The sequence below is a fragment of the Sinohyriopsis cumingii genome, chromosome 3, assembly GCF_028554795.1.
Source record: "Sinohyriopsis cumingii isolate HCF-2022 chromosome 3, ASM2855479v2, whole genome shotgun sequence".
In the NCBI taxonomy this organism is placed as follows: Eukaryota; Metazoa; Mollusca; class Bivalvia; order Unionida; family Unionidae; genus Sinohyriopsis; species Sinohyriopsis cumingii.
The window spans coordinates 128,149,815-128,221,903 of record NC_142963.1 but is presented as its reverse complement, the minus strand read 5'-3'; the positions used below and the strand labels follow the sequence as shown (position 1 = coordinate 128,221,903).

General features: G+C 34.0%; 1 protein-coding gene across 1 annotated transcript; it reads left to right on the top strand.

The window, feature by feature from the left end:
• Nucleotides 1–32,171: 32,171 nt before the first annotated feature.
• On the top strand, nt 32,172–54,285 carry LOC149803818 (neuropeptide SIFamide receptor-like). Its single transcript, XM_089953992.1, has 3 exons — nt 32,172–32,472; nt 52,217–52,316; nt 53,541–54,285. Exons 1-3 carry the CDS (start codon nt 32,172–32,174, stop codon nt 54,283–54,285), a joined length of 1,146 nt encoding a protein of 381 aa, XP_089810118.1.
• The last annotated feature ends 17,804 nt before the right edge of the window (nt 54,286–72,089 follow it).

Here is a 72,089-nt window from a genome sequence, read left to right as displayed (position 1 = left end):
AAGACCGTAAGTTTATTTCCACTACCAACGTCAATCGAGAAAATTGAATCCTTTCAAAGAGCAAGTATCGAGCGTAAGACTCAAGTCCAACGAGAAACTCGGGTGTGATTATATGCCTCATGATCACATTACTAATGCAGTACCACATCTTAGTTGTTTATGTACTAACTCCATGACAAACTACGTGCAACCAGTGAAACTTCCAGACCACAAAACTTTACCTTACGGACATGCTGATATCACCCATTATAAAAAGTGACGACTTCCAAGACCGACTCTTCATTGCGAGGACAAGCGACGAGAAAGATGAATAACTCTACTCAGAAGAAGAAAGAGAAGGAACAAACATCAAATGACTCAGACAGCGACCTCGAGAAAATTTAGAACGACAAATTGCACCTACCCGGTGAAATTTAAAGATTTCTTGTCTGACGTTCCAGCAGAGGAAGTAGCAGGTTTCATTACGGACCTACTTGACTCACTGTTAAAGGAACTCAAATGTCATTGCCAAGTCAAAGATCGAGGTCGTTTGAACATATCTATGTATCCCGACAGTTTGAACGTGCCTGTATGTCTCGGAATTAGCACACCTGCAGAAATAACTTCTTCCAAAGTTTTGAGGGCTGTTGAAGACGTGCAGTCGATGAGAGAAACACTTGACATCACAGATGGAAAAAAGACTTTCATATGGCATATGTTGTACCTCTATGGGAAGAAGACAACGATTGCACTTGATCTGCATACCCATAAGTGTACCTTGCACGATGGACATAACAGCAGATTTACGAATGAAAAGGAGTACGTGATGGGAAACATCTATGCTGGGACACAAGTGGTAGCTGAACAGATTTTAAACAACGTGTATGATGGATATAGAGAGGAACATAACTTTGTTCTATTTGATTGTTTGTTACTTATTTGTTTTAGCTTTTTCTTATAAATGAACATTTAATGTAAATAAGTTGTATATGAAGTGATTTTTAGAAAGGCGTGAACTTTAATTGTAAAACGTAGTTTAATAGAACCAAGAACTAAATAACTAGTAAATAGGTTTGTTTCATGTCGAAATGTTAATGTATTAAATAGATAGTGCTTAGACCAAAGCACAGGCCAGAGAACCCATGAATATACTTGAATAAATGTTTTGTACCCATACAATATATTTTTCTTTTTCGAGTCTCTATTCTATCTGTGAGTCTTTCTTTAGAACATTGCTGTCCTCTTTTCTGTGTGTTTGATGTGTATTTATTTGTTTCTGTATGTCTATTTTTGTCCCTATCAACCCTTTGTCCCTACAAATACATTTCACCCTATAAAAAGTGTTGACCCTATTAACCCCATAACGCCACCCAATGTTCAATTCCCATTGATCTCCAGGTGACATTCCCATGTTAAATTCCCATTGACGCCAAAGTGCAAACCCCATATTTTAACGTTAAGGTCCCATTGACGCTAAAGTGCCCCTATATACTACTATCAACTTTCTCAGACACTACCTTATTATTTTGTTTTAAATTTGAAGTGAATCTCATTAAATAAATGTTTACATTTCTTCCACACTCACATACGACCAACTTTTCTCGCTCGGTGTTTTAGCTCCCCTTCCCAGTTTGCATTATGTTTATTTGAATCAAGTTTGTACAACATCCCAGTATCATGTCCTTTTTCTCGTGACCAAAGTTTCATTTCAATTTGGATTGGAAGTGTTGGGGATGGAGGTAAAACTTATTAAATATTCAACCATATAGCAACTGAATAACCAATGCCCAATTGTTACTTATAGCGCATACGCATGTTACTTTTACGGTTCATTAGTAAATATTAGTGATAAATAGTGGGAGACTTTTAGTGACTTCCTAATTTACTTCTTATGTAACTTAGGTTACTCGGCTTTACATTATCATTATGCCAAAACAAGAATCTTATTGTAATCATTTAGCATGTAATATGTGGAACCTTTCACACACCATGTTAAATGCAAAGAGCCTAACTGCTTAGACGACGTTTACTCCCTCGCATCTTCCAAGCCTTAAATTAAGCAAGCAGAGGATAAAGAAACAGAAAATATAAAGCACTGTAGACGAAGTACTTAGCGGATTATTTTGACAAATCAAATAACGAAAAACAATTAAAGAAGCCATCAATATTTCAACAAAAGATTTTAACTTCAAAGTGAAAAAGTTTAAACATTGCTTAGCAATGAAGATCAAATAGGGACACGTTTTAATTATATCATTATATTGCAAGAGACAGCAGAAATAAACAGCCTTAAATCAAAGCAAAGAAACGGAAGACATAAAAGAAGAGATAAAAGAGCGGAAAGAGAAACCTTAGTAACTAAATTGATGCCTATATCAAATATTTCGTCGTTAGTCTATATCGGAACAGCCATTTGCACATTCGATTGCAACGGTTAGGTTGCAAAAGAGTAAGTGCACCAACTGTTCGACATAGAATCATGTATTAGATTTCTGAAATGCTGTACATTTTCCCCAGTGTCTTTAGTGCTCTTTTCTTTCTGTAGAATTTTCCACAATAAATGCAGAGTTTAATGTCTTGTAAAATGTCAGTATGTGTTGTCTTTCACGCTGCAATTTATTCAAAGGAGAATTTTTAACTTTGGCAAAGTTAGAATTGACTGGCATTTTAATGATACTTCCTGAAAAAGTTACAGTCTTACAAATTACTGTAAATTGTACATATTTATATGCAAAAAACCCTTATGATTATAAAGATCGAATCGGAATAAGGGTAATAATGCAAAACACGACTGGCTGCTTTCTCAGACAGTATTCCTTTATTACTTTTCGTCTTATACTGTTGATTCAGATAAAAACTATTCTCGGGTTTATCATTTATATACTACACGATCGCCATCATGTCTTATTATACCACATTCTTTGAAAACAGATACACTACATATCATTCTTTTACTACCGTCAGCCCAACAAAGTTGTGTCACAGAAAAGTTATAGTGCCTACTGTACATAGAACGAAAATGGTTGGATCTAATTTCAGGCTGGAAACAAATGATAAACGAACTTTGCTCACGAATTGAGGAAAAAGAAATGATACCGAGATATTGTGCAAAATTTATCAAATCAACAATAACTGGCTGAAGTTCGACGCAGTCTACAAAATGTACTAGATAAAGGTCATCCCGGCAAAGTTTTGCACGGAGGCAGTAAAGGAATCAATTCAAAAGAATCTTGTAGCAGGATAATGGATAAGAGTTATAATAATAATAATAATAATAATAATAATGACAATAATAATAATAACAAGAACAACAAAACAGCAATAACTTGTATCTGGCTGTAATTTGAATAAGAATGCATTATGAATGTTATATTGAGGATGAACATCTTATGCATTTTCAATTTTAGCATCCATTATCGTTCCTTACGTGTGTATTCTATATCGGGCAACCCAAGATTAGATTCAGTCTGTACCTTTTTGAGGTAGTCATCCCAGTCGAATTGTAGTGGTTGACAATATCTCGTATATTCAAATTAAAATAAATATCCATTATTGTTCTAAAACTATAATACTAGTATAGCCTCATCAGACTGTATCTAGTCCTTACTTTTGAATGCTCTGCACCTTCAGTCTTATAGACAACAATGATTGATCGCTATGGATTTTTACAACGGTGGCCACGTACTAAACTGGGTCAATAAAAAGAGGATGTCAGGTCAATCAAAACAAATAACTGGGCAGTACAAATATTTTTTTTTCAACAAGAAAAGCTTCCAATGTTACATCACAGCGCGCACTATTCAATCCGGTATATACTGGATTACACGCTTATTGTCCTCTTCCAATAATGCCCACGTACTTCAACATTGGTTGTGTTTGCCGTATGTATTTGCCACTTTATCCTATATCAATATGTTTGAATATTTATGACATTTTAAGATCCAACCTGCATTCGAATGGGACTCATAGAACGAATAAGTGAGGATGTGTTACAGGATATGAATCTGCTATTTCCTATATCTCAGACCGGAATCGTAGAAGGGATAGGCTCGTTTGATATTTTCTCTAAGATAAGAATGCTTTACTGAGTGCATTAGTGCATTAAGCTTGTTACAATACAATAATCAACAGAGAAATAAGGACAAGACTCAAATTAAAGAATGGGGAGAAAAGAACGAAGCATAGTTGTTATAGTTTCAGATTTGATTGAAATGTGAAGATTTGCGACAGAGAAATAATGGGCTTTAGATCGAAACAAATTGGGGTAACGAAATAACAAAGATGGTGCATCTTGCATCCAAAATTGCAAAGATCTATTATCTCAAAATATGGATAAAATTTTAAATGATATAAAAAATAACAAAGTTAATAAATGCGTCGAAACAATTAATGATATTTACCCTGATGGAACAAACACAATGAAGACAATTAAAAGAAAGTTAACACTAGCTGTGACATCTCAAGAAGAATTGTTAAATGCCATCCTTGGTTTGATAAAGTTTGCACAAACGCCAAAATCAAAGCCTGAATATACAAAACACAGTTTATATTAAAAGGCAAAAGCGAATCACTTGAAGATTATAAATGTTATAGAAGCATGTATAAAACATTTACAAGAAGCAGGCAAAAGCAATATGAATAAAAAAAATAGCCTTTTATCTGCATTATAGTCTAAAGATACACAACTTTTCTGGCGTCTTGTATAAGTTATGGCATGCAAACTATTATCACGTCTGCAACTTGGTATAAATATTTTTCAGGATTATTTAATTTTTCTAGCTCTGTTGACCAGGTTTTATGATGCAAATGAGATTGAAAAAGCTCATTTGCCATTTTGTAAATATATCCTTGGTACATCTAAGTCTACTCCAAATGCAATCGTACATAACGAATTAGGAAGATTTGTTAAGCAGTGTATACTATATAAATGTCTTCTGAAATATTGGCTTAGAATTCTAAAAATGCCAGAAGACATATATTCTAAACAATGCTACGATTTACAGTTAAAATGAGGATGGGGATTGTGATTGCTGTGCTAACTATGTTAAGAAACTTCTATTACATTTGTATTTGGCAACGTTTGGTGTATTCAGGACGAAAACGACGAAAATGCAATTCTTAAATTGTTCAGCCAGAGATGTGAAGATATTTTTATTCAAAAGATGCAGAATGAGACTAAGTCGATAGAAAGACTGCGCTTCTATTGGTCATAAGAAGAAGAATTTAATTGTCAAAGATATATAGAATTCTTGGAAGACAGCGATCTTTGTTATATACTCACTATGGCTAGAGTGGAGAACTTGCCAATCAGATGTACTACCGAAAGATATGAAAGTATATGCTTTGAGGAAAGATTGTGTCCAATTTGTAACGTTAACATCGAAAATGAATTCCATTTTATTACTTCTTGTCCGCTATATGGAGTAATACGAAGAAAATATGTACTCACCTTCTTACCGAAAAATCCATCTTTAGAAAAATTTAGGTCTTTTATGCACAATGCTACAAGTAAAATTCTGTTGACTAATTAAGCAATGTTTACTATAACAGCCTCAAAAATCAGAGAAATCGTTTTATCAAGGACTCCTGCTATACAAAAGTTTAGATCAATCTCACGAAGCTTGCTCCTTGCAAGTTTAACGGTTAACCTTAAATTCGTTTGTTTGATTACTGTGTAGTATATGCTTGTATCTTACCCGATTCGAAAAAATTCAATAATCATGGTACCGCATGATGTATGAATATGCATCATGGGCATGTGGCCTGAATTACAAATAAACACTATTATTATTATTTGGAGGTAAACATGTTTACTAGGTTTGAGTTCTAGATACAACTTTGATTCTGACCTCAAAATTTTCTAGAAACAAATTTTGTTTACCGTTTGATGGAAAATTTCATATTAAATTACCTAGGTCCAGAGCATTGTGATGCCTCATAAATCTCGTAACAGTCTGTATATACGATTGAAGTAAACCGAATTACTGATTCCATATCTTACCATCAGTCTTAATGAAGTAAATTTTAGATGTGGTCAGTTGAGAGAAAATTATTCTCTTGAATTAAAAAGTGCTAAATAATATTTTCACTGTTTTGGGATAATTGTGAATTCATTGAATGACATTTTGGATTATATCATTGTGATACATCACATCTTGCTATTCCAAGCTATTTGCATATCAGCACATTAAAATTCGGAATTCATTCAGAACACCACTGGAATTTATTCAGCATAAAGTATAATTTTTGGATTTAATTCACAATAGTGTAAGGTCTTGTAAAATTTTCACTTGATATTCTAGGGAAATAAATTATTTGTTGAAGTTTACAACCTTGTTGACCGCTCCGGTGGCCTAAACGACCCAGGAAGTCTTGGGTTCGAACCTCGAGTGATACAAAAGACCTGTAAAATTGATACTAGCAGCTGTCTCAATTGGCGTTCAGCATTAAGAGGTTAGTGTTGGGACTGGTCGGTCTGTTGTCAGGATAATGTGACTGGGTGGGACGTGTCTGCGGCATGATGCCCAGTGCTAGACATCACTATAAACTATCACACTGCAGATATCGATGCGATATGAGTGATAAAATTGTTAAAGCTACGTTAAAATTTAAATCACACACACACACAATTGATTGTTTTCGTTTTTCTGTTACTTAGTTTATGGCCATAGAGTCGTAACAACATATACTTACAAAAACTTATTTGAACATTTTCTAAACAGCGTACATATTTATTTATATCCACATATTTTAAAACAACATAAATGATCGAGATTCTTGACGAATTGTATGTGCATATGTCAAATGAGGGGCTTGTCCTTACTGAACGCAAGTTTGACAGACTGCTTTGCAATTAGCGTACATAAATGTAAACACCATACAGTATCGATCCTTTATGTCCATACTCCCCTTTTCAAGCCATGCTTAATTACATTTTGACATGCTGTCTGACAGCATTGTTAGTTCCAATGTCCAACGTTTTGAAATAATCCTTGGAGGTAAGGTCTCAACAACATTTGATCACTTGTATTCTGTTCAGTTCGAAAAAAATCCTAAATGTATCGAAACATCACGAACTGGCGTCATAGCATAATGTCAGCAATAATGAGATCCGTCACTGTCAAAACGCGCTGCCGCGTTAACTTACAAGAATAATACCGCACGGGGCACGTGTCGCTTTACCTTTCCATTCGTCACTTTTGTTTCAATCACCCACTTTTTTTATTCATTTATCAGTCATAACTAGGTTTTTATTTTATTATATGAAGTATGACAAAATATTCTAGTTCGTGTGATTACGTCATCTTCACATTTCTGACCTTAAGAGAAAATATGCAGCATAGAAGCTAGGAACTTGGAAAAGAATTACGTAAGCGAATAGAAGACGAGGATCGAAAACAACCAAAGTAACCCCACCCACCCACCCACAAACAAAAATTTAACAAAATAAACCAAGAGAGTGGGTGTACTTTAAGTATTCAGATTGGTTTCATTGAATAATAAATATCAGAGTCAAACAAATAGCCAAGACCCTTACAGACAGAGCTTTATTATTAAAACTTAGTCAACCTTTGGTGTGGTTAATAATTTGATTATGTTACAGTAGCTTGCTTTTTACAAACACATATTAAGAAATTTCATTCATAACTAAAATGGGTTTGTTTACAATATACATGTACTTTTAAGACATATTTTTATAGTATGTTTACAAAACATGTTTATATCATTAAAGGTTTATTCCTACAAAACTTAGGATACAATACTTTCTAATATCGAAAGACAGTTGCTTTGCAGCAAAGCCAAAAACAAAACATGTTCGTAACTTATTTACGACGACATATTGAATTAGCATATAATTCATTTGAAATACGACAATAACTTTAAAATGACTTACTGATGAAGAAGATTATCTGTGGTATTTGTATTATGGTCACGAAAGTTTAGATGCTTAACAAGTATCGTTTTTTGTAGATACAGATTAGACAAGGTGCTAAGGGGAACATATACAGCGAATTAAAAGAAGTCTTGACGCAGCAGTCAATTTATTCACGAAACAGAAAATCATTTTTGAACAAAAGGTTTTATGTAACTGATGCATAGTATCAGTAGCAGCCCGATTTAAATCAAGTATGAAAACAAAGTCATATGGACAGCGTTCTTTTGCATACCAGGGCCCAGCAACGTGGAATGAATTGCCCACTGAACTTGACACAAAGACACAGTGATCATATTCAAGAGGGCTCTCAAAACTCACTTATTTCGACTCCAAGAACAAACTTAAAGACCTAATAATGTTTCCTACCTTAAATATTCTCAGCATGTTTTTTAATGTTTTCTAATTTCATGGTGTTTGTTTTTGTAGTCATGTCATTATATATGTTTTTTATCTTATAGGTGTTGTCTAATGTTGTAAAGCGCTTAGAACTTCTAAAGATTAGGTACTATACAAAGTACTCATTATTATTATTATTATTATTATTATTATTATTATAGAAATTATTTATATACATCTGAAACAATGTAACTCAAATGTAATATTGAATCACACAAAAAGTAAAACGCAAAAATGATTAAATACTCAGCTGCACACTAAGAAGCTTAACCGTAGAAACTCAAACGCAGACACATGACCGCCGAGTAACATTTGTATGCATGTGTTGAATATTGGCCTTGTCGCAGAATAGAAACCGAGTGGGATTTTGGACTATATGAATAAGACAAACACACTGTGAGAAAGATGGAAATTTATGAAATGAATTAATAAAGAAAAATATATGATGTAAAAATACAATGATTCTCTCACGCTTTCAACAAACGATTGACTCAAATCGCTCTACACAACATTCGCACATTGAAAATAAACCAAAAATATGAACTCCGATTAAGATTCAAAATAATCTTATGAGCACAACTAAGATTCAAAATAATCTTATGAACACAACTAAGATTCAAAAATAATCTTATGAACATAAAAATGCAATTGGAACAATAATTGAACCAAACGTATGCTTCTAGACCCCTTGTACAGTCGCACGATTCCTTGGGTTGGCCCACACTCTTATCGGCCGATCGCACCCTTTATGGATCCACCACATGTACAGTCATACGTATATACACGTACAGACAGCATACAGCACCCTTTTGAATTTGCTACGCCTACGTCCGTCACAATCACAGTGACAGTCACAATCACAGCGACAGTCACAATTAGCTACAATAAAACCAAATTGGTCATAATAATAGTTTCTGTAAAATCTCTAGATATATGATAATACTTTAACCTTTAATAGTGACTTGTAATTCAAAGCTCAAATCTGCGTTGTAATAAATGCATTATTACGCGAGAAGACATTACAAACCTAATAAGATTCGCATATCAAATGAAATGTAAATTTAACACTTACCCCTATGGCTGGAGAACAATGGAGAGCGTACACTCCTTGACGTGATCAAAAACGACCAGTGTCGGTTTTAGAAATTGATCTTACTTAAATCCATAGGAGAATGAGCAAACGTCAGGGTAAAATACCCGTGCATAGCATGTTATTAATGTCCCTTCGTCGCTAGTAATTTACGGCGAGGTAAATGCTAATACAGTCGCTTACCTGGAAAAACACTTATTCACCCTAGATAACGTTGTACGCATGTACAACGAGAAATAGTCAAATAGTTCTAAGGCAAAACAAAGTTATTTTTTGCCTAATTCTGTGACAGGCCTCTTCATCCGCTTAGGAGTATGAAATGTCTATTGACCTTCCATTTAAGGTACGTTTTACCCGATCAACAAGCAGGTCAAAATCATTGCATAGTCTTAAATTATATCAATACTGAAAATTTGTATGAACCTGAGAATTAGCATTTCGCAGTCATGTCTCAAGACCAGATTCCATTTAAACACCTCTTGAATTTGTGTAAGTTTAGCTACCTAATTCTTGACGTTTATAATGCTGTAAACAAATACAGAGGGAAATATTTACACCTACAACAGACTTTGGACTGGTTGCTTTACATTCTTGAACAATTTTAATTATGTGAAAGGACTTCAGTTTCTAATTTGTTGTATCGTGTCTTTTCAGCATTTTTTGTTTACATTTTAATAGTAGATATTACTCTGTTTGAAGTTTACTCTCATGCAGTTTTATGACTTGAATTGAGTCTTTTTTCTCAGATCTATTTTCGTACAGTTCATTACTAGATGCTTATTTTTATTAGTTGTGGACTGGAATAGCAGACCTAGTATACGTGATATATGGAATATTAAAAATTGAATATCAGACCTGGCATAAGTAAATTTTATGGAATATTAAAACTGAACAAAAACAAAGCCGATATACGCGATTTACGGAATGTCGAAAGCTAAAATTTGGACCTTTAATAAATGTTTTATAAACTAAAAATCTAAATGACAGTCCTGCTATTATTAATCAATGGATTATTAAAAACTAATGAAGCAATTAGTGTTTAACACGATACCATTTTCATACCAGGCTATTTATGTAATCTGATCATTTTAATTTTTTAAGCCAAATATTTTGAGACAAAATATGTCCTCATGAAGAAATAAACAGTGACATACGTAGATATATTCCAAGTCACCAAAAATATATTATTGAAATATAGGACACGATTATCATATCGCGTTTGCTTCTAGTCTATTCGTATTTCATTGTATGCATACCATGAAGCAAGGATGGGAGGCGTACATGTCGCACATTTATTTCAAGAAAATCACAAGTTCCAAAACACCCAGTTCATAAATATATCCACATCATGAATGTTTGCACAATACCAGCTGAAAAAGTCAAATGATAGCCTTAAGGAAAGAGATTTTACAGGGCCAATTTACATTACTCTCCCCTGCCAGCTAAAACACCTTTTCCTACCACCCATTACGAACACATCGCGTATGTTAAGAAATTGTCTATATTCTAGGCATGGATATTTGACATTTTATTTCATTAATTCAATATTGTCTCTTTCTCATTATATGTTTCTGCAATTTTTGAGTCATTTGGGTTTTGAAGATATATTATAAATGCTTTCTAACCATTCAAATGCACGATACGTGGTGTATTGGGCTATGAGATATGGGGATCCTTAAAACAGAGTACATGCTGTTACATAAAATGTTCAAATTGGTAATCGACCAATAGGAGAAAAAAGTACCTCAAACATACTATGGTTAGTTACGCCAATATCAGTGTTAAATCCTATTGCAAGAGCCACTGTTCATCCTTGGTGACTTCAATGTCAGAACAGGTGCTATGTATGGCTCCGGGTTAACATGCTTGAGATATATTGGGAGGGGGAAGATGAATGAGAACGGAGAGCGCCTTCTCGAGCTCTGTTACCAAAACAGTCTTGATTCCATAAATACTTTCTTCAGGACGAAGCCCCAACAAATGGTGTCCTTGAGACACCCCAGGTCCAAGCATTGGAAACAGCTTATCTCAGAGGTGGGCAAACTTTCCAGTGCAAGTGCCGTATACACAAATTTACACCTGGTCGCGGGCCGCATAGTCCATTAAGTAAAATAATTAATATCTGAAATAGCAACAAAAAAAAAAGGTTTTTCTAAATAACATCTAATTAATTTTCAGTTGTTAATATGTTGTTAATATTTGAAAACTTAAACTTAAACTTCAAAAGAAGCACATTAATTTGATAAATAGAGTAATATAAACAGAGTCAGTGCGAATGATGACTTGTTCCTAAGCCGCATGAAAACCCTTGGCGGGCCGCATGAAAGCCCTTGGCGGGCCTCATGCGGCGAGCGGGCCGTAGTTTGCCCACCCCTGGCTTATCTAATCCTCACATTATTCTCCAACTTAGCAGTGTACAGGTAACGCGCAGTTGTCATAACGCAGACTGTGACATTGTTCATTCCCTTGTGTGCAGCAAAGAAAAGCTTCAGCAGAAGAGGTCGCATTACTTCAAGAAAAAGGAAGACTTTGAATGTTGACACGAGCAAGAACCGCCTACAAGAGAAGGTTCTTGATTGTATCAGAGAAATGGTGAAAGCCCTTTCCATCGCAGCGAAAACAACTGCCACTGAAAAATGAAAACATCTTAGGGACACTCTTTAAACCGCCGAAATTTCAACATATGACATAAAGCGTGGAAAGTTAAATGACTGGTCATAGGATCACTCAGAAGACATGTCTCATGTTATTAAGGAGAAACGACAGAATTTTTCCTCCCAAAAAAATTCACCAACTGCGAAGAACATCCAAAGCCTCAGGACAACCAGTAAAAACGTTCAGCAGACTGCAAGGCATTTTGCGAATAATTTCAGAGTTGTTAAAGGAACCCTTCCCAGCGCAGCCAAAACATATGCCACTGAAAAATGGAAATATCTCAGAGACACTTTTCAACAGCCACATAACGTATCAACTTCCACAATATATCAGAAGTTAAGCTTCTCAACCTTTCAAGCAGTCAGCAGTCAACCTTTCAAGCAGTCAGTACCCATTGAAAGGAGGTTCTACAGCGACTCAGACGTTTTGGATAGTGTGTATAAGGTTTTAGATAGTGTAGGTGGTGTGTAATAATGTGTTTATGAGATTTGATCTAATTTTGTTTAAATTCTATGCTAACTCAAGGGGTTTTGGATTATGTATGTGGTGTTGAATGGTATATATTGTGTCATGGATAGAATGTTTGTGAGATTTCATTTAGACTCCACGCTAACACAAGCTGTTTTGGATAGTGTGTATAGGTGTTGCATGGTGACGGTGGTGTGTGATAGTAAATATGTGAGATTTCATCAAATTTTCAAAAACGGATTGGAAATACAATGGGTTTTGGATTGTGTCTTGGTTGTTGGATATTATTGATGTTGTGATGGATAGTACGGTTGCTGGATTTCATATTATTTATTTCAAACTTTTACCATTTGGTACGATAGTGTCTAGCGTGGAGATTAAAAAGGCGTTTTGGATTGCGTGTATGGAGTATTGGATGGTATAAGTAGTATGTTAGGTACCGATTGAAGTCACCACTTTTAACATTGTTACCGTTTTGGAATTATAAACCCTGTTGAGACTATGAACGTCTAAGGCTGTAAATTTCCCACGTTAATTCCGCGTCCGAGGTAATCACATTTTAGGTTAAAATACATGTACGTGATCATATGAACCCTATGAGGCCAGTCTGATTAAAATCAGATCTCCGCTTTCCTATGTGAATATCTCACAGCAATCGTTCAGGGGTCATGTGCTGGTGACCCATGAAATAGCCATTGGAAATACAGCTTTCAAAAATCTGAAATTTAATCAAATCGGAATGCTCTTTAGCCACACTGCTCAGTCTCCCAAACGCGATGACTTCGTCTGATTGGCTGATAAAATTAGCTATTATGGAAATAGGTCACCAGAACCTGATCCCTAAGGAATCGCTGTCAGAGCATCATGTAGAACAAGGGGGAGTCTCATTATAATCTAATTCTCCAAGAGGCCGATATAACTACCGACGATTACGATGGATAATAACGTAAGAAAATGTATAAATTGTACATTTTTAACAACTGGCATTGGGACGGTTGAGCTCCCTGTTAGAACACACACCCACACAGACACCCACACACACATACAGAGGACAGATAAATAAACATGACATTTCTATACGGAAAATGTTTATTGTTCCCGAATTACTTCATTTATTTTTTGCATTATCAGCCATATCACCAACTCAAAGCCACAACAATCTAGTCTCATTTCGTGTGGAATAGAATTTGTCTGGATAATGTTAATAATAATAAAACAACTACTGCAAATAACCTCATCACGGTTACATAGGGAGACTGAATCCCTTCTCCTTTTATTAATAAAATTCTTTAGATGCAAACTGTCTATTTCATTAAATCCCGGATATATTCGAAATTCATAATATTTTTAAAACATTCCTTCGATAGTGTGTCGGGCGAAAAGCATTAGAATCCAATTGATATTAATTTGTATTGCACGTGCATTTACTCATGTCTGCTTGATCCGGCATTCATGAAGATGCGTCTTCTTTGATACGCAGTGAAAGGAACTTTCGTAAATTCCAAATCATATTTAAAAGGCATATAAGAGGCAGTATGTAATAAATATAAAACCGGATTCGTGTTTTGATTTGAGTCGGGGAAATAACTCACTTAATAAAGATTATGAATACGTCTCTATATGACGGTCTCGGCGTATTCCTACACCATCTTAAACATGTTCTCTTCGCTGTCCCAAATAAAACAGGAATTCAATGTGTGTGTGTATATATATATATATATATATATATATATATATATATATATATATATATATATATATATATATATATATATATATATATATATATATATATATATATATATATAGAGAGAGAGAGAGAGAGAGAGAGAGAGAGAGAGAGAGAGAGAGAGAGAGAGAGAGAAAGAGAGAGGAAGACATACAGACAGACAGACAGAGACACTGAGTGAGACAGAAAGAGACAGAGAGAGAAAGAGGGAAAGAGAAACAAATTTTAAGAAGAAAATAATCTATGAAATTGAGATCTGTTGAGACACAGGCCACAGTCAAACCTTTGTGTTGAAGGAACTATCGACTAGAGACTAACCTGGCAGTTTTTCAGCATCTTAAAAATTCTAGGTCCTTATAACAAATGTTTGCTTTTTATCTGGTCATTTTAATTTTTAATTAATGTAACGAAATGAAAGTGTCGTCGCTTAAAGATGTTATCCAAATATATGAATTTGATCCTGAGAAAAGTAAAATATTTTTGAATTAAACATTTATCGGAAACATCTTCAAAAAAAATTTTTAAAAAGTTAAAATGAAAAAAGCATATTTCTGTTTTTCTTTCTTTCTAATACAGATAGTATATAGTGACTTCTAGCTTTATACATCCCGAAATGAAAGTGTAGAAAGCGTTGTTATGGAATTCAAAAACAAAAAATTGAATAATTTTGACCAAAATCTACTCATGCACATTCATATATAAGGAGTATTGCGTGTGGACGTGTAAGTGATTGTGTACCACCCAATGTCTTATGTATTACTGTGCACTTATTAAAAACAATTTAATGTGAAAAGCTTTTAGATCCTGACAAGACCCCTTTATCACTATCCATCTTTCTTAGAACAAGTGTTTCCAACTGTCTGCATGTTTTTGAGTATAATGCATATATTCTTTTCAACTCACGGGGATGTATCTTCCCCACCTCCTCTTCCTGCTGTTTCGACGGATTAAAATTGCCATCAGAATGACTTACTAATGTCCTTGACACTTGCAGGTGCCCTGGAACAGGACGGAACAATAACGACAGTAGCTTCACTCAGTTATTGATGAAGAATGACAGGTAACTACTTCTCATTAACTGTTTGCAAACTGGCAAGTACTGTTCATTAAAAGGCTTCGAAAATTTACAGACGTAATTGCAAATCATTTACATTTTCTCCATTTGCCTCAAAGTTTATCAAGTTAAATATCAGAATGTCATCAATATCATGTCATGTCATGTTCAAACTGCAATTAAGCGGTGGGAAAAACTATGTTAACCCTAACAATCCTAAAACAACAATAGTGTTCAGTTTGGAATTGATAAACTTTTCAAACTTAGGGAAATGGAGAGTGAATGGGTGATCTATGAAACAAAAGTCAAGACTATGCCATACAACATTGTTTTCACAGATCATGTTCCAATGATACTCTATTTCAAATGCCTTGGGTACATTTCAATTTGACGTACCATCTATACCTAATTTTCAATATCATGTTATACCTAGACTTTATTTTTAATGCCGATAAACAATTTGGCTCAACATTCTGGTATGCAGTCGCTATTTGAATTATATTTGTAACTTCCTATTCCCACATTGATACAATAATCCTACGTATTATTATAAAACGTCAAAAAACAATAAAATCACTTTCACTGATCTAAAAATCCATGCAATATAAAATCTTATTCTCAGCATGTCGACAGAAAAGCATTTTATCTCAAATTAAAGTTGAAAACAATTTTTAATACTACAGAATAAAAGGACTTTTAATGATTATGCTAGTACACATTTTAGCTAGTCCTCTTCTTTTTAGGGAGATTGCAAACAACAATAATAAGAAAACAGGATACGTCCATTATGGAATTGTGATGGGTAACAGTTTTTTCGATAAGTTGTGAGCTGATGAGTGGAACTTTCTATACACCTAATTAACTTTTTAAATATATTATATCATCAGCCTCATCAAAACGGTTTTGTTTGAGAACACAGCAGAAGAGAATATAACAAATCATTTATTACACACAGGCACTAGCCAATTGTGAGAGAACCTTTGTGAAAATACAAATGACATTATACGGATTTATTTCAATCTTTGAGTTGCATTTGTTTGATAATCTTTAGATTTAAATGTAGGTGACATTAATGAGTTACCGGGGTGACTTGGAGTTTAGTTCTTACTCGATAGCCATAGAGTTAGATAATTTTGTATTTTTAACTCAGCTTCTTGCAGTGCGAAATGAACACATTAATATGCATAATGCAGTCACCTTTTCTTTATTACCAATCGATTTTGTTTTGCTTTAATCCTATTTAAATCTTTATGAAAAGCGAAAGTTGAAAATTGCACGTTACGTAGAATAATTCCAATCGACTAGCATTTTATTTTCTATTATTTTCTGTAGGATGAATAAGTCTGAGAATGTAGTTAACAGTTTTAAATGAAGCAAAACACTATGGAAATAATGAACAATTTGAAACAAAAACACGTCATTTCCTGTGGGCGCATTTCTCTAACTCAATCAGTCGACCAACGTTTAATAACTCGAGGATAAAATGCTGCAAGTATTACAACATTATTTTGGGTCCGCGAACCCGATTGACCGACTGGTCTAAAGCGCTCGTCGTTCAGAGGGAACATTATTCTTCCTCCAGCAGTTATACTGTCTGCCATGTATAGCCTATGTTGTACTGAAAATAGAGTTAAATCCTACAACAACAACAGCAACACCAGTATTTTAAGATTTGAAACACGAATATCACCAAGAGCTGACATTTGTATCTTGCATTCCTATCATTACACACTCAAAATTGACCGAACACGTGCTCTTAAAGTTTGATTATCAATTTCAGTTGAATTTGCCCGAATGTTTATTTTAAAACCCTTCATTTAAGTTTTTATCGACGCACCTGTACGATAATTATGTCTTTTAATTGATTTATTTTTCCATGTCCTTTTTTCCATGCCAAAGAAATTAAAAGTTAAAAAGTGTCTGAGGATCGGTATAAAACGCCATAATAGTAACCATTAGTTAGGATAGAGATGTAAATATGTCAGAAAATCCTCTTTTCTAGAATCTATTTGATAAAGTCAATGGCAGTTTTGTGTTTAAAAATAAGTTGTATGCAAATGGTATAATCCAGCCCGCCATAATCGATCATCAGGTTAGATTAAGTTCGGCGAGAAGAAATGAAGTTGTGTATATTACATGGAATAAAATGCGCTTTACACACGAAAATTGGCCATTTGCTGACTACATTAGACCTCTAAATAGGTCATTCCTTGTTTCAAATGCAAATGTGTTATTGAAAATAAATTTAGAAAAATATGAAGTTGTATGTTGTGAATGTTATTAATACTAACATTCTGTACAGTGAAAGACAGCTGCAGGCATCATTATTTTTAATCTTAAAAAGTATTTTTAATTACACACAGTAGAATTTTAAAATGGCGACAATGCCACGAAGACTGCCACAAATGTCATAAACGATTTGTCTTTCCCTTGTGATTTTGACGGCATTTTTCTTTAAGTAGTGTAAGAGCATAATGCAGACTTGGGATATGATTTAGAAAAGACAATAAAAGCAAACTGTGTGTGTGTGTTTGTGTGTGTGTGTGTGTGTGTGTGTGTGTGTGTGTGTATGTGTGCGATTTGGATTTTTAACGTAGCTTTAACAATTGTTCAGTCATATCGCTGCGATGTCTGCAGTATAGCAGTTTATAGTGATGTCAAGCAGTGGGGCATCATGACGCAGATATGTAGCATCATGACCCACCCTGTCATATTTTCCTGAAACCAGGCCGACCAGTCCTAACACTAACCTCTTAATGCTGAGCGCATAGTGTAGCAGCTATTAGTACCAATTTATAAGTCTTTGATACGACTCGGCCGGCCATCGAACCCACGAACTCCCGCATCCGGAAAGCAATCTCGTAAAGGAGATATTTATTTATCATGTAATTGAACGATGAATGATTCCGACACCATACTCGTAAACATGAAGTCCAACAATTGATTCAACAGAACGATGCGCACAGAGCTAAACAACTGATAAAAGAAATTCGCTTCCTTCCCAAAGTAGAACTAATACGATCATGCAACTTGTACAAGCAATCAAACAAGAATGAACATATGGAACTTATATATAAAAAAACCTGATTGATATATTCGTCTCATATTGTTTCGAATTTAAAGATAAATATGAACAAAGTTGTGAAAGTTCAGAATTTGTACAAAGCTATGAATAATGTTTCATCTGAGTACGATAGTATAGAATTTGTATAAAACTATGAATACTGTTTCATCTATAACCAAGGATACCAAAGAAGAGAATTTGTACGATTGCTCCCGTAAAGGCAATTAGTATACGTATTTTGCGACACACAATCAATACCTGGTTGGTTGGGCAAAGCCCATCCTACAACAGTCTGCCTCACCAACATTTTGTTTTTCTCAGAAATCCGCTCGTAAAAGGTTATTGGCGCGTGTCATAAGCTCACAAGCAATACATGGTTTCGCTGGGCAGAGCTCTCTATAAGATTGTTTTGCATTACGGGTTATTTATTTTTGAAGGAAATGACCCATAAAAGTTATTGGTGTATGTATTTCTCAACATGCAATGTGCAATCAATACCTGTTTTGGGGTTAGTAGAGTCAGCTGTAAGGTTATTTGTCTTTCAGTCTTTTTGTTGATAAGGAAGCCGTCCTTAATGTGGACAGCTTGCTGGCACAACTCGTTGTGTTCCGATGATACAGTCAGACTTTACTCCATAAGTACCCTGGTTATGGTGAAATCCACGGCTTCAGAGTGTCACAGAATTAGGCAAAAAATAACTTGGTTTTGCCTTAGAACTATTTGACTATTTTTCGTTGTACATGCGTACAACATTATCTAGGGTGAATAAGTGTTTTTCCAGGTAAGCGACTGTATTAACATGTACTTCGCCGTAAATTACTTGCGACGAAGGGACATTAATAACATGCTATGCACGGGTATTTTGCCCTGACTATTGTTCACTCTCCTATGGATTTAAGTAAGATCAATTTCTAAACCGACACTGGTCGTTTTGGATCACGTCAATGAGTGTACGTTCTCCATTGTTCCCCAGCCATAGGGGTAAGTGTTAAATTTATATTTAATTTGATATGCGAAGCTTATTCGGTTTATATTGTCTTATCGCGTAATAATGCATTTATTACAACGCAGATTTGAACTTTGAATTACAAGTCACTATAAGAAGTTAATGTATTAGCATATATCTAGAGAATTTACAGAAACTATTATTATGACCAGTTTGGTTTTATTGTAGCTGATTGTGATTGTGATTGTGACTGTGAATATGACTAGAGCTGACTAGCTGTCTGAAGCTGTCTAAAGTTGTTTAGAGCTGTCTGGAGTTTCCAGAGTATTTAAGGTTGCGTGCTGTCGATACGTATGTATGTATGTACGTATGTCTGAGCCACGGACGTAGATGTAGCAAATTCAAAACGTGACTGTATGCTGTCTGTACGTGTACACGTATGACCGTACATGTGGTGGATCCATAAAGGGTGCGATCGGCCGGTAAGAGTGTGGGGCAACCCAAGGAATCGTGCGACTGTACAAGGGGTCTAAAAGGATACGTTTGGTTCAATTGTTGTTCCAACTGGGCGCATTTTTATGTTTATAAGATTATTTTGAATCTTAGTTGTGTTCATAAGATTATTTTGAATCTTAGTTGTGTTCATAGGATTATTTGAATCTTAGTTGTGTTTATAAGATTATTCTGAATCTTAGTTGTGTTCATAAGATTATTTTGAATCTTAGTTGTGTTCATAAGATTATTTTGAATTTTAGTTATGTTTATAAGATTAATTTGAATCTTAGTTGTGTTCATAAGATATTTTTGAATCTTAGATGTGTTTCAAGAGATTATGTGAATCTCTCTCATAGTTTATGACATTATTTTGAAACGCATTTGAATATCATAAGATTATTTTGAATCTTAATCGGAGTCCATACTTGAGATTATGTGAATCTCTCTTGTAGTGCATAATACTGTTTTAAACGTATCTGCAGTCCATGAGGTTCTTCGATCTGTATGTCATATTGAGTTCATATTCTTGGTTTACTTTTAATGTGTGAATGTTTGTGTAGTGAGTAAGTAAATCGTGTGATGAGAGCGGAGAGAATCATTGTATTTTTACACTATATATTTTTCTTTATCAATTCATTTCATAAATTTCCATCTTTCACACAGTGTTTGACTTATTAGTTTAGTCCAAAAACCCACTCGGTTTCTATTCCGCGACAGAGAGCTTATGGTAACCGGGTTTCTCACTTTCGCACTTTGTGCAGCAATGGGTGAAAGGGACTCGGTATTTTGTTATAGCTAACGACAAGAATTAACCAGCCTCGGGTAATGCTCTACACTGTAACGAAACCCGAGTACATTTTCGTTCTTATAACAACACTGTCAGTACGTACACACAGTTCTTTGCTTTCTTTGATGCAATGCATTCTTGTGTTTTCGTCAACTAATCATTTTACCGTTTCCTCGTTCTTTCGGGATAATGTCTTTCATTACAGATTAAATGAATTTTCATGTCACGTTGCATTTAAAATAAAAAAGGGGAAGTGTCAAGACTATATACCTAAGTTTTAATTCATACACTGTCCCTCTTATCTACAGGTTAGATATGGCATATTTATTCTTTAAGACAAAAGCAAAGTGAACTCAGTTGATTTGCAGACGACAATACCCCACCCCCCTTTTAGAGATGTGTCTAGATTAAAGCCTAGCCACCATCACATAATACCAGTTTTCGATATTAAACCTTATAATATTAGTTCTCTTCGAAGCGAATAAAATTAAAGATTTGAAGAAGAAAAATATCAGATAATATAGCACCAGGATAATTACAAATGAATACTGCATATGAGCGAGCTATGTATCGATCCGTTATGGGTTAATACGAATAATGTTTGATCATGCCCAGGAACGATACTAACGGCTTCCTCTTACACAAAATGCAAGGAACGAAACCATCTCGCTCGCGTCAGTTATGAACAATCCACGTAAAGATTTATATATACTTGTCTGACGGACCATAGCTTAACATATTAATGAAGGTTGAAAAGGACCGGATATGATATCAAGTTATACAAACCATATTTCGTGAAGTCGCTATACTATACAGCAGGAGAAACCTAGCTAGAATTGGAAGTCCAAAAAGCTAGGTAATTCGTGGTTTTTCAAATTGTTTTTCAATGAAATTTTTACAATCCGTGCAGACACACTGAGTAGATGTGCATGGTATAAGCCTTAAAATATATTTAAAGCTTAAAAACCTAATTTGATGTTATATTGTCACTGACACGGCACTTAACAAAGAAAAAAACTAAACCATCGAATTTTGAACACAATTTTTCTTCTTCAAGACAATTTCTGGTGCCTGGCTTCTGTTGCACGAGAGATCACATGAAAGAATGCGTAGATCGTATCATGGAGATTCAGATTCTTTACTGTATGCGTGAAAATAAAAAATAAAACATTCGAGGGATTCTTAATACAGAGTTACGGAATTATTAGAGCCGCCATTTTCTGGAATTTGTCAGTTCTTGATAGATTATAATTGAATTTGTTTCCCCATATGGTAAAGCCGTAGTCTATCTGTGGCTGGTTATATCAAGACAAATAAAGTTCAAGCGACTGGGAATGTAAGCTTTTCGACAGTAATTTTACGAGAGTTGTTCTTTTGATGAAAATTGCACATTTGTGATCAATATGTGTATTCTAGATGATTAATTTGGAAGCGACCGTAGAAATGGAACGGAATAAGCTAGGTCAATCATATAAAGAGAAAAAGAAAAAAGATCTGCATAATATTGTGCAAGAACAAAATCTGATTAAATCGCCCACTACGTATGAAGAGTCTGAGAAAATTTTGTAATCTTGTGCTGATTTGGACGAATGTTCTATTTGTAATGGTAAAGATATCCAAGATCAAATCAATTAAACAAATGTTGTTGGAAATTAATATAGGAATGGAATCGAAACTCACCAATCTTAAGAGGATTAGCAAATTTTATTACAAACAAGCAAAAGAGAAGCAGTTACAGCACGGAAAACAATCTTTGAAGCTACACTCCAATACATGTACTATTGCATACAAATGTACAAAGTTTGGTCGTACTCTACTTGGTGTGATACTCAGTGTCATTTTATTTACCTTGGTCTGTCACTAAGTTGGAATTAATATTATCGCGTTTGCAGATGAATTTGATGATTCCAAAAGGAACAAGTCTGTCTATCTGAGAAAACCTGATTTAAAATTTTGAATTACCATACAATAAAGTAATGGACTCTGTAAAGTTCTATATCTACCCAGCCTTGAAATCACAACACCATTTGAAGCTGAGAGCGCGAACGGGTATCCATGTTTCACCATGCTCAATGGTATTGGGACGCAACCAATGCAAAGTTGTATGCCTTGGAAAAATTTAACTCTACGGCAGATCATGTCACTGAATATTGTAAAACACCTTTGCTGTCTTACGTACTGGTCCAGGTGCTCGACCGTATCGTAAATGTGGCATCGGAGTTAAATCACGTAATTAACTCTGCCGGCCATATCAGTATTATCTAGCGCAAAAGGAAAAATTGGCACAGACACCTGTGGATTGAACAAACAACTATGATTGCATAGACACCTGTGACTGTTCAGACAGATACAGAAATAAACGAAATAGTGGAAGCAATTGCAGTTTCTTATCCTGATATAGTACCAATATAAAACAAGTCATTGATCGACTTCTTAATTAAGAAGTCTTTACCGTTATATAAACATGCCTAAAGCAAAGAATACAAATATCAAGTCGTATGCGAAAAGATGATATAATTAAATTATGAAGAACTATAGCTGACATGAATTAACCTGCTCCACGAATCTTCGACCAGTTGTCAATGCAACAGCATCAATACAACATCTACACCAATTTGTAATACCAAGAAAGTACAAGAAAAGCTAATATACATGTGATATTAAACAAGCTTGAACAAAACCGTCGTATTCAGGATGATCAAAACCGTCATCGAGATGAACAAAAACATATTGCATCTGCTATTGCTACTGAAACTGCTGAGCATGTTTGTGCAAAACCACGCCAAGAAAAAGTTACTGAATTTAAGTTTCATGCGCGTAGTGGTGAGTTGGAAAATCACGTGTCAATTATCCAACTCATACAAGCCAGATAAAGACGATCGACAACTGTTAACAAATAAGATTCCTGGAATCACATCGGTGTTACGAAACGTTGGACACTCTTGAGTAAAAGCAGATATTGTTCTTAGTGTCTTTGGCGAATATGGATCTAAAACGACCTCACCGTGGATTAACAGAGGTTTTCGTACAATCAAAAGTCATAGAGACACCAGGACCATAAATGCTGAAATTGACAAAGGTATTGAACAGATCCTCGAGACTTTGGATAAATACACGAATACGCTATTGGGATGGTTTCTCGAAAGATTGTCCCAAATCGAGGTACATATCTCTCCAGATAAACCGTTTTGGTATATCCAGTTACATACCAACACCAAGTTGGGTTCCTCCAAGGTCAGTTATCAGAATAGAAAATGTTGACAACAGAGATGTTTTAAATTGACAATTTTGCCAGCTTTATATCTCGCTAGTGCCAATAAAGGCCAGCCTCGAAAATACCTGCAGCAACTGGGTGAACAAAGGTTTGGTAATATAGAAATTTCCGCGCAGGTGACAACGATCACATCGAACGAAGTTTGAAACACTTAATCCAGGTCTCGCCTTTAATGTGTTCACTTTCGATAATGAATTTTATCCGCTTGCACTATCCTCATATGAAGAACATGAAATAATCCAGACTGATTTGCTGTTCCAGAGAGATGTGAAAGAAACATGATCGGTATCTCACCACGTATTGCTAAAGAATCTTTTATCAGATCCTTAACCGGCAGAGCAAGCCGACACGTCAGAAATCTCCATTCTGACGCATGTAAAATTTTAACACTCAACATCTGCTCACCTACCATAACGTGTAGTGCGGTGGGATTACTGAAAACTGCAGCTGACGATAATACCAGAACCAGGAAAAGAAAACATTCTCAAATTCACTGAACGAAAAATGAAAGTCCCTCGTATCATCTACGAGGACTTTAAATGTTTCAACGTGTCATCGAAAAGTTATTTTTCCAACAACAACCAAGCAACACAATTCACTGAAGAAGTCCAATGAGGGTTTTGCTATAGAGCAGTTAGTTTTGATGTTCAAACGGAACGACGAATGTTGTTTCGTGGTAAGGATTCAGTAGAGGTGTTTCTTAATTCAGTTGAAGTTAGAGCGCAATGGATTCGACATCAGCTCTATGAAGCAACTAACATGATTGTGACCCGTGATAATTCGTGAGGTTTTTTTACAGCCACTCCCTGCATGATCTGTAAAGAAGTTTCTATTTAAATCGACGGAGCTGAAATACGTGATCACTATCATATCAACGGCGCGTACAGAAGGGCCGCATACAACGCATGCAATTTACAGTTGAAACCTTACCCAAACAAAGCAAATATCTCTGTAGTTTTTCATAACATATGATGGCTACTTAATAATGCAAGCAGTAGCCATGGAATAAAAGTCACCAGTAAGTGTGATTCGCAACAACATGGAAAAATACATGACGTGTAGCAGAACCAACTACAATCTATCGATTCGTTGCAATTTTTAAATTCATTACTGGACAAGTTAGTGAGCAATCTGACGGAGACCTTTTCAATCACTTGTCACTACTGTTCAACCATTACGGATTTGTTACAGAGAAAAGGTGGATATCCATACGAGTATATGAGTGACTAGGACAAATATGTCCAAACTCAGCTGCCACCGAATGAAGCCTTTTTTCTTCGTTGTCACGTGACGGTATCTCAGAAAAAGATTACGAACACGCAAAGTATGGTCCACGTTAGAATGGAAAAACACGAGTGATTATTACGATCTGTATCTGCGCACTGATGTTTTGTCACTGACTGATATGTTTGAGAAATTTCGTGACAATGGCATGAGTATTATTTCTCACAACCTGGAATGACTCGAGATGCGTTGTTGTCCAAAAGCAAAATCGACTTGTAATTGCTCACCAATATTGACAAACATTTGTTTATTGAGCGATCTATTCGTGGCGGGATTTCTATGGAGAGTCACATATGCGCGCGCCAACAACCCAAACGTGGACGGGTATTACCTAGCTGCCTCTAACAGTTACATTATGTATCTAAATGATAATAGCCTCTTTCGATGGGCAATAATACAACCGTTGGCAGTTGTTGGTTGTCAGTGGATTGATCCCATACAGATTCACGTGAAAAAGTGCATAAATGATTACACCATTAACAGCGACTACGGATATTTATTTGAAGTTGATCTTGAATAACCTGAACATTTACTTGTTTACAACGTTTATCCGCTGTTTTCAGAAGAGTTGTCGGTGCCTGATAGGTGGTTGTCACCGTATCTGTGCAACACTCGTTTATGAATATGGACGTTAATACACTGGATGTACAAAACAAGTACTAGGTCTTAATACGAAATATTAACGTACTACAGGTGCGAAAACCTCCAGCTATATCTGCGAGTGGGAATGTGTGTAACCAAGATCCATCAAGTGCTTGAATTTTGTCAGCATGCATAGATTGCTAAGTAGATACTGGTTAATACGGATCAGAGAACTAAATCCACAAATAGGTTTGGGAAGGACTCTTTCAAGCTCATGAACAATGCTGTGTTCGGAAAAACCGTGGACAATCTGCACAAAAGAATCCACGTAGATCTTTTCTGTGACAGTGAACAAGACAAACTTTGAATATTCATCGCGGATCCGGCCTTTGAATCTCTGAAGATCTTTGATGGTAGACTTTCGCCGTAAACATTAAAAAAGAATCGAAACTAAACCTAGCTAAACCAGTTTAGGTTGGTACGTCAATGTTGGACGTTTGAAAGCTGCTCATGTACGTTTTATACTATGACTAGATCAAACGATTTTACTAAGAACGGGTCAAGAAAATGTACAGATACTAAATTACTGCTAATGCATTATCACAACGATCGATTTGTATGTTTGTGCGCAGACATGGCTGAGTCACGCTTGGTCAATGCATTTATACCAGCGAGTATCCGAACTAACATCTATGGTTTAGTAGCGTCAATTAAACGTTTCTCGGTAAGTTAAAATACGACTGCTTGGTAAACTACTCGAAGAGTATTTGAGACTGCCACCTAAAATGTAGTCGACTGTTGTTGGTGGCTCCAAGAACATTGAAAAGGCAAAAAGTGTTCTACGGGTTATTGAATAAACATTTACTCTGCTGATTAAACCGACAAAGGAAATTGCAAAAAGTGCTGAATTCTGGGCGGAACAAACTTAAACAAAAAGAAACGGAAGAATACAAAGTTCTAAATCCTTTGATCTCGTTTCCAGCTACAACACCTTAGTACAACACCTAAGAAAGAAGTCATTTCACAAAAGAAATCATCTAAATATCCAAACATAAACAAAATCCATTTTGGTTTAAGAGTTTGAAACGTATGGTCTGCGGTATATTTATTTTACAAATATATTTAATGAGCTGGTTTAAGTGGAGGAACATTCAATTTGTATATTAATATTACTGTGGATGCCAAAGTGTTTAATAAATTTGATGATAAAACCGACAAACGTTTGCAAACTCGAGGTAGACGTCATTGGGAACAGTAGTTGTTTTAAATGTGATGCAAATTTAGAAGACTTACATCCTATCTTAATGTTGTTGAGACTTTTTTCAATACAGGAGCGCAGTCAGGGAAGTGTATGTGTGGTTGCATTTGAAATTATTGCAATTGTTCAAGTAGAAAACAAAGAAAATAAAAGCGTACGATAGTGTTTAGAATTTTCTTGCCAAAATATTATTCGAAAGTTAAAAATATAGTCGGAATGTTAGAAAAATATAAACTTAAATTACGAAGATTAAGTTCAATGCATCAATAATCTGTTGTATTAAAAAACCCCATAAAGATAGAGAGTTTCAATGCACTGTAAAACATTCGGTTTTCTATTTAAGATTGAATATATTTAATTGACGTTAGTCTGTGAAAATTTGCTTGTAAGAAGAGTTTATTCATTCTGGAAGTAGGGCGTAAGAAAAGGGTAAAATACTGATCTAAAAGCTATGATCTGTTCGGGATGTAAAGAAAATAATCAACCTGCCTATTACAGCAGTTACGATCCATTCATTTTGTTTCTTTAAACATTTTTAAAATTTAATAGCTAAAGAGTACATAGTCATATGTGCAATGGAGAGTGACCGATGACGCAGCTGCACATGATAGATCTAGCCGTACCCTCGGCTATGTACATGTGAATTGTTTAGCGGGTTGTACCATATCTATCATGAAATGCAAAATGCTTAAATTATTTTTCTAAACATATATATTAAAAATTGAAAAGAATATGTGGATAGAAAGGGGTTATATAATAAATACAATACCACATAATTGCTATGTTCAGACACGGGGTACGAACATACGTATCGACCTGACAGCCACGACAGTCTTTCCGCCCACTCATAACAAAATACATATGTAGTATTGTCTATGGATCAGCTAAAATTACTACCGTGGTTTTAGATATTCCCTAGATATATTTAGAAAGTCTCGTGGTCCTAAAATTGTTTTGTACTTTGAAATTTTAACTGTTTCACCAGTTATAAGGTTTGGCGTTCCAAATGTATTTGGCAGGTGTGTAATCAAATAGTATTTTACATACATTTCAAATGTTTCTTTCCTAACCTCCTTTATCTGAGCCATGTCTCGTGACCTGCTATGTGCCTTGCTTGTACCCTTGTATCAGCTTTATAAGGCATCTACCCATTTTATGATTTGTTTTGAGTCAAGAACTTACAGTTTAGTTCTTAAGGTCAAATACACATTTTTTCTGTCTGATCAAATTTAAAATATTCAATAATTTCCATTAGCAGCGAATCCTTAGGTTTCCTGTTCACTTTTATTTGTATGCTTCCGCTCCTTGACTAGTTCTCTCTACGTCATCTAATATTTTTGTTTAAACTTTTAAGCCCAAACGTAACATTGAGAAACTACGTATATCACTGTCAAAATATATTTATATCCTTGATTATCTTTTTCATATGCTTGCATGTAGCGTATGTCTGTTTGTCATTGATCCTCCACGTGACTAATTTGAACCCTTTGGTAAGAAACTCTTTTCTCGCTTTCTTGTGCAATAAGTAGAGTGGACGTTCAGTTAAATATTCTTTTCATTCAATATAGTTTATATTCGTTTGGTAACGTTCAATTTTGGTGCATTTTTATTTATATTTTGTAGGTAGCTGGACATTTATGATCGTAGTAAAGAAGTCTGAAATGTGGTGGCTTGTCTTGCTCTGCTTGCCCTTTAGGCTAGGCCGTCTCAGACTTAGATTATTTAAAACGGTATATAAGATCCAGAAAATACTTTACTTGATGCATTTTGTCTTTAGATGTTAACATTGAGTTAGTTAACATGACGAACTTCTTAATCCGTCTTTATGTTTAGCACCCTGGGCTGATTCTACAATCTTTCGAACCTATTATTCAGCTTATATTTATTATTAAGGTTGATTCTTTAAATATGCATGTATTTTACGTATTGAATCACAATTTGCTGTTTTCTTTATAACATTGTTCTCTGCGATATCTATATATCTGTGTTTGACCATGTCAAGTTAACGAGATCGTTTATTTATACTAAGAATGTAGCTTAATACAAATTTTCTTATTTACACACATGAAATACATAATCCGTTATTTGCTCACCATGCACTGTTTAAAACTTGCTAGCATAAATGATGGTGCTTATTACAATGTCATCATCACTGAGTGCAACCAGTGCAATCGGCATCTTTTCTAACACTTTGAAGTATGCTCTATATATTTTTAACTCATCTAATTAACACCTTTTATATCTTGAATGTCATTGTTGAACACACTTAACTTTGAATACACTTGCGTTCCATTCCAACTATATGATCTTTTAAGTTGTGTTTCTATAAGAGACAGAAATGAAAATATAAAAATTAAAAGTAGTTGAAACGCTGGAAATATCCTGTTCTTAATTCCTTGCAACGTCTAATTATGAATACTGTTATGTGTTAACAATATATATGGCGACCTATGGATTAGGGTAACATAATCAATGATCATCTAATGCTTTTGTCAAGGCAATATAATACAATATTTGAAAGAGATTCCTAACCGAAAATACGGAAAGTTAGAGTAAAACTTTGTTCATACTGACAGCTGTGTGAACGTGATAGGGCCTTTTCAAGTAAAATTGCAATATAGCTTTTAAATGTCCTAAACAGTGAGTCTAAAAGGAACAATGCTTTGTTTATGGATAAAGTATATATACAAATAAAATATGGAAAACAAACATTTATTTGAAGAAGCATCAGATAACGATTTTCCTCATTTCCAATAAAACAATTGAAAATGGTGAAAGAAAAAAATGATAGACTCTTGACTCTAACAGGAAGTTAATATGGAGACGATTCTCTGACCTCTCACGAGCATTGCCATGGGAATGATACCCTGACCTATTATGTAATTTAGCATCGAGGTTATAATTTATTGCTTTATATATGGATTTAGATTCCAAAATGTGACTTGGTAGCTTATAATGGCGCTATGACCTATGAAGGGAATTTAACACTGAGTCTACACATTTATGTCAGTATACGAAAATTAACATCAGTTATTGTTAAATAGACGGAAATTCACAACAGTGACACTCCACTCTGCCAATAAGAAGGGAAATCCTATGATAAAAGGTGTCTGTAGGTTTGACATTGCATGGCTGTCTGGTCTCAAACAGGAAATATAATGTTAATCATTTAAATAATGTTAAAAAAAAGTATCTCGTTCTCTCACACCTCTTGATTCCTCTATGGATGATATCCTATGAAAGACGATATCATCGACTTTATGGGATGAAATGATGTATGAACTCAATTTAATAATGTGAGATTACAAAGATCAGATTCTGTAATGTGTGGAAGATAATGAAAGGTATATTCTTTATGAAGAAAATTAGAGATTCCCCTTAAAGGATGTGCTAACTTGTTTTGGAAGTGAAGTGTCTATCAACACTGAAACAATAGAAAAGAGGATTTGTAAACATTTATGACTATTTACTTTTTAGCAAAAAATCAACTTTGCATCTGTGGCAAAATGGCCTAATGCTACATGAACGCATGATGCTAAAGTTATAAAAAAATTTCACATATTATTCCCATAATGTTAAAACTATTTGCAAGTATTAACATCACATTTCCTGTAAGATCCCATAAAGTCACTCCCGTGAAAAGTCCTGTAAGACCACAAACCGCCGATAAAGTGAGTCGGGTGGACATATTTTTTTAACATTACATTTCCAGTTTAAGGACAGAGAGCTCCATATTGTAATACCTTTGGACATCTTATTTAACAAATGATTTCCCATCTTCTCGCTAGGGTGTCACTACTGAGAATTTCCTAATGTGTAATATCAACTAATTTTAATTCCCGCTTGTTGCCATAAATCACTAGCATCAATGTTAAAGCCCTGTTAAAGGTCATAGTGCCATTGCAGCGCTGAAGTTCCATATTTGAGGCACAATTATAATATCTCAAACAAACATTTATAGCCTCACTGTTCACTGACGTTAGGGGCCAGAGTCTCATTTTTATGTTAAATTCCCGTTTAAGGCCAGAAACTCCTCCCCACGTTTAATTTCCGATAGAATCCAGAGTATCAACTTCTGTTAAATTTCAGTTAGAGGTCAGATTGTGATCACCGTGTTAAATTTTTTTTATGCTCCAAAAAAACCCATACATGTTAAACCTTTGGACATCTTAATATTACATTTCTAATTAGAGACCAGACTCATAATGTTACAATGTAGCATTTTCCGCCAGTAGAATCCCACAATGCCAATTGTTTAGGATTTCCCATCTTGACGCTACAAACCCATAAAGATAGTGGCCTAATATTTATCCTCATAGATACCCGATGTGACATCCTATTCTAATGGCGTATGTTGCCAGATCCGTTAATAATGATGATTTATAAATGTGTAAGCAATGCGTGCATTTTATTTAAGGAAAAAATTATTTCCGCCACTATGTATTGTTTTCTTCCTTTCTTTCTATATTTTTGCATTTCTTTATTCCCTTCCCAATCTGATTTTTTCCGAGATATTTTTCCTCCATTACTACATGAACCTTTGTCAAGGAAGCACAATAGTGGAATTTTGTTGCTGCAGATCAATATTTCAAATCTTCAATGGAAATTATTGCTACCGCGACTGTTGATACTGCGTCTGTCAGCAATAATCGGACAGTTTTCAGTACGTAGCTATTTCTGCCTAACGCAAGCCCTTAATGATCGTACTCATACACACTCTTATAAAGGAAGGTTTACAAGGAAAGAATTGTTATCGAATTTCTTCCACGCTTTAAGGTAACAGCTTTATCGCCGCTGTTAGCACGGATTTGGGCAGCAGCGATCGCTGATGTCAACTTGTCGTATAGCTCTTATTGGTGGATTATTTCTTGTCTTTAAACAACTTGCTCATTAGATATTTAGAAAAGTTTAGGGAAAGACGTAACTGTGCCATGTACATTTACAAAACGGGTTTCTTTTAATACTGTGAAGTTAATCGAATTAATTATAGTTACTGGACGTTCTTAAATCGATGCATTGGATTTAATTTCGGAAAGGAACCTTATAATTGCAACCACTTCAAGTCCTGGTGGATACAATTTTGCTTTTTACTGATTTAAATATCTTCATGCCAGATTAAAAGCTTTAAATTCATATGTGAATCAAGTCATTAGTACATTTGAAATTCAAGCACCATGACGGAAAAGGTGACACTTGTTCCCTTCACTGATTCTCTCACGAACGAAAGTGATCCGATGGCTGGAAAAATTATTTCTGATATTCGACAACCATTGTATATGATTATTATATACTCCATTGCGTATGGCACTAGTTTTCTTTTTGCATTTTTCGGAAATATAATCGTAGTGGCAGTCGTTTGCAAGAACCGTCGGATGCACACAATAACTAACCTTTTTATTGTAAACCTTGCTATAGCGGACATCCTAGTGGCTGTGTTTTGCATTCCGATCACACTTCTTCAGAGTTTATATAACGGTAAGTCCTATTATATTTGTATTTCCTTTGTCAAATGTTCTTTGAATAAGATGATATAGATAGATACTGTATACGTGCCGCACATATTTCAATTGTATGGTGTCTTTAAGGATGGTTTCATGTAGCACCAGTGTAAATAAATTCAGAAGTTTCGCTAGATCGGCTGATGAGTTACTTGTGAACGTTGAGATGGATAAACTCTCTCATCACTCAATTTGAGCTGAAGAATGCATACAAGATAATTGTCTAGTAAGTGTATCAGTCATGAAAACCTTGACTTGGCTTTACAGATGAAAACAACATATATCCACATAGACGCATACACTTACAGTGACATGAGTAGATCGATCAGGAGAAGCACAGAGAAGCAAAACTATCCAAGTAATGAAAGGTCAAAACTATATAAAAATAGCAAACATACATAAGACAAATATATACATGTATAAAATGTGCAACTTCAATATGAAAGGACAGCATATAAAAACTTGATTTTCTGCTTCGCGAAGCATGTTTGCAACACTGGAGGAAAGAAATTATTAGAATAGAATGTTTTAATATGTAAAGCATTCTTCTGTTTAAAATTGAACAAAATTTTGCATAAGGAAAAATCTAAAACAAATTCCATATATTAGATAATTACCTAAACTCGAGCTTCCAGTAGCTTCTATAAAACAACGTACATACCTTTTATTTGTTACTTACATAAGGTCTATTTTCTAGAGTTCATAAGACAGCTTTTAAGAGATTGTGTAGACGTTGTTAAAACTGATGCTTAAAGATCATAATACTTTGAAATCGACCTTCCGCGATAGACTTTATGCTCTTGGCAACCCCCAAACTTACTTTTCAAAATCATAACACTTTTCTGATCTTTGATTAAGCTCAATAACAAACATGAAACGTATATTTGTATTTTTGCATCCAATAATACGCTTTTTCGACGTTTGTTTCAGTTGCGTGTCCATGAAAGAACAATAAGTTACAATCAAATTAGTGAGAAAAAAAGTTTGAGTGTATTAAATGTTAAAGTGGAAGAGAATTCAACATTTAGGAAACAAGTACACCGTGAATAGCACATTATTCTCCCGCCCCTTGTTTAACAATCTTCTGTGGATATACTAAAAGAGTTTGTTTGACACTGGAGATTATTGCTCGACCTTAGGTCACGGTATGCGGGTTTACTTACCAAGACTGTCATTGAATTATATAGACATACAATTGTGTATGATTGTAAATGGATAACATACATAGTCATAATTGTAGTATATTGACTGGTATAAGACTAAATCTGTACTGTGTGTTTATGGTACCATTGTACGAGTAGCATTGACGCCATTTCCAACTATTTTATCCTGTATAACGCAAAAAGACATTAAAAGATTGAAATCAACAAACCCATAAGTTTCGAAAAAGTATCATGCTTCATTCAGTTTGTTGATACTAAATGTATTTCACTCAATATAACGTTTAACACCTGGCGCAGTACGTCAACGTGGTTGGATCTATAAACATTTGTCATCACTTACACGACCTGTAATCATAAATTACTGATATTACCAACATGAGATGTTTAGAATATATGGACAAATACAAACTGGTTAAATGACTTAATGCAACGACATATGCTTATTTTGTGTATATATAATTACTAAAGAAGCAAAATCAGAGGTCCGTCTGCATGAATATTTGTTTCAGTAATGCGTACCTTCTAGTACATGGTTCCTGTACAGCAACAGGAAATAGAGTCGAAAGCAAAAAGAATGGGATATAAATAACAGTTATGTATAACTGTCACTCTTTTGAGGAGAATAATATAGGTGATAGAACTAGGATGCACAACACATTAGATAAGGAATAAGTATAGTTTAAGTGTCGTACTTTGTAACGATCCTGCCAAGGTATTATGGATAATAATGCAGCGGATGTGTATTAACTGATTAAACTGCTCGCGACTTTTCTTCCCGTGACGGTACAAGATTCCTTTCTTGTAGTTACGTTTTCTTCCCGGCGTGTTTCTTCATCTGCGCTAGAGTTGCATCTTCCTGCTGCTGAAGCTTAGTAATCTCATTTGGCAATGACTTACCTATCAGAGATGTAGCTTTAATCGCTCAATGGTACTGGTGTGCGGTTCTCTAGGTTAGGCTGTGGGAGCACATAGCGACAACCCAAGATGACGTATTGTCAAAATGATGACAATAACGCGATTTCTGTTTTCACTGTGATGCACCGCAAGTCGATGCCAATTTTGGCGACTGGCCAACACTTGCGCGTGCTTTTGACGTACTGTACATCTAGTACCGCCTATGTGTAGTCTTTTGGTTTCACGTACCCCTTGTTAACAAGGGAGGGATAACAACACCCATTGCCATAGGAGATGGTGGCATCGTCTCTGTTGGCGGTGGCGGACACGGGGTTTACTGGTTTATGGGTCTCCTCTGTTCAAGTGTCTCCATGGAAACGGCATTCACATAAGACGGTCGCCATTAATACAGTCCCTTGCAAAATGTCCTTACTTACTTACAGACATCGTTCTTTACCTAGCAGACGATATATAAGCAAAGTAGTATTTGATACAGATAAGGGGTGGATGGAACTCAACTGAGCTCTGATTTAACTATAAATCCAACGTAACATAATTGAGTGTTACCATTTTACAACACAATCAACGAGAATGAGCTATAAATACCTGCCAAAACGAAATAATGTCCAGCTTTATAGATAACTAACTTGTCTCAGGCAAGATATATAATGGCTCAATGTTCGTTTCAATAACACTATAGGTCAACCGTAACATATCAGAGGCAATGGTCGGAACTGATCCGACGACTACGTTCCTTTTTAAATAGTCAAGGTGGTTGCCGATCGAGCACATAGTTAGTTCGTTATATACTTATTACAGAGAGAGAGAGAGAGAGAGAGAGAGAATTGAAGGTTAGATTATTTTAGGGATACATATATATATTTCATTTGGTATGATGGTTTTCTGTATATTTGCGTCTCCACTTTTCAATTACAAGTTGATACAAGGTTTGTTTTGTTTTTAAAATAAATTTCAACGTCTATATATTTAATATTGAGGAGTTTATTAAGAGAAATGTGCAAACAAAATTAGTGTGGATGGGAATGAGAAAGAAACTATTTTCTCAAAATTCGTGATAATAAATAAAGAAATAAAATCTAAGATCTGTGTCACTAAAGAAACAATAATGGTTTTCTCTTTTGGATGTCTTGGGGTTCTTTGAATAGTAATATATGTGTCTCTAAGGAAACAAATAAGGAAGTTATTTTATTATTTTTTTTTTGGGGGGGGGATGGCGTCATGTGGCTGGTTGATTTTTTTTCGGATCGAAATCATATTTCTTAATAACGTAAGCCAGTTTATTTTCTCGGTGAAAGAGTAGGATGTTCATATTTCATTCTTCAATGTAGTGAAGTCTGAGATGGAAATAGAGCCTTTGATGTCGACCAATATAGAGTTCAGGATTTTAATTATGATCAACCGTAAATGTTTGTTTGTTCGCATTCCAGCAACGTGAAAATATTCCTGGAAAAAGCCTTAAATTTATCAGGATTAGGATGAGACGTTTTCTATACATTATGGACACCTGTTCTGAAAATGTCTTTATCATAATGTAAGTCTTATGTATTTGATTATGATGTTAATCCGATCTATGCTTACAAAGCGAAGTATGAGTTTTGGATAATTAATGAGAACAAAATTGCAATATATGTATATATATATATATATATATATATATATATATATATATATATATATATATATATATATATATATATATATATATATATATATATACATAGATAGATAGATAGATAATGTGTGTGGGGGGGGGGGGCACAGTGGTTACCAAGTTTAATTGTAACAGTTATCGAGATACCAAAGTCATATGAACATCAGCTAATTTATAAGTCGAATGGTCAGTTCAAACGAGGGTTTTTTTCTGATTTTTGCATGAATAAAGTAACTAATTGGTTATAAACGATCATAGGCAAAGCCTTTTATGTACAAACCGCTCTCATTCGAATTGATGATTTCAAAAAAGAGAGCTAATAAAGCAATCATTGGACAACGTACACATTGTCGTCTGCTAACACAATATAGCTAACTTACTTACTGGGCAGAGTAGATCATATATAAGAAGACAAAATGAATTGTAAGAGTGTGTCGGCTCATTTATTTGCTCACTATAAGGAGGCAATTTTAAGTGTGATCGATATTCTTTTGTTCGATAAGGCAATGCATTTTTCAATTAAATAACTAGTCATTAATGGTGCTATCAAGACAATCTTAATTTTGTCAGAAATATTGATATTAACAAACGTTACTTTATAAGCCATACGGTCCATATAATAACTGCAACAGCAGCAATTTAGATTTATAGCTATTTCAATACCAAGACATTCTAGACTGATAATATTTTAATTATTCTACACACCAATAGTTTTTTTATTACTGGCTTTAGGCCTATTCTTTGCAAATAATACTGCATCCCAATATTATAATCTTGCATTTACCAGCAGCTGTTTGCATTTTTGCCTCGAATACATACATCAGAGTCCACTGTTTTCTGTTTTCTTCTAAAATTTGCATTATAAGCATACATATCAAATCAAAATGTTAAGATAGCAAATGGCATTTAAAGGATGTTACCACAGCATGGACTAGTGGTGTAAAGTCGTTCTGAGTTGTGTTGAACGTTTTTAAAACTGCACATCTGATTCCAGATTGAAATAAAACCCACATCGATTGGTTGATTTACTTATTTAACAAACCAAAATCTTCCCAATGTAATAGGCCTACATTTGTTTGCAAATGCCTTGAACAGCATGTCAAAAAGCTCATTTGACATAATAATAATGCCACCAACAAATGAAACTGGTCCAATACCAAACCAGTAAACTGCGAATCCTGCTGATGATGGACAAAAAATGGCCTTTCAGATGAACCACTTTATATAATTTAATGTTAATATTTTGCTCCAAATTAGTACATTCCATGAGCAATTCTCGAGTTCCGATTGTCTTAATACATGAATGTATTGTGGGACAGGATGCTTGTCCCTTTGACTATGGGGTGCCTTACTTCATTAAGGGAATCATGTCTTTTTCAGCGGGAATTGAATCCTGCTGACATTATTCGACGTCCAATGACACCACATGATGTAATCTCTTATTTATGATAGATTGTAATAATTCTATAGGAAAACAGTTTGTTTGGGAGTTGGCAATAATATATTGTTGCCATCGACTTCGATTTATGACCATTTTAAGAGGATCTCCTGATAGTTGTTAATATATTGGGATTAGTACTTTGTACATTGTCACAGTTCAGCCTCCATTTCTTCAGAACGCAAGTTCTGTAATCATATTTCCATTCTCTTTAAACCAGTCTACATTGTTCCTCCCAGAAACAGCCCTGGACTATCTGATTCATCAAGACTTCATAGATATGTCCCTTACGGCCACTAATTAGATACAACTTGACATCCTTGAAGTTGATTTGGCAGTAAATATTCTGGTTGACAGCAAAATTAAACTGACATTTTTTTGCCCTTTTTAACGGATTACAGTGTATCACTGTATTTTATGTACTTCACAGAAACACTTCAGGTACAAACATACTCCTGGTACAACGTTGGAAAATTGTCTGAGCACAAAACATTCTGACCACAACAGATGTCTGAGCACAAAACAGTCTGAGCACAGCAAACGTCAGAATACACAGTTGAACTCAGTCTCAAAACTGTAAAATTTATGATGATATCCAATATTTACTAACGTAATTAAAATTTCACATGCTTGCAGAGGTTCCGAAATAATTATGACATTTTCGTCCATGAAAGGGACATATATGGGGTCATCTACCAAACTATGAATGAAAATTATTTATGTATTAAATGAAAACAACCAAAAAGTGCAATAATTATTTACCACATGACAACCTCCAGAGAACTAAGCCAGTGGACAACATCAGCTTTAGAAGAAAAATGAATTTTGGATCATGGAATATTTCAAACTTGTGGTAGATTGGACCTTGTATATGAAACAACTTATTGAAAAATAACATGTCCAGTCAAAAGTTTAACTGACATATCTCGTACATATCGATCTCTGAAATTTATCAAGTGGTATTTGTTGTTGTTTTTGGTTTAACTCCATTTCTCAGCTCAAGAGAGTGGATACATAGCGGTCAGTACATTTGGCAGAGGAAGGAAACAGAAAGATACCGGAAGAGCCGCCGATCCACGGGAAGCCACTGGCAGTTTATAACGTGCCCACCATGACCGAGTCTGAGACTAGAACCCACGCGGACAGAGGTGAGATGGTACTAATCGGTAAAGGCCAACGCTTTAGACCACTCGGTCCTCCGCCCCCTCCCCACCCCCGTCCCCCGTGGTAGTAGTTGTAAAAGTCCTACGGTTAGTGCATATTTATGTTACATTATCAAACATGAAGTAAATTTTTCAATGAAAATATAAGTATAAAAACGTAAACGAAAAACTTTAAAGAAAGTGAGCTCCATCTTAATTCTTGGCCCCAAAACAACACAGAGCGGCAAAGCTCACGGTCAAGAACGCTACTAAGCTGAAGAAAATATATGACAATTTCCTATTGCAGTTACGAAGTGAATCAAGCATGGAGTTAATAAAAATGAAATGATGAAAACAAATTTAACCAAAAACATTATTCTTATATACTTTAAGATGAGTCTTAAATGCATTTATCACCAGCACTAAGATTACTAATATGATGTTACTAATACAAATACTACTGCTGCAACAGCTGCTCCTACTATTACTTCTGTAACAACTACCATCATTAAAACTCATACTGTTTATTTATGAATATTTATTAGATATATATGCGCCATAGAAAAATCAGTCATATTATGATGGTCAATTTGTACACGTGAGAGTTCCATCAGAAACGATGGTCACCTTTTCTACTCATGATTATTGTGTCCACCACAAAACGATGATTGGGCTTTACTGAGACAAAGGAAGTTTTATTATTGAACATTGCTTATTAATAATAACAATAATGAGGACTTTGTATAACGCCTAATCTTTAGAAATTCTAAACGCTTTACAACATTAGACAACACCTATGACATAAAAAACATATAATTATATTATTACAAAAAAACAAACACCATGAAATTAAAAAACATAAACAAAATGCTGAAAATATGTAAGGTTGGGAATATTATTAGGACTTTAATTTTTTCCTTGCAGTCGAAATAAGTGAGTTTTAAGAGCACTCTTGAATGAGATCGCTGTGACTTTGTGTCTAAGTTCAGTGGGCAATTCATTCCACGTTGCTGGGCACTGGTATGCAAAAGAATGTTGTTCATGTGACTTCGTTTTCGTAGTAGGAATAATGAATATACGATTGTCAGGAGAGGAGCGTAAGTATCTTGCTGGTGTTTACACATGGGTGAGATCGGATAGGTATGTTGGACTAGAGTCCGACAGTGAAACGTAGCACAGAGAACAAATTTTGTGTTTGATTCTGGATAGCCAGTGTAGGGTACAGAGCAGCGGGGAGGTGTGCTCTGATCGTGGTACTCTAAGTATGATCAGAGCAGCCGTGTTTTGAACGTTTTGAAGTTTCTGAAATAGATTGATATGAACCAGACAAAATTGAGTTATAATAGTCCAGTCTTGAAAGTACTAGTGAATATACAAGTGTTTTAGTGGCATTAACTGATATTTGGGAATGGAGCTGATGCATCTCAGCTGAAGATATGTAGCCTTCCATATGTGCATGACATGTTGGTGCAACGTGAGAGTACTGTCCAGAGTGACACCCAGGTTTTTTTTTGCTGCTAGAAAATGTCTTGGTTTTAATGTCATTTTATGTTTTCCTTGGAGAATGTAATTTCACAATTGATGTCAGATTTTATCTTCCTTCACAGGAATTCTAATTTTCAAGATATTTTATAATACAGACTAAAGCCATAAAGAATTGTAAATCAATATAAAAATGATTATCGTACGTTTTCAATATCAATTATTGCCTACATAGACGCTAGACGTATGGATACTGTGTTATTACAAATTAGTTGGTTTTCCTACAAAATCACAGACACAGACACATACCTTTCCATCTTGGAGATCGTTATGATTGCCATGATAGGCATATCGGTCTATCGGAATTACTGACTCAGAGATGTACGGACGTACGGATGGAGGGCAGCACAACAACATTATGCCTTCTGCTATGAGAGCTGGGGCATACACGTAAATTGAAGATCCTATCATTGGAAATTGTTTTGTTGATTAGTTTTCTCCATATTTAGAATGAAAGTTGATTACATAGCTAGAGTCGTTGATCTGAGATTTAATCGTCTTTTAACAAGTTCTATTTGAGATATTTCCCCCAGTGCACATGCAAAGTTTCGTCTATCCTTTCTGAAATGTCTCGATAAAGAAAACAGTTTGCATAAAGTATGTGACTCCATTAAACATTAGGATATAACAGCTATTGACGGAAGATGAGAAATAGGGAGCAGATCGTTTGAAAAGTAAAGAACGATATTGTCAACACAAGAGATAAAATTAGAGAACTCTGAAATGTGGATATCTGTGAGGACCTATACGATCTCACTATCAGATCTATGAGAGATTCTTTAACCTTTGGTCTCCATGAGAAAGCAAGATCCCAGTCAGAAAACAGGCTGGTAATTCCCAATGTGGATGCAAAACAGTGACCGGGCTGACTTTTCGTAACAGTCGAAACGACAAAAATCGTGCCCTTTTAGCAGTATATAACTATTCCTCTAATACTGAGTTGGTATTAGCGGTAGAAGATGTGCATTGAAAGGCCATCCTTGGGGAGTATCAGCACAACTAACATTTGATTTATGTAAAGCAAGAAAGGGCATGAAAAGCTAATGATTTTCCTCAAATGATGAAACGAATGATTTTATATGAAAACTATATGAAAATGATTTATTGGAGTAAATAACAATTGCAAGTTACAGAACGATCCAAATACCACAATATGAAATCTTTAATCCAGTATTCGATGGTTATCATTTTCCCATGCAATTGAGGGTTGGGATAACCGTACCTACAATCATGTAGGGCATTCATGCGCACCTAAGGTTTCCGTCTCCAATATTGAAGCAAAAACCCATACCGAATTTCGACCGATTGACGAAAATAAAATAAAGCAATGCTTACCACTTGAGAAGAGGCAATTGTCACCAGAATATTCCGTTCAAAACAATATGAATTTGGAGACAGGGGATACCACCCCCGTGTTGTTATGACTCGCGATATGTCAGCCATTTCCGGGTACTGCTTTGAAAAGATGTAATGTTCATCCATCGGGCTATAGAAATGAAATATATTACTTTGGACTGTTTCTGTCAGCAATTCAGTCGAGTAATTAGGTCAGGTTTATAGTTAGTTTTACAAAATTCAACGTAAAAATGCCAATGAATGGCAAGAGATATTAAGCCAACTAAACAGATCTTGTAAACAAGTTAGTAAAGTTCAACATTTTACTAAAAAAAATAACCTATTACCTGGAAGAGAAACAATAATGAATAGGATGCATTGTGTTTACAAGGTCTTGTTGATGGGGAAAAATTACTACAGAATTTAAAAACAGACCATACGCCGGGGAATTTCTTGAGAATGTATGTTCTAGCGGCAAGTTGACACGTTGGGTAGCAGACGATTTTGTACGCATGGGACAACTTCTTGCAAAATTGGAAACTTGGATTAAAATGCAATATAGTTTTAAGGTATACGTTTCTATATTTTATATAATGTATTTATTTGTATGATTCTAAATGATGCATAATAAATCGGATTTTCTGGGTTACAGCTTCAAGAAGGTCATGGAGTGGGTTTTTTGTTGACATTTACAAATCACATTTTCATGTGCATTTTGAGTCTAAATGTCGGATATTTTCGTACATTTTATAAATATCTCTTTCCTTGAATAAATTAAGATCGTTCTTTCTTGATACAAAATGGATTTTTGAACCAAAATAACACGTGATCCAATGTTTACAGAAAGGACGTACCGTTGTGCAGAATTACCCGACAGACGGAAATGGCCGACATTGTGGTACATTTATTTCTGGGGATAATTGTAATAAGGGAAATTACCAAACACTAGGATGCGTGAGAGAGAACTAATGACACTATTTGTGTTTCCATTGTTTGATTAATAGATGGTTATGTGAAAAGCGTACACACTTTAGGTTGATTTCATAAGGCATATGATAGTGTTAACTAAAATGGGTTATAGCTAAAAAGGTTTCGACAAGATGTAAATGATAAAATGTTTAATGTTCTTCATTGTATGCACAGTGTAGTTCAATCATTCAATCATGTATTTCACATTGGACGACACATAATATGTTTAACCATACACTACTATGAATTAATATTCATATATTTGCTAGTCATTTTGATACTTAGAATGGAATTGCATGGATACCAATGAAAGTGAAACGAGACGGGTGCTGAAGGGCAAAGACGCTATGAGCGGAACTGCAAGGACATTAGTGGCGAGCAGGGACACTGATAGTGGTGGCATTACACAGTTGATGAATCTGTGAGGAAGCTACAGGTAGAATTGCTTATGCACTCTGAGTGGATATGCTTAGATGCTGAGAGTAATCTGCATGGACACAGGGGAAGTGCAAGGATACTTTAAGAGAATTAAATAACGTGCTTATATACATTTACCCACCTTATCACTATGATACAAATGTGGCATATGATTACTAATTGACTTTGAGCCGAACCAAGGCGCTAAGCATTATTATATTATTATCAAGATTTATCAAAAATATTACTTATATAATTACCAGCGATTGTTGATACTTGGGAAAGGAGAAAGCATTCTCGGGGGGGGGGGGGGGTCAGAAGAAAAAATGCGTCAATGATTCTCTCAAGTTCTCTTTGTACCACTTCAATATGTTAGTCTTGGAAAGATCTTACACAGGATCGCAGTTTCATCCATGCTGCAGCTAGAGAACATGAGCTGAAGAGAACTGCGGAGAAACGCAGAAGCACAAGCACGAGGATCTTGAATCTTGGAACTTACATAAACACATATATCCGTGCAATATGTCATAACTTCTAACAAATTAGTTAATTTCATCAGTTGACAATTTTCTTCAGAACCCAAACGTATGATGTTATAATCAAAATTTGCAAGCATTTTCAACATCAGCAGGTGTAGGCTCCACATGATTTAGGTGCACTATTTTGTGATTGATTTTTTTCAGGTATGAATGAAGTGCATATAGTGTGTGTTTATATATCCAAAGTTATATGATTTTACCTGGAAATTTAAAACTATTAGTGATCGTGTTATGTTGTTTAAATTTATGTTGATAGTTGCATTAAATGCTTGTTCTTCAGGTAGCACGCAGACAGTTTTCGCATTTGAAAGTAGACATGGAATCGATATACCGATTTTACTAATTCTGTTAAATGACAGAAATATATTCTGCATCCAACAGTTGCCATCCCAGTTGATGCTGAAGCAATTTTGAGTGTCATTGATGACCAACATTAAATTATGATTGTGAAAAATGGTTGATGGTTAATGGATTTCATGTGACATTGTCTTTGTCAGTGTAGCTGGTTTGCGTTTTTTAAAATACAATTTAGTGTTTGATGTGAAACTGGTTTCCATTTACCATTATTGTACAAAATATGGATTATGTTCCGATATTGAGGATGATGTAGCTTGAACTTTTGTCTTCTCTTTACAATAATGATCATGAATCGTTTCACCTTAAAATGAATAGCTCAGTGGCAAACACTACGGCAGCCAAGTTTTATTTGACAAACAATTAGTATACTTCTGATTGTTGGTGTTTGATTGTATGAATCTTCAAGTTATTTGTTCAGTAATAAGTTGATTAAACATAAAATGGCTCAAAACAATCAGAAAATTTATATTTGTCCCAACTAGGCTTTAGCTGACAATTCACAAAAGTAAGTAACGCAATGAACAAATCTAACTCCAATTATTATTTGCCTCCTAACTTGGTTTTGGCAGATACGGACAATTCGTCCCAAACATTGTCAAATAATGTAAATATTCTCCACGAATGCCAATCCATATACCAAGTACATACAGTGGCTAATGTTCACAATAAGTTTAATCCATAAATGCCCGACATTGCTCTGATAAAAAATTTATTTCTTTTTCATAGCAACTGGAAAACCGACCGACTTTACACTTTGTTTGGATTCTCTTAGTAACAGAAAAGCATATAAGGCCATAACAAAATAATGAATATTTGGTCTACTGCAATTAATTGACAAGATAAATCATTTTGACGAGTGTTCCTTTCGTTGCTATATTGTCCAGAGATATTAGATGGTTTCATGGATATTTCCTCATTAAAGAAAATAGCATAATTATAAACTAGAATAAATCAATGCTGGTATGTCGTTTACGTTTTGCCTCATGATGCATGCACATCACATTTGGGTCTGATGGGAAAATCAATCTTGATTTTTAAATGTGCAAGAAAGATTAGCAATGGATACTTTTCATAAACGTTTTTTAAAATACGAAATGACAATTCGTGTAATATTGTACAAGATGGTCTCATTTTGAAATGGCTAAGGAAGGCACTCAACAGGCATGGAAAGATAGGTTGCATATAGATGACAACAATTTCAGTCACACATTTTCTTACATATACATACAACGTATCATAATTGGTTGCGTTTAAGCTTTTCCTGGCTTCATCAGTTTAAAGCAAAGACCATGTCCGCCTCTCGAAACGTTTTCTATAGATTAAATCGTTTCAGTTGATGCTATCGCATTCGTATTCGCGGGTATATAATATATTTTACTGAGAATAACATAGGTGTGTATACGCAGACAGTTTGTCGGTGTACCAAACGAAGAGACCATATTTGCAATTGCTTGCTGCTTTGTCTTTATTTGTCCCAAAACTATATTACTTCTATTTCCCGATAGTGGCGTTGTAAGCAATACCTATTACGGAGTAGTATCGCGGACCCAGTAAACAAGTTTAAGTATATTACGTTCCATTGTTTAGAATGATTGCATTAAGAGTCACATTAATCTCATTTCATCCAATATAATGTCTTGTAGCTTAATTTATGGTCAGTGTTTATCATCATGTTTCTTCAGCTCATGCATAATTCAGCGGAGATTTGGATTTAATAGTTAATTCGAAGCGGCGATCAATTCGTTATTTGTCCATTTTATGACCTTCAATTTCAATGATGGATCAAATCATTTTGGGCAGCCATTTTATGTACATTTGAACATTTGTTTAAAATTATCAAACAATCAACCATGCTGACATTTATTTGGACAAAAAAATTCGAAAGTAATTGTGACAAAATATTTGAAGATATATGGAAGAACGGACAAATAGACCAGAACAAACGGAATGAGTTTGCCGGAAAATGGGTCGTAGCATGTTTGTTAAAATCATGCTTAAGTTCGGGTTACTATGACTCAGCGGTGAGATTCTTGCTCTTTGCGAATGCTGACTTGAGTAGTCTCGTTCATCAACATCTGAAATCTCCAATATAGTAGGATTTGGTAAAACGAACAAAGCTTTCATTGTATAACCAGAACCATGCTTCAACAACAATTAGAAAACTGGCTGATGAAACCTGGTGATGTATGTCGCCGTTGGATATGATGAAATGGCGCCCCTTTTCGAGTACACTTGGACATTTTCATTGTATTTATTGAGATACACTTCCTACTTTCAGCGTCTGTGGTAATATAGATTCTTTCAAGGTTTCGATTTAAGTTTGGCATTAATGACTGTAGTAAATATGAATAAGCAAATTTTGAGATAGGGAGAAGTATCTTTTGCAGTTTCACTTCCACAAAGATTTACAGAAGCGTCTCTAATGGGTAGCAGAGATCAGCGGAGCATTTCGGTCTGTGTGTGTGTGTGTGTGTGTGTGTGTGTGTGTGTGTGTGTTTGTATTCAGGCTCAGTAAAATTCACGAATGTAAAATCATTATAGCTTCAATAGTCACATTCAAATTAGAACATCACCTGTTTTTCATTACTTACCCCCAGACTGACTGTCTTTCTTCTTTTCTCGTTTTGTAAAAACTTACCTACATACACATATCTACATAGCTTCGGCATTCTTTTCTAATCAACACATTCACCCCCTCTTGCGTAATTGCTTTTCTGCTAATGTTGTTGTTTCCAAATGTTTTGTTTGCTTTGAAAGAAGTGTGTGTGGCAGTATTATGTTACTCTGATCAGCAAAACTTTTGAAGCAAACGATTTAAATATGTTAATACTGCAATAAACATAATCAAAACGAATAATTTTTCAGGTAGATAATTTGCCATGCAATGTATTTCCACTCTTATTAATAGAATACGATCATTGTCCATACTGCTTATCCATCTCTGGAGATTTATATGACACAAGCACATTTGCGGAATCAATTATTTCCTAACCGGTAATGGATTTCCAATGTAAACAAATTTCTGCAGAGTTAAAGCAACTTGAAATTGTCATAGGAGGACCATTTGCAGCATTTTTAATCGTTTGTAATCATCCTGAGTGAAAGGATGAATTTAGAATGAAAACTGCCTGCTAAAGAGGCATTGACGTTGGTCTCGTAACGAAGAAGAGGAGTTGAAATTGACTACAAATTTTACTACAATATTCAAACATAAAGGAGAATGACATAAAGACAGATACGGACCGCTCCCACTACAACTGGCAGCGGCAGCGTCGTCATTGTTGTCTTCAATTTAGAACAAATTGCTTCCAAATTTATTCACTTCGAACGTTTTTTGATATCACTCTACAAGATTAAAAGTAAAATTTATTTTCGAAAATGATCAGTTTTCGTGGTTTTGCAAAAATATACATTTTAATTGTGTTTTCAATTAAAAAGTGGGAAGACATTCATTTGTTCTAAAAAACACAGTCACTCTTCGTCAGCTTTTAAAATTATTGATTTATAGTGATCACAAAATCCACAAAATTTGGTACACCTTAACTACTGATATATTCACAGCCTGCATATGACTCAGGAGAAAATCTCAGAAAGTGAAGCTGTTGATTATGATTATCATTGAGAGCTGGAAAGTAGCTGGATACATTATCAACTCATGACAAAACTAAACAATATTATATAAAACTAGTAGTGACAAAGAAAATAAATAAAATATTTATATTCTTCTTATTAAGGTGGGAAAACTACTAGTAACCTACTATACAATTTAGTCGTCATATCTTTTCAACACTGAGCATGACAGTCTATCTAGTTTTGTTTTGAATCGAATTTGCGCAAGACTGTTATTTTTTCTTTGCTAGTTTCCATGACAAATAGATGTAAACAGATATGTAGTGTATTATGGCACAGCTTAAGCACACATAATTTGTTGTTAGCCACAGTTTCTACAATTGTCAAGCATGACACGAAAGAAATCACCCTACAATCGGTAAACATTATCAGAAGCCTTCTTAACTATACGATAGCAAGATTAAACTGACTTTTTATGGAAGGAAAAAGTAATGACATTAATTGGTGTATGAATATACAAGTTTGACTTCATTGCAAACTTAAATGACGGTAGTTTGTTTTACTCAAGTCTGAAACAGCAGATTCACCAGTGATTGGCAAGAAAACTATTGTCTAGTTGTCAGTCTATATACAACTCTGCAGGAAACCGTCTGCAATGTTTATATTACAGACATGTCATTGATGGTACATGAAACATCCTAATGAAGTGACATAATAACGGGAATACATATGTTATTCTTCATCTGTTGTCTACCGCTTTATTTGTTGGTTGCCATTTATATGAACACAATTTATATAGTTCTCTACTTGACCTCAGTTCACAATTAGCATTTCCTTTTTTTTTGAAAAAAACATGACGTAATGGAAAATAACCTTCTAGAATGATCCTGATGTTTACAAAACAATAATCCGGATTATGTATAATTCACTTAGGAAATTCCAAAATATAGACCCAAATAAACATATTTAATTCTCTATTAATAATAATTCTGATTTTAAACCCATATATAGAGAGAATAATTTAGCTATGTATTAGTTGTTCACAATGAATAAAATAAACAAGGTAAATTTGAGTCAAGCAGAAATTAACTAAATTTTTGACAAGGTTAAGTCCTACAAAATGTTACATTAAAATTGCATGTAATGATATAAATTAAAACTATCAAAGAAAGCAAATAAAATTTACATTACATTATACTATAAATTTCACACTGAACGTAATACATACATGTGCGTGGAAAAAACCCAATATAATTCAATTTAACCTGCCAAGGAACCTGTATTCTTATTAATATACGGCGGTTTGTTTCGCATTTTAAGGCAAATCCAGGTACAAGCAGGCACAATAGGGTTTTGTAAATGCCTATTTATGTTAGATATACGTAGTATTATAATACATTTGTATCTTAAACAGTGGGGTCACAGTGCTTGTATTTATTTCATAAGTAATTTTACTGTTAGTCTGGCTTTGATTTCGTTTTCTGTAATAATGTTTAATGGATCTACCGCATGAGCGAATCCTGTATATTATGTGATGTGACTGGTGTTTGGTAGGAATAATATTGAAATGAAAAGAGAAACGCGTCAGGATATGATTATTATTCCGAATACGAATATTGAAATACATTTTAGACTTTACACAACAACTGATTGGATTCCTCTTTTCAAAATATACGGTCTGCATATTGTTTAATATATTTTCACTTTTCATTGGTCCTGGATGTCTTGTCTGTTCGTTGTCGTATCATTCTTGACCAGTTCGGAGTATTATTCCGTCTCTGCTCTAACAGAAGCATGCATTTTTCGTGCAATCCCGAATATTTCGATTTTCTTACCGTTTCGACTTCATACCATTTTCCATGTTGCAAGGAGTTTAAAAATACGTATTTGGTGAAAATTTTGTTGTCTTGTTCGTTGACAATAATCTTTTAAAGAGCTCTGAGTTCTAATGGAAATATAAAAATGTACCGACTTCTGCTGTTGAAAACTTCGAAATGTACAGGTAATGTATTGTTGTTGAAACCAAACTGTCACTAGAATGAAGACATTTAAAGGAACGAAATTTGCTCTAAATATGCCCTCAGACATATATAAATCAATGTCAATATCGATATGGTTTACCTACATGAAAAGAACCAAAGAAAGAAAGAAAGAAAGAAAGAAAGAAAGAAAACGACGAAGAGAAAAAGGATGTATGTGGAATTGAAAATTTGCCTGAATTAGTTGTAGGAAGAAGAGATTGAAAGAGTCATACATCTCTGTAAAAAAAACATAATGGCATCCATTATTTATTAGAACATCGATCAAAGTCGTATTGAAAGATTATAATCAGTTTAATCCGTGTCTCATTTCGATTTGTGATAAAGATTTGCCATTATCTTTGCGACGTTGATGAAGAAAGCATATAAAATGTCGGACATTTTGATGAATGAATGCCGTCTTTCCGTTTACATGCACAGCGTTAAGATGATCTTACCTCGAAACATTGGCTTGAATTCGAATGCAATATCAAAAGATTCAGTATAGTTCATTTGACTTTTGTTAAACCACGCATAACCTCAATCACGTATTACTGGAAGTTCCTCGGGATATGTTCTCCCACTAATTGTGTGACCTATTCCTTCATATAAATATTAGTAATAGTAGTAATCAACTCTGAAGTTTGATTTTCGAAACAATAGGAAAAGGAAGGCATAGCCCGGTCTATGTCAGTGAAGGCATTTATGAAAACTTGCCTTTGCAATTTGTCGTAGACTGGACATTCCTGTCTATTTCACACTCAGTATCACGGCAAATTTCAAGGCAATTAAAAAAGTCTGGTTCATATTTCGAAGGTGATTTTCACGTTATCCTTTAAATTATGCTTAAAAGTTGCAAACAATAATTAAATCATTAAATTTATAAATTAATAAGTAGCTAAGAAATGAGAAGAGTGACCATTCCAGAGCTTATTGCTTTAGCAATAAATCAAAAAGGTGTCTCGCTCTTGTATCAATATATCAATATACATGTTATCAATGCACATGTATGTCAAAACATGCATATTAATATCTTCTTTTAAACTTACGTTTACTATCATTCTTTAAAATGAACCACTCCTGAAATTGTCTTTACCTTTGAAATATAATGCCATATGATGACAATTCAAATTCCAGTAAATATTGTATATAGTTGTAATGTTAAGTCTTCCTACCTTTCTAGCTTGTCCACTCATGTAATAAGCTTGAACATTTATAGTGTAAATAGAATTCGAATTCAATTCAGCTACTCGTGATGTCTTATCGATCGATGCTTAGCGGCATCTGCTTATATTCTATTTTACACTTAAACATTTCAAGAAAATTGAAGTTGGTATTAATCCATTATAAAGTTTATACGGATATTTATTTATTCTCTTTAGTCCGTTTTAGTGCTGCTTAATCAATGTAAATGCAATCCGTAACAATCACCTAGCAGTCCATTACAATCACCTTTGATCTAAATCTTCGTCCAGAAAACAGAGTTTATTGTGCATCATCATTAGTGTTGCTCTTTAATATATTCTATGTAATATTGGAAACATTTTTCGCCTACTGTACATTTGAAATTATATCCCTGTTTATGTTATGTCGTAACGTTTTCAGTGCTGCGGAAACAGTGTTTAAGCATGCGGGTTCGATTCACACCATCGAATCAGCTCAGATCATCTGTCCTACTCCACACTGCATTTTTCCTAACTGTGTCGTATAGATCTTTTATGTCAAATCCTTGATTTTATCTTTATAAATACATGGTAATTCAAATTCAAGAGAGAATAGTCACCACACAAGGGGTAAATGCATGGTAATTCAAATTCATAACAGTAGTTACCATTCAAAAGGTAAAAGGCAGGAAAATTCACATTCATAAAATATTAGCTAACAATCAAATGATAATTGCATGGCAATTCACATTCAAATAGACTAGTCGTCAATCAAATGGTAATTGCATGCTTATTCACATTAATTAGAGACTAGTCATCAGTCCAAGGGTAATTGCATAGTACTTCATATTAATAGGAAACTAGTCATTTATCAAAGGGTAATGGCATGGTAATTCATACTCAAAATAGAATAGTCATCATTAGTAGGGTAAACTGTATAGTAATTTACATTAATAAGAGACTAATCATCATTCAAAGGTCAAAATTATTGGAAATTCCCTTTCAAAATAGACTAGCAATCGATCAAATGGCAAGGTGCTGTGCAATTCACTTTGACAAGAGACTATTCATCAATAGAAAGGTAAAATGGATGGTAATTCACATTAATAAGAGACTTATCATCGATTATACGGTAATTGTATATTACTTCACATTCATACGAAACTAGTCATGGATCAAAAGGTAAAATGCACGGTAAATACCATTCATATGAAATTGGTCACCAATCAAAGGTAAAATGCATGGTAAATCACATTAATAGTGGCGCAATCATCAATCACAGGATCAACTGCATGTTAATTTACATTCACAAGAGGGTATCATCAATAAAAAGGTACAATCCATGGTACGTATGAGTTGCCTCTTGATGCTTACAGTTTAGAGACTTGCTTTTAAAACTGTCAACTATAGTTTGAATGAATATATATGTATTAGCCATTCGTAGTCAAAAACAAATCTCACATAACTACATTATGACTTTCTTATGAATTATCTCTTTTAAGGATGGAGATATGGCGCCTTTATGTGCAAAATAACACCTTACCTACAAGGTGTGTCCGTCTGTGCGTCAGTCAACACGTTAGCAGCTATTGCAGCAGACAGGTAAAAAATGGTCGCTTGATATGTTGCCAATGATTAGATGCAACTTAATTTAAAATCAAATAAGTTCGGCTCTTGGGTCTTGCATATCTCTTATATATTTATTTTGCAATTTTACAAACAAACTTGCTCATGTTAATCTATTTGTTTAAATTTTATTCTTACACTACAATTTAATCTTTATAATAATGTGTCATCCCAGATGATATCCAATATTATATCGATTATTGCTAGGTAGATCACATTGAATGAAAACTATATATATATATATATATATATATATATATATATATATATATATATATATATATATATATATATATATATATATATATATATATATATATATATATATATATATATATATATATATATATATATAGTCTAGAAGGTTTTTGAAACCATTGATTAATTAATTTGTTTAAATGTAATCCTTGACTCGAGTGGTTTCTACAATTCCATAATATAGCCCATATAATTAGATGGAATCAAGATAAATTGTCAGTACAAGTAGATATATGTTTTCTAAATATAACAGACTCTTTCATACAGCCGAAACTGAAAGCCAGTTTTACTTGGTATGGCAAGTTATTGAATTGAATAACTAGATGTATGCACTGTGGTCAGTAATGTAATGAAAAACATCAAATCAGTAACGTAGTTTGTGTTAACTGACCTTCCGAAATTTCATTTAACCACCCTCACGCTTACTTCGATAAATATAATCTTTCATAGTACACTGTTAAAAAAGTTTCAGTTCTGTGAAAATGTAAAATTAAATTAAATTAAAGTTAAACCAATATTTAAGAGAAATTACAGCTCAAATTACTATCTTAAAAATAAATTATAATGAAAATACTTTTGTAATATTACCACTCACAGCCGGCTTCAAGTAATAGTAACATACTGCAGGTAGAGATAATGACATGCTAAGCCATATTCAATAGCATACCATGAAGGTCTTTTCAGTAAGAAGCTGCGAAATCTAGGAAATGAAGGTGTCTGTCTTTACAAAATTTGCTTTTTGTTTTGAATCATGTTGCCCAGCAACATTGGTTAAGGGAAGCCGTTCAAGGTTAAACCCAGTTACGGTAGTCATATTTCTGTCCTCTCGTTTCTCATGTTCAACATTCATTCCTCACAAATAACGGATTAACAGTTTTGTTTCACATAAATCTGTCACTCTTTATTAACAAAATATCAGTTAAATTATTTATATATTTACAGGTATTTGGCAATATGCTTCACACTGGAACATAAAATGACGTGGAAAATCGCCAAAGTCATCGTCTGCATCATTTGGATAATTTCCGGTGCCATCATGCTTCCATGGTTACTATACCATGAGTACGAAAAGTATATCGAGACAGGACTTCAGACATTTTATATCTGTACGCAACGCTGGCCAGATAAAGAAGGACCAAGGATGTTCTTTGTGACAATATTTATTCTGTGCTACACTATTCCCCTCCTTCTGATAATCCTCTGTTATTCTCTGATAGCGGTTCGTGTATGGAATCGGAATGCTCCGGGTATCATCCGATATAACAGTGTAATCCAGAAGTCAAAGGTCAAGGTGGTTAAAATGCTATTCATGGTGGTGATACTTTTCGCCGCATCGTGGTTACCTCTCTACACAACCTTTCTAGTGGTATACTTTTTTTCCCCTGATCCTGGAACGACCACATACGAAATACTCTACAACAGCTTGGTTCCTCTCTCACAATGGTTGGGTCTCTCCAATAGTGGTATGAATCCGATCATCTATTTCTACTTCAGCAAAACTATCCGGAAAAGGACGATGGCGCTCTTATCATGCTCACGTTCTGTCGATAATGGCGCTTACTATCGACGTTACTCAAGCACGCGATGCGTGTCTGTGGACTATACTAATGGACAGATCATTCTCCGTATGAATAACCGGTCCTCAAATAGGTCGCAGAAAGTTGTAGATAGTACCTACTACGACTGAGGAAAAACATTTATTTAAGTACTGTACCATTTTTCACAGACAGGAGAAAAGATGGCTAAGGTGTATGGACCATTACAAATGAACAAGATTCGGGCAATTATGTTTATACGATCTCCATCAAACTAGACAAATATCAAATATGAATAAAGTAAATACATCATGGAGATTGTAAGTGTACTGTGAGGACGAAAGTTCTGTATATTGTAATTCACGATTACTGAATAATTCGATACACAATCATATATATATATATATATATATATATATATATATATATATATATATATATATATATATATATATATATATATATATATATATATATATATATATATATATATATATATATATATATATATATGTATGTGTGTATGTGTGTGTGTGTGTGTGTGTGTGGTCACATTGGAAAATAAAATAAAATACAGTGAGTGTTATCATTTAAATACTTTGGAAAAAGGGTACATTTGATCACAGATGTGCTGACGTATCTGCAAAGACTCTATATTCCTGTTAGATTGGTTTATGAAATAATTTCCAAAGTCTGATTATTGATCGAAAATAATCAAATCTGACACAGAAGATAATCCTTGATGAAACTGGTGAAAGGCTGCATATAGCTTAGCTACTGCAGAAAAACACTTTGAAAGTGCACTTTGTTTAATGAAGTGATACCTCTCTTGGCTAATAGCTTTTTTTCATTAAATTTTGTAAGCGGATCTAGGGAAATGAAAATAAATAAGCAACAATATGTGAATCAGCCTAAACTAAATACATTGTTTTAATTTATGATTGGTCTGTCTGAATAAAAACTGAGTACAAATTGTTCCGTTGGAATAAATAGTGAGTACAAATTGTTCTGTCTGAATAAATAGTGAATACAAATTATTCTGTCTGAATAAATAGTGAATACAAATTGTTCTGTCTGGATAAAAAGTGAGCACAAATTGGCTGGATGTTTTCCTGATAATGAGTCACACGTTTTGCATTTTTTTAAACACAATCGTAGTCATACTATGGTAAAGACGCCTGTACATTTTTAGAATAAAAGACTGTATTAAACGAAATTGGTCATTTAAATACAAGGACCATTGCAATGTGATTGGAAGTATGGAATAGAGAAGAATGATATACACAAGCTTACGATTGTGTGTTAATCTGTGCACAGCGTTTGTTTTCGTCGTATTTCATCTTAAAGTAAAAAACCTCATTACAAATGTTCTATATACATTGACCAAACATTCCGTCGAGTTGTTTAAGAGGTAAACTGATCAATTGTAATTACAAAAGTCATTCTTTGACTACTACGTTATTATTTAGGACCATTTTTGGTTTGATTGGAGAGAAGTACATATTAGTGTACAGTTACAGGCTCAGCAGTTTAGGTTTGAAACATAAATGCAATAGGATGCTGTTTAGAAAATTAAACGAGAGTTTTTTAACATTGGGATGGGGTTGAATTGTTTCTGTTGTACCATGGTTTCCATCGCGTTTCACCAAAGTTGCATATGAAGACATGTGTATAATGAGTGCGATGATATTTAGATTCTAACTATGTACAATTAAATCGTCGCGTTGAGAAACTGAGACAGCGCAGCGAACATCCTGTGCAAATTGCGGAATGAAGATAAAGTCTAAATACGCTGCCCTTAATATATTGGAAACAAAAGAATACTTCATGACCTGAGATACTTTTTCCAAGCGAATGAGAGAAAACAATTGAATGCTCGTTTAATAATTTCATAACAAGAATAGAATTACGATGGATAAATAAGCAAAATGTAAACAGAATCATAATAAACAATAACGGATTTATTGAAGAGAAACGGAAGAGTACAGTTTTTAAGGAGGCAACACTCAAAATTTACATAGGTCTCGCACCTAACTGAACAAGTAACTTTTCATGATGTCTAACCATCCCTGAAAAAGTTTTCATTCGAAAAGATAGACAATTTGGTTTTGTAAATTTACATCGAGACTTTATGATATACCCAAGAAGCAAAAAAGACTGATCGTATAGACCTTTCACATTGTACAAGAGATGAAATAAATTATGACATTGAACATTAAAATGACATTTTACGTACCAAATATGGACAGGAAATAAGGGCCAAATAGATTTGCAACAGGACTGAGTATTTTACAATGCACATATACAAGTATCAACTGCTCTGTCGAATCTCATAATAATATTAGCCTCCAATAAGTAAATAGGAAAACAAACGAAAATACAATGTCACTTTATCGATCCGAATCAATTTTAAACATTAGAGAAAAAGATAATCACCATCTCTAAAAATACTATTTTAAAATGTACTCACGTTGGTTCGATAGATATTATGAAACCAAAGACATACGCTAAGTCGATATATTAGTAAATGTGTATGAACTGTTGCAATGGACTATCTCCAATGCATATATACTTGCACTGATATCTGGCTAATTGAATTTGATTAAGTTTGGATACGTTCATTTTGTCTAATTCATGCAGATTGGTTTTGTAGGATTTGACATGATCTTTATCATCTGATTGCATTACAGCTTTCAAGAGAGACTCAGAGAGAATGAATGTAAACGGACACATTATAAGCAATGTGACTAATCATAATTGCAATATTAAGATTACCTTTAGCGTCGGGGTTTGAACTTGATTTGATTAAGGAAGTTTTAAGTTATCCCCTTGGAAATTAATTCAACGTTTTTCTGTTTGCATTATTTTGCTTTAGTTGTTTAGCATTTCTTCTTGTTTGTTTCCTTTACAAAATGCTGATATGGCTGTAGTGAAAACAAGCGAATATTTAAATACCAATTTTCTTTTCGAACATTCACAAGCGACTAAACACATCCCATCATGGTTTTGCACGCACATAAAGTCAATTCAAAAGATTCACAGAAGAATCGTTACACAGATACTGATTATATTACGGTGTTTAGAAGAAGGGGGTTCAAGATAACAAAATATATTGCACAATTAGTTAAGCCCGAAGCTTGCAAAACCGTTGGTATTTGCAAAGGATGACTAAAACGTTTAAACTCATCTAACATTTGCCTTACTTGGGAGTATAAATAGAAGACAAAACAGTTGTTATCATTATTTGAGTGGAATGTATTAAGATCCTGTTTATAAAAACTGAAAATTAAGAATTAAACTTCCATAATTAATCCATTTACTGCTAAACTGGTTTAAATATTTATGCAGATAGTTATATCAATGAACGCGTTTGAGAAAGTAAACAAATACCAAATGAAGATTAAAAATATGTTTATTTCAGCAAGAATTTTGTTCTCGATACGTTTATAAAGGATGGTAATGGAAAGGACTGTACAAATATACTAATTGGAACAATATATCACTATATATATATATATATATATATATATATATATATATATATATATATATATATATATATATATATATATATATATATATATATATATATATATATATATATATATATATATATATATATATATATATATATATATATATATATATATATATGGTTATGATACAATCCAACGAGTAGTTGCCAAAGTATTTAAACGATGATGACTTCTTTGAGACTGAAACATTTTGGTGCATTTAAGCCAACATTTCAGAGGAAATACATATATGCATACGAACAAACGGAACATTTTGAAACCTTTAAACGACACAGCCATACCATCTAAAACATTTTACTCGCCACTGAAGTATTCAAACATTTTCAGTGACTATCACCAGTATGTGTATCATGCGATGTCATCTTTAACCTTTAATCATTAGGTAATCTTCACAACTGTTTCATGGTCAATGATAGTCTAATATTGTGCAACATGTCGATGAAATTGTTATGTCAGAATAAAACACAACAAACCTGGTAGCATCTTAATACAGAGTACCGGGTTTAGCTGATGGTGCCAGTTTAATGATATCCGATGTTGGGGTAGCCGTTTGGATAGATCTTGCCATGATAACCATAAAAAGAGCGGTTTGGGAGGTATATTTAGCATGATACAATGTATAAATGTAAAGGCAGACAGGGACGTTTATGCAAAACGAAGATTGTAAGATAACAAAATGATGAGTATACTGGAACAAGGTTAAACGCATTAGTAATGTACTTGGACAATAATATCCTGTCCACGTAAGCCATGATCCAATACATGACATTAAAGACTAAAGGTGTGTGCGTGATAAAAAAATTAACTAAGTGAAACAAAATTTGCTAGAAATAAGGGTTATATGGGTACTGGCTGCATAATAGGCGTGGACATTGATATGTCAGCACAGCTGCATTAATATTTGAAAGGCTAACCCTTTGTTCTAAAGAAGTTAATTCCAGATGAAAATTATGTATGCCAGTGCTAAAAAAACTGATTGGTGACTACATTGCAAGACAAAAATAAGTAGTTGATGCATTAAAGAACTTTAAAACTTTGGTTACATTTGGGTTTAAAACACAGCACCAAAATGTTTCATTGTGTTAAAGAAACACATATAAGCTTTGTAATTTGAATAATCAACGACATTGGTCTGCAATATAAATGTCGTTAAATAGTGGCTTGAAAAAAAAGAAAATCATCAAATGAATTAAATAAATATTTTGTATAAAACTGATAAATAACTTTTCATTCCGTAAATAGCTTGGGTGTGTTTAAGAGAGCATAAGTAAAATTCAGTACAGAAGAGAAGAGTCTTTTCTGAATATGAAAAAGACAAATAATTCGCTAGAAGAATACTAATTGATAATGACTTGGCCCTAGTAGGGATAACTAAAAATAGGTTACAATTACCAACTAAAATATTGTGGCTTTACAGTGTTATATTTACATCAATGGTTCATTTACGAATCCCTCACCGACAGCTTCTAAAACCAATACCATGTAAAAACAACTTTGCTTTGTACTTGTATAGATTTATTATGACTGTATCCTGATTAGAAACATTTGCAAAGATATAAAGGATGCCTACAAATTGTACAACACTAGTGACCATGTCATGAATAATGTTTATGACATCTCTCAAGGAAACCAAGATCTTGTTTAATTTTTTTCAAGCTATGTTACATTACAACAGATTAGGGTACAACTTTAACTTAAATTTTACAGAAATTATATATTCTTGCTGTGTTTACATTTCATACGAAATAAGTTGATCTATTACCTCTAATCCAATATAGGAAATATACGGGATTAATGGAATTTAAATTTGTTTAATAAACATATTTTATGTACTTGTATATGATCACTGTTTCATTTTCTAAGTGATATATTGTTTTAAAGCATCTGATGTGTGTAGCTTGCATTCAGAAGGGGAATAAAAAAAACGTTTTGGAACATACTTAAACCTATAACTATTAACCACTGTATGTGACGTACTTTCAGCTTTAACAACAATCAGGCAAACTTTTCAAAGCTTCATTTGCAGCATGATCAAGCCCAGGTGACGTTTTCACCGTTATATGATATGTAGTTTTCTTTTATGATGTGCAATTAAACTAATGTTATCTGAAGATTTGTATCCATCTCTCTGTCTGTCTGTCTGTCTGTCTGTCTGTCTCTCTCTTTCTATATATATATGTGTGTGTGTGTGTGTGTGTGTGTGTGTGTGTGTAAACATGTGCTCCAAGTCAGTTAAATATTTTAATGTTTCAATAGTTCATCTGTTTGGCCAATTCTACGCTGCGCCACACTGATATTGTAATCAGTTCTCCATCAACGTATATCTGTTTTACATTGGTCAGAATCAAGGTGCAATTTATTGTTAAATTTGCAAAATGTTACGTCATCATTTTGAACTTGTCACCGTAATCTGCAAAATATAAATCTTAGGTAACAGACAATATCTATCTTACTGTATTTTATGTTGTCATTGGTTGTACATGCTCTCATATGTTAGGAACTTTTACAAATTTTCTCAAGCTTTCAATTTGGAAAAACAAATTGTCGTCTACTTACTGATGAAAGGATCTAAAAAGCAACAGGTTTGATACAAATCTCTGTATCAACAATTCGTGAGCATCTAAAACAATTTATACTATCATCAATTACGTTTTGTACGGCGATCATTCCAGCTCATTCAGCATACGTCAAAATTGCTATCTTCTTAATTCTTATGTATTTCTTTATCAAAACGTCTAATTACAAATAATGTTATGTCGTATAAATCTATGTATATAATCTGCTAAATTAGTAACGGGGTTATTATTGGGGTTTAAATCTACCTAGTGTATCATATGTTTCATCTGTTTGTACCTTAATGACTAAAGGTAAGCGAGAATTTTGATTGTAACCGATATTTTCAACTCATTTAAAACATGATCTATGATATTTATTTTACATGGAAAAACAAACGTTACAGGTTACCCGTGAAAATCTGTTCTATTTCAATCTTTATCTCGTATGCAGATATTCATTCTGTTAATTGTACAATGTAATAGCTATTATCTTTATATGCAACAAAATTTAATTATAAACAAAAAATATTCTTGACAGGTAAATTGTCTACTCAACCCAACAGTGTACATTTCATGTTTTAATTTTTTGATTGAGATAAATGTAATGATATTCTGGTTTCACAAACCCACACTCTGTGTTATATCGAGCAGATGTATAATTCTCTTGCTATCGAATCCTGTCAATTTTCCATATTCCTTATTGATGCGAACTATCCATTTGTCCATGGAATTGTTTGATTTATTTTAATTGTGTTTTACATATTAGATATTAATACTTTCCTCATTGCTGTCATTTTTCTTTATTTTCTACAACGTTTTTTATATACATTTTCAAGGACGTAATGGCCACGAGGCATTACAATATTCTATGTATTAATCTTGTCACTGACATAAGTAAATGTGTCTCTCTCTTCAAAAACATTGCAATACCCAGCAATTCATATTTTCTCATTAATGAAAAGTTTCTTTTTCTTGTATCAATGCGATTGGTAATATATATAGTGTTTGCCTAAGAGAGACCATCGATTGTAATATAAATCTCTTGACTGGCAAAGTCTGCACCATACATAGTAGTTTTCAATTCAACTTAACGTTATGTTATTGAGTACCAGTTTTCACGAAAAGTACATCTGCTATTAAATAGTCAAGTGTACACTGTCTTAAAGAAACTGGAATTATTATTGTTTAATGGGAGCCAATTGTAAACTAGAATGCATTTTACGAAATTTAAATGTAAGAGAGAGAGTAAGAGGATATGTTGCATGTGGCATGTAAATTATGTTAATTATCTGTTCTATTCGTTTGGCATCTCCACTTTTCTCACGTTGCAATCTAAATCCGATTGTAAATTTGTGATTACATTGTTAAGAATTCTGCCGGTTAGAAGTACATTAAGTACCGTGTAGTCGATAGTAAACATGGGAAGTTAATATGGAATAATTAACATATTAGAGTGTCTTCATATTGATGGATGACCTATTTGATGGATGACCTATGACATTTGATGGATGAATAATTAGCATTTGAGTGTCTTCATATTTGATGGATTACCTATATACAGCTTAAACAGCTTTTTAAGAACATGAATTTTGAGTGTAGCTCTCAAGATGTTATCAAGGTTAGTTGTAAGATGGCTTACAATGCTACTTACCAGATGTGAAAACAATCTGTAGAGTTTTTGGCAAAAGAAGAGATGGATACCAACATAAGTTCGAAGTGCCAAAAATAGAAATATATTACTGAGTTTAGCAATAATTTTTTCATACCCTAAGAAAAGAATACAAGAAAAAGCAATACATAATGATGTTGAAAAATCGATCAATGAAGATAGAGGGCACGATAACAACCATATGTGGCAGACATATAATAATGAAACTATTTTACGCTTTTCTAATTGGATAGACTTAGAATTCAAGAATGAATGCGGCAAACATTAAATGACACACGACATTAACAATACTTTGCGTACCTTCCACTGTTTGTGAGTGGCCAGGGAACCCACACTAATTATGTTATTCCAAAAGATTGGACTGTTTGATGAAACGAGAAGCAAAGACAAGATATACTCAAACAAAGGCTAATTATTAACTAGTTTAATCGTACCTTCCTGTATTGATCCCGATATTCTGATAAGTTAACATGGATTTTGTATATACTTTTGAGATCTTTCTAAACAAAAGTCTAACTTAAATTATTTTGTAAACTCTTAAAATATCCATTTTATTAATTTTTGCATAGACGGTTTTATGTCAAACAGCAGTAAATCAATTAGAACCAGTTGAAAAATATTATTTCATCTCCTTCACCCTGACTGTAGCAAGCTTCTCTAAAAATGTCTGAAATTAGTAGATATTTAATATCTGAAAGGCTGCACCATACGAACAACTGGAGATTTGCTGAAATCCTAAACTTTCAAATAAGTGGATATCTAACACAGTTTGATATCACTTTTGAAGAAAACATTGAAAACATCAATTCAGAAAAACGGAAAATTAATATTAGATGCAAAGCTGCAACATTATTATTTAAAAAGGGTATAAAATCGTTTTTATTGCTACAACAATAGCAATTGCAATACATGAATTGTAATATACATAGCAAAATTAGTACGAAAGGTTGCGTTAAAAAGTCATCACTTTGAAAATTAACATGTATTCAAAAAAACATGGTTTACATACGGACTCATTTTTGTAGTGTAGTACATTTTTTATCTCATTCTCTGTATCTGTTTTGTTAACATTGTTAATATGTGTTAGCTAAACGGTTTAGCACATTAAACTGAGATGCATGACGAGGATTAATGTACTGGGTAATAGTTTTTCAATCTGGAAAATATAATGTAATTCTACATGCTTTAATTGATTAGTCTTTCGCAGAAAAGCAGAATATATTTATTCTCTTTTTACTATATTTCCACATTTACCTTAAATTCATAGCTGATTTGTTATAATGTATTTGTCTTCTCCATTGTAATTCCAGATTTTTCTGCTTTTTGCACGCAATCTTTGCATCATTGGTATTCTGTATTTCGCTTTTCGTTTTCCTAAATGAGGCTTTCTCTGTTGCATTTGTGACATTTTGTAACGGCTTGTATAATTAATTTGCTTAGTTGCAATGCAATTAATATTAAATAAAAGTTATGAAAGACTTCGTTTCTCATGATCTATTTATCCAAATACCACGAGAGGTGTGCAGACTTTTAATACATTCCGAACTGGGTTAATGCAACTTATCTCGATGCTAAGATAATTGAATGTTATTTGTTAGTTTGCATCTTTTCTGAAACATCGCAGGATAGCAGTTATGTCTGAGGTCATCAGTCCGAAAACTGTTAAGTTTTTCAGAGTGCCGCTTTGTGCCCTTATTTATGTTGTGCATGCATTTCAAGATCATAATTTTTATGGACTCCATCAGAGTTTATGTTATGGAGGATCGGTTATATTTTTGACCTCTTGGCGTTGGATGCTAAGCTAATTCACGACATGTTTTTTCTGACTGAATCCCTAATGGAGCCATGATAACGTCCTGCATTAAGCTTGCCCATTACAATACCAACCCCCTAGATCGACTTCCTGGTAGAGCAGTTATAAATGTACTTACAAAACAACTTGCTCAGTGTGATCAATTATAGGAAATTGTTGAAGATTATACTATATTAAATTACATGTATACCAGAGATACCGTCGTACCCGTGTGGTTCTGAAATTAACTGCGTTGGAAATGACATCTATAATCCACTACCTGTTTACTTCATATTAAATAGAGACACTTAACTAAACCAGATTTCCTCAAACTGCTTCGGAAACGTTTCTTAACTACTGGGAAGTTCTGATCGTACAGAAGGCAGTAGACATTTGAATTATCGTATCTTTAAAAGGATTGTTTTAACCGAATGCTTCATTAAGAGAACATTAATACAGCACATTATTTTTCATCATAACCAAACTGTAAAGGACACAAGAAGTGACTACGATCTATAACATATCACTTTATACATGTAATTTCATGGAGAGATTCGAAAAACTTTCTTTTAATTATTATTTTAAGAGCATATTTCTTTGCACAATAATCAATGTTTGGGCTCATTTTTAGCGCTACATCTTTTAATGTTTTCTTTCAAATCAAAATGCAGAGAATTTGTTTGTGTTTGCAGGTTTTTCAAGTATTTAGATCTATTCCTTTCACAAAAAAATAGTAATTGCGAAATATCACGCGATACATTTGAACGGTTCGTGCCACCAATTGCTACCTTAAGCTTTGGTGGACTTATTAACATGGGAACTGGTATACCAATATGTGTTTTCTTATAACAATTTGTTTTGGCAACTATGTTTAAATTTACTATAATAATCATACTTCATATATATAATATGCTACTCAACCGCTAATAGCATGAGCCGATTATGAATTTACACCTTTCGGGACACTGAATACGTCAAGGATAAGATCACGGGATATGCTTTGAGTTTTGTTTATTTAGTCTACAAATATATTGTCCGAATCTTTCAAGAAAATGAGAAAAGGAATTTGTCCTATATCGGTCTTTCTATTTATTGGCTTCGTGATAAGTTCAATTTAACCTTTGTTATCTTCATCTGAGTCAACAATGCTTGAAATGAAGTGCAATTTGCTGAATATAAGACAATAAGCTCAGTTTGCATTGCAAAGTGTTTACGAATAAATGTCAGATATAATATGTTATCTTAATGACATGCAATTTCACTAATTCCTACTTGTGCTGCAGAGAAAACCCACAGAACACAGAGAAAAAAAGTAATTATTACTAGGCATCACCATTTATGTTATTTATTCCCTAACACTTGCCATGAAAGCCAAAGGTAAGCGGATGCAATACTTTTCAAACACCAAATACATATTATGTCACAATATAAAAAAGACGATCATATCATGTATGTACACAGTAAATCTCTAGAATTCTAAATGTTGAAAAATTAAGTTCCAGATTGTAAGCATTAAATATCAGTCACAATAGTTGTGGAGCATCAAGAAGATTTTTACTTGTCCAAGCAATTTGCCAGTGTCTGTTATAATGACTAATAAGTATATAAATATAATTATATATAATTCATTCCTCCTGTTGCATTATTGCTTCGTAGTGCGTCTTGTACGATGTAAACAAAGGGAATGTCTTGGGGAACAAGAAGACGAAATTACGAAAGAGAGTGGCTGAAACTGAGTCACCGCGTCCTACACAATGTACGGGGACACGAGACAATAGTGTATAGAATACTGAAAGAAAGAAAAAATTATACGTTATAGTACCAAAGTGGCATCTACCGAACAAACGGTTTTGCTAAGTGTACGTTTAAATACTATGTAGAATGCATTCTTATGCAAACGGTTAAATATTAAACTGGAAAAGAGGAATCCAATTAATCTTTAACACCATTATAAAATCGCCTGCAAATAATTTTATTCTGGAGACTCAAACATATAGCATGAATGGACCTACAGCAACAGTGCTTGAAAAGATCGCCATGAAAGCATTTTGATTTGTTGTTACATCACTGCCTCTGCTTTGATAAACACAAGCAACACAACAAATGTTTATTTCAACGAAGGGGTATGGAATTCCCCCGATTTCGCTATTTCAGTGACGACGACGGTATTTTTGTATTGCATCTCGTGAATGACACTGTTATGAAAATTTCGAAACGTCTTTTATAACAAATTCATGTCCACCTCGTATCAGGACGTTTAACGAGAATACACTTACACATCGGAAAAAAGGAGTTCACAGAGGACTAAATTATGTGTTTGATCGACAAAGGCTTGTGAATAACTTTTATGTCTTGAACTTTAAACTTTGGATAAAAAGACAAGAAGTAGTGATTTTAATGATAAATGTCCTTTTGACTGCGTCTTTAACATACTGGGAAACAATTTTATTAAATCTGGTTTAGCTAGCATTCTTATCACCAAATGGATCATATTAAACCTGGTGATTGTCCTGCTGCTTCTGCCGTTATTGCATGTAGATGTGCGCATTCTGGCTGCAATGTAAATCATTTCTTGGCTGTCGTCGTCTTCTTCTTTGTAGCTAACATGTTTTCTTACTTCTATTCTTTTCTTTTGTTTATTTTGTTTTTGTTGTACATGTTATGCGTTGTTTCTTAAACTTTCTTTTCTGGTGAAGTATCGCTTCTTCGATCCTCGAATTAGGTAAATTACGCCTTTTTCTGTTTTAAAAAACGCTGCATTTGTTTCGATCTGAAATTATCCCTGCAGCTCTTATGTGCGGACAACGTAAAAAACCCACAAACTTCTAAATAACTAGATAACAACAACTAGAAACGTAGACGCGCATCCTTGAAACAGTCGATGGCATACAATGCAAAAATCAAGTTCACCCGAGTGGAAATGAATGCTTAAAGATGGACGACAGTGGTAGCGAAAATGATAAGTAATGAGTAATTTAGTGGGTCGGTGAAAATGATGAAAAATACAGTTATTCTTTGGATCACCAGAACTGTCCCAGTCGACAATCAAATCATAATAATCGGATGCACTGGATTTCAGCTCAAACAGAAACTACGCATGTGGCAAACGCAAGGCATCGTCATGAGCATACATGGCAAATCCCTTTTGTTTGGCCAACACTTTGCACTTGTAATTTGCCTTTGGAACGTGTAAACAGAATCAGGTAGAGTGCATGAGACTGAAGCTTTCATGCTCTTTGCTTTTCCAGAAAATTATTTTGAATGATAGCTGCGTTGCGATGGTGCCTTTTCCTATGGAACAGTTTATTTCTTTTCGTCTTCACCTAGCATGTATTAAAGGTGAGGGGACCTTGCTAGAATTGTACGATATTGCACTCACGTTCACTTCATATTAAACTCACGTGTGCTCAATAGTATATTAGGAACTACTTTGTAAAAAAAATCACGTCCACTCTCGAAGTAGGCGCTTTAAGTTTTGGTTGATTTAATTTGTTTATGAATTGACTAAAATAGATGTTTCGTGGGCTGCTACATATCAGCTGCTTTGCCACATTCCGCATTAATTTTCTTGATTTCATAAAATTGCTGAGTCCCTACAAATCACATGGCATATACTGTCTTTAGCTGGTAATGAGAATGGCAAAAACTATACTTTGAGTTTTGCATCCTGAATTTCTTTAAAATGTACTTTCTTAGTTCTTCAAATCCGAATTACATGAGCCATGTCATGGGTTCTCAAGCTTGATTACACATTTCACAATTGTACTGTAATTTCGACTATATTCCAAGTGCAATTATATCCTACTTACTGCACTCAAAATTAAATAAACATTATTTTATATTGTCTTTTTTGATAATTACAATTGAAGAACTTCATATTTGTCCCATATTGAGATTTCAACATTTAGTGACAGCACATAAACACACATGCAAATGTCAACAAGAGGGCGCTGCTAAAATCCGATGTACTTCATGTAAAAATGGCACAGATAAATCGCGTCCATAATCACGAAATTCCATAGAATCGACAAAAATGCAAAAATTCGTTCATTCCATATCAAATGTAAAATTTGTTGCAATGAGCATTCATTCACAATATGACTCCAAATTTAGATTTGAAGTAGACCAAAAAGTCATTTTCTTTCGAAAGTTATGTCTAGCGCGCGACTAGGTTCAAATGTTTTTGGGCAGAGTTATGTGCGCGTTAATAATGTTGTTGTTGTGTAATGATGAATCTGCCGTTGTGTAATTAGCTTGGAATATGGCATACATTCAGTTACTTTGTTTCTTGTAGTGTATTTTTATTTATATAATTAAGCCTTAGGTAGAATAAGAAAAATATGAACTCGTTTAGTCGGATGGATATCCCGCACTCAAGAGGTGCTGCAGTATTTCCATCCAAAGAACTCGTTCATATTTTACCATACAAATGCAATAGCCTCAAATTTTAATTTGTGAAGATTGAAAGTGGTTAGCCACATCTAATTTGCTTTCTTTAGTACTTACGAAAGCATACGTTCTCAACTTCGAAAATCAGTAAATGGGAGTCATTCAAAGTTTAGGGGCAATTCTGATTCATATTTCACAAAATTGATACCACCAGATATTAGTCATGTAATACAACCATCATACCGTTCGTAGGTACAAAAGGTAATAAGTAGGTTATTATGCACACAATTTTTACAGGAAATGAGTGCAAATAAAAGCTGAATTCTTAGTAAAATAGATTACTTAACATTGCATTTAGATATATGCCAGCTTAGTGGAGAAAGCTCTTATACTTTTGTTGTTGTTGTGGGGTTTAAAATCTTTTTTCAGCACACGATAAGCTATACATGGCGGCCAGTATTAATGGTGGAGAAAGAACCCCGGAAAACCCCGGAAAGAACCAACAACCCACGAAAAGCTATTGGCAAACTTACTCTCATACCAACATTGGCCGAATCCAAGACTAGAACCCACGCAGACAGACTCTTATACTCAATAACTGGTATGTATAAATGGCAACAAAAACAAGCAGCCCTAAAACAAATTTCGTTTGAACCTAAACACAAAGTAATGATGATGAATGCTTTAAATCCTTCGAATCACTTTTATATCCTCTAGTATATCGAAACAATTGGCCAAAAAACTGTAATCTAAATACGTATCAACACACGTATTTTAAATGCCCAATAAAATGAAAGATATTGATGCATTTGAAACAGATATCAGCGAATAGATGTGAGATAGCGGAATAGAAATTAATCAAACGGAAGACACGGATCAAAGTGATGAGAGAAACTAAGTTAGACTATTAAGATTTACAGAATGAGAAAGTGATCCCTTATAAATATATATATATATATATATATATATATATATATATATATATATATATATATATATATATATATATATATATATATATATATATATGTTGATTTTATGTAATGATAGAGATTTGTATCATTAATGTGGTATGATTGTGAATCGTCGTTGATATCGCCTCAAATAAACAACACACAGATAAAATGTAGTTCTGTTCAATCGCGTTAATAATTGTTATGGTCAATTAGCATTGAATGAGTGTGATATAGTGTGCAATAGGGTAAACATTTCAAATGCCATTGTACCTGAATATGGTTTAGTTGTAAAATTTATATACTAAAATCATAAGATAAAGGTTCCATTTGGATTTATTATTTGTTCCAAATTATGAAATAAATCAATTAAAGATGAAGAAAACGAAGGTGTCATTAATCGAAGATTAAACAATCAAAGATATTTCATTTGGAGTTTTCGTCTAGAATAAGAGCAGAATACAAAAATTGTGAACCAACAGTTCAGAGAGGAATTTCGTCTGTACAATGTTTATTATCAAAATAGCGTTACAGAAACAGTTTAAAAAAAGAAGACATTTTAATTCAGTAAACGTGCGTAATATTTGTAAACGAAAATTGAAGATATGGTTGATAAAGTAAGATGCGATGATTATTTAAGAGAAAATTACATAGGTAATGCTTATAAGGAACGTAAAATAAATTATATGTATCAAAATACAAGTTTGTTTTATTCCTAATTTATTGGTTTATGCTTCGCATCTAGTAATTGAAGCATTTGCTCAACATAATAATGATAAAAAAGTACAAATAACATAAAATAAAAATGACAAATATGTTTCATTTAGAAAAGAGTACTTAATCTCAAGCTTAAATAAAGGAAAATAATTTGGCACAAATTATACATAAAGCAAAATACTATTTATATACACATGAAAGTGCACTGGCTTTTAAACTGTCTTGTCCTCGATGTACCTAATCTAAGTGTTGTATCCCAGCAGCATCAAACTCCGCCGAATAAATCTTTGATTTGTGTTTTTCCTCTTGCCAATGAAAGTAAGGGTTTGAGATCAATAAAGACAATAATCAGGAAAGGAGCGGAACTAATATACACTTCAAAGTATTCCAAGGCCAATATTGAAACCAAATTGTCCTTCTTGTTTGTGGAATAATTTATCTAGTGCTTATATAATTTCTTTGAAATAGCAGACTCAATGATCTATACCACTTTCGTCTTCCTTGAATCAATACCCAATCGTCCCAATCATCACTTGCATCAACAGACATTTTAAATGATTCACTGAAATTTGGAGCTGAAAGAACTGGTACACTCTTAAGTATGGCCTTCAGAGTGTTGAAAGCAACTTAACATTCTTCGGACCAACGAAACTGTTTTCTTACTCATTAAATTTGTCAGAGGTTAAAACAGACCGACATTTTGGCGCCTATTTTCCGATAGTATCCAGCCATACCCAAAAGTTGAATCAGTTGCTTTTCACTGATAGGGACAGGGATTCAGAGATAGTCTTGTCATTAGCATCCATAGGTTTAACTTGTTCGTGTCCTGCGAAATGTAGCACAAACACAGAAAAAGTCACTTTTGGATAAACTACTTGTTAAATTTGCATCAGTGAGTCTGTCAATGAATTTCCTAACCGTCTCCAAGTGATCTTACCAAGTATCATTGTAGATGATGGCGTCATTGATGTAAGCATCACAGCTATGTAGACCGGTCGTAATCATGTGCACTGAGCGTTGACAAATGCAAGGCGAACCTCCGTTACTTTCAGTCAGTTGTCAAACTTGGTGACATAAATTTTCATTTCCAACTGTAACAATGCAGTCATAGATTCTTGGCAATGGAAATCAATATGTTTGGTCACAATTTACTTCTCTATAGACAGTGCACATGCGGAAAGTATTGTCTTGTTTCGGTACCAAAAATGATGAACTCTAATTACTTTTACTCGGTTCTATGGAACCATCCTCTAGAAAATACTGCACTAATATTTTCAAACATTCCTGTTTGAGAGGGTTGATTATATAAGGATGCTGTTTCATAGGTGTGGAATTTACAATTTTAACGTTATGGTAGATTCTATTTGTTCGTGTTCATATTCATGTAATAACTGTTTCAGTAATTCTTTTCTTGTTCCAGCAGAGGTAAATGATTTTGGTCCATGAGTGCTGAATACCGAAGATTGGCTACACCAAAGTTACTATGGTCCAATTTCGTTCCATCTCTTTAATCCTCACTGTGTGGTACAGTTACAACCAAGCCTACTGTATGTCGCATGATAAACCTGGTTATCTATATTAACATATTCCTCAAACAAATTTATATGGCAAGGTTATGTTTCGTTTCGCCTCTCAGGAGTAGTAATGATATAAATTAAAAACCTTTCTTTTCAACTGTATAATAACCAAAGTATTTAGCATGAAGAGGATTTTGAGAGAAGGGCAAGAGAGCCAGAACTATAATACCAGGCTCAAAACTCCTTTCCTTTGTGTTCTTGTCATACCTTAATTTCATCTCGGACTATGTAGAGTGCTGATTACTTCCAGCAATCTCTCAAGCCTTTCACAACCTGTGTTTAAAATTGGAAACCTAGTCTAGAGAGAATTAATTTTTGTATCTTCATTTGAAAGAAGCTTCTTTTTTCAACAGCTTCAATGGTTCAGATACGTATGTCAAAAACTTGTTCGAAGGGACGACATCCTTGATATTATTGAACTGATTCTCTAACATCAAACATCACATTTTTAAAGGTTTGACGAAATCCTTCCAAACTTCATTTGCTATCAATGCTGATAGGCAGAGGACGTAAATTGCTGAATGACAAATTTATGCATAATTTGCTGGAAGATTATAGTCATAGAAATTGTCCCGTCATCAGATTGGGCAGATTGGGGAAGACCAAATTGTGTAAAAAGAAAACTTTATCAAATCTTTTACTATGGTTTTAGTTAAAATATAGCAGAAAGAAATTTCCTCGGAAAAATTTCCTCACACATTATCGTCACCAAATATTGGGTGCAGGCCTAGGTCTTAGGTAATGAACCGACGCAGTCTAACATTATGC

Coding starts and splice junctions, on each gene's coding strand:
- LOC149803818 (XM_089953992.1), top strand. CDS start 32,172: ATGACGGAAAAGGTGACACTTGTTCCCTTCACTGATTCTCTCACGAAC. Junction 32,473..52,216: donor TCTTCAGAGTTTATATAACG/GTAAGTCCTATT, acceptor ATCTCTTTTAAG/GATGGAGATATGGCGCCTTT. Junction 52,317..53,540: donor GCAGCTATTGCAGCAGACAG/GTAAAAAATGGT, acceptor ATATATTTACAG/GTATTTGGCAATATGCTTCA.